Source organism: Eutrigla gurnardus (assembly GCF_963514095.1).
Source record: "Eutrigla gurnardus genome assembly, chromosome: 4".
In the NCBI taxonomy this organism is placed as follows: Eukaryota; Metazoa; Chordata; class Actinopteri; order Perciformes; family Triglidae; genus Eutrigla; species Eutrigla gurnardus.
In genome coordinates, this window is record NC_139918.1 from 18,393,689 (window position 1) to 18,446,495 (window position 52,807).

Genomic DNA, 52,807 nt, shown 5'->3' on the forward strand with positions numbered 1-52,807 from the left:
GGAAATACAAGATAAAAAAAAGATCAGAAGAATAGAGTCAACAGACAACTTAAACCCTGTTTAATATCCCATAATCCACATTATTGAAAACATACCCCCCACCTCTGACTAAAATATTTTTGTTGCTCACCAAATATCCATCCAACAGAGATGGACTCCAAAATGCCAAAAACCATGATTGGTATTCCACTGGCAGCATAGTAGTCAAACAGCAGAAATATATAAAGTCCTCCCTACAGCAGAGAACGGCGAAGAAAGAGACGGGAAGACAGTTGCAGTATCTCTTAACAGTTTTAATTTTGCTGGTTAAACAAAACAAATTCTTACCTCAGTCACCATAAACAGACCAATAACTAATGACACACCACAGATGACCAGCAGAAGTAGTTTACGTCGATGACCAGTCAAAGAGAAGGATGGATGCATGTCTGATATGGATGTCACCAAGGCTTCAAGATACACAAACTGTGGGGGAAATATTAGTTTTACATTTTCTAGTTTATTCAAGTCAGTTGGCCACTACAAGGCCTGTGTGGTGGTATGGATGAATGATTTTAGCTTTTAATTACTTTGAACGACCAATACAGCATACATTCCGTACATTCCGCCCTCTACTGGACTTTCAGGGTACTCACGCCAGGCAACAAGGCCACCCACAACGCAATACTACAAGAAGAGTGTGAGACGGACAATAATGGGAAGTTTTTTCCTGCCTGCCTATAGTCTTACACACATCTTACAAAAAATTATCCAAAAGTATAACCCTCAACCTGAAATAACTCCTTAAGTTCTTGGGACCAAAGGAGGGATTTGGCCTTGGTGTAGCCGTGCTATGGTTACCACGAAGCAGCAAGCAACTGGGATGCACCAACAGGACGGATTGTTACCATAGTCTCTTAGATGAGGTCAGTGCAAGCAGCAAAGCTGTCTCGATTGACAATACCTTCGGTAGTAGTGCTCCAGAGGCTCAAAGGAACCCTTCATTAAGCCTACAAGCACCAATGGCAGTTCCTATTGGGAGGAGCCACGCATTATCGGGCATTGCCTCCTGAGCTCCTGCAAGAACCGTTTCATGAGAGTGTAGTCAAAAACTAGTCCGTCAACAAAGCCCTCATGGCTTCGGCATACACTTTAATAGTGCCATAAGACAAACATATATCCAGCAAACACTGCAAAAAGGACACAAAGAAAAAGCTACACAGGCCCCTGACCACTTTTCCTTGTAACATGCAATAACGACTCCTGACCTTGCTTCCAACGTGCCTATTGCACCTACCTCTAGAACTGGGGGATGGTCCAGGACTGGGTCTTGTTCTGCATACATACCTGTGGGTACCAGAAAGACCAACAACTGCTCCTGACTCACTCTCTGCACCTAGAGAGGAATTAAGCTACAGTCTCATAAGGTTGAGAGGCTTCAGAGACAACAGGTGCTCCGTAGTCCAGAACCGCAGGCTCCTCTCCAGGCCACCACGGATGATACAGGCCACCATAGGAGGTCAGTTCATAGTTCATTCAGTTCCCTCCAACAGGTGTTTCATAGATTGTTTTGGACGAAGCATTGGTTATGTTTTTGGCATCCAAATGGCGGCTGGATTCCAAGTGGACTTTCAGGATTAACCTCAGCATCCTGTATCTCAGCGTCCTGTTTAGTCATCAACGTCGGCAGACGAAGCCAGGATCTCAGCAGAGATGACCAGAGACAGTATTGGTGGGAGGATGAGGACCTCGATGGTATGAATCTCTTGTTGTGAGGAATCACTTCAAAGCATCACATTGCAGCATCAGAAGTGACCCCGTCGCTGCTGTCAAATCTTCGGCAGCATTTACCAGGTCAGGCAGGCCAGTTGCTGCTGAACACCACTCACCACCCTCTACGTAGTCTTTATCATGAGGCACTTGAAGGAGGTGTTGTAAAGATTTGTTCCAGCGATGAGACCGGGACATCACGGGCACTAACACATTTCTTGAAGCAGCAAGTCCATCCATGGAGATGAGCAGTCAGGGCAGGGCAAAAGTCCCGTCAGTCGAAAAGTATTATGTATTTGTGTAGGCATGTCCTAATTGGCTGGCTACGCTTATGCATATTTTCAGTGAGTGAAATCAATTATTGGATGGAGCGGAATTTTCTCCAATTAAACAAAGACAAAACTGAAATCATTGTTTTTGGAGCCAAGGAAGAACGGTCAAAAGTTAGCACCCAGCTTCAAACAGTAATGCTAAAAACCACAAACCAGAAATTTAGGTGTAGTCATGGACTCAGACCTGAACTTCAACAGCCACATTAAATCAGTTATGAAGTCAGCCTACTATCACCTAAAGAATACATCAAGGATAAAAGGACTTATGACTCAGCAGGATTCTGAATAATTTGTCCATGTATTTATCTTCAGGCTTCACTACGTAACGGTGTCTTTACAGGTCTCCCTAAAAAGTCAATCAGACAGCTGTAGTTAATTCAGAACGCTGCTGCTTGAATCCTCACTAAGACCAAAAAATGTGATCATTTTACTCTGGTTCTCTGATCTTTACACTGGCTTCCTGTCTGCCAAAGAATTTATTTCAAAATACTACTGTTGGTTTACAAAGCGCTGAATGGTTTACGGCCATATTACATTTCTGATCTTCTGCTTAACCAGCCAATCTCTCAGATGGTCTGGGACAGGTCTGCTCTGTTTCCCCAGAGTCAGAACCAAACATGAAGAGGCAGCCTTCAGTTTTTACACACCACATATCTGGAAGAAACCTCCAGAAAACAGCAGGTCTGCTGCAAATCTCAGCTCTTTTAAATCAAGACTGAAGACTTCTCTGTTTGCCGCTGCCTTTCAGTATCTGTGAACTTCTTATACTGCACTGTAATTTATATTCTTTGATATTCTTGTTTTTATTTATTTACTTTTTAAATGTATTAATGTTTTATTTAATTTGAATGGCTTGTTTTAATGCTTTTCTGCAATGCTTTTAATGTTTTATGTAAAGCACTTTGAGTTGCCCTGTTGTTGAAAGGTGCTATACAAATAAAATTGCGTGCTCATGATTGGAGGGTCAAGAAGATCACAGAGCCTGTGAGTAAGAAGTGAATTTTATGAAAGTCTGATGTATATTTTAAATACAACTGAATGATAACACTTTACCTCACTGTCCAGTCCGAGGAGGATTATCATGAGGAAAAAGAAGGCAGCCCAGAGTTGGGGTAAAGGCATAAGGGATACTGCCCGAGGGTAGGCTATGAATGCCAGGCCAGGACCTGCAAGAGGTCCAAAGTAGATAACCAAGTATGCTAGGCAACAATACTCTTATTGGTCATAATATATGTTTATAGCTTGATGTGGTGTTAGCATTAAACTTAAATTAAAATTAAAGACATGCTGAGCTTGTGTCCTGAGATGGTGAGTAATTCAAACGGAAACAATTAATTCTGGCCACATGAATCCAAGCTCGTTAAAGGAGGCTGCTGCCATATTCTTAGACTTATTCCTGACTCCCTATATTCTACACCATCCTATTAGTAAATCATTTTAGAAGCATTTCAAGGACTGTGTTACTAATCTTAAAATGTGATTACACCAGAGCAGCAAATGAAAATAACTATTGTTCTTCATCGCAAAAGAACTATGTGACCTAATTACAATGACTTTTGATGTTTTGTGTGCTGTATACAGTATGTATGCTGCTGCACACAATACATCTACACAATATGGGGACAGATATTAGTTCACACCGCTCCAGAAATGTGGTACAGAAATTCAGTCCCTTAAGGTTAACCAGTTATTTTAGCTAAAGGTGCTGCTATCCACGTTTTATATTGTTTCCATTATGTGTATGTAAAAAGGGTCACTTGTTGTGACGAACGCACAGATGATTATCACGCAACTCAGCTCCTCTCAGCTCTATGGATTGTTTTAGCCTCTGTCAGTTCATTATTTTCCCAGAAAGTATCATCAGCACGACTCAATTTATTTAAGTTTTTTGTTTGAGCTCAGATGACAGTCGGCGCACATCCTCCTTTAGTGGAAAAATATCCTTATTTGGCCCCGGAAACAAGAGGCATTAGCCATACATATATCCATTGACTTTCATAAAGATGAATCTCATATTCAGTGACATTGTCTCTTTGAATTTTGCAGCATAAAAATAGCAACAATAGCAACTTTTCCATGACATTTATTGTTGCTGTAATCTTCTGACTTCCACGTTCCATGTCAGTGAGGTTTGTAAGATAATCATGTCAGGTATATTTAGGGTGGAGAAAGATTGAGGTAACTTCTCACAGCTTCTTCATATGTATACAAAAAACATGTTGATATATACCTATTATTTATCATTTTTCATAAGAACACAACAAACCATCCCATACCTGATTCAGCTACCGTTGAGATGTCAACACCCAACTCATATGACATGAACCCAAGGACAGAGAAGACTGCAACAAAGCTGGTTAAAGTGTTCAGTGTGCACAATGCAAAGGTGTCTCTGAAGATATAAAAAAAAAGAGGAGTATGTTTTAATCCTGCATCACATAAAAAATGTAAGGCATAACACGTATAGAATAATCTTCAGTTTCCTTACGTGTAGCAGTTGTTGTTGACTGAGAATCAGTCAGCCTTGTCAGATCAGGAGAAAGGTAAAATCGGATTCCATCTACAGCTCCTGGCAATGTCAGGCCGCGGATCAGCAGCACTATCAACATCACGTAGGGAAACGTTGCCGTGAAGTAGACGACCTGAGAGAGAAGCATCAATTTCGCTGAGTGGGGGTTTTCACAGTAATGTTTAGGATTTAATCAGTTTGGAGTTCTAACACCATGATGATAACAAGTGCATACTTCTCACCTTTCCTGACGTCTTGACTCCTTTCCATATACAGAAGTAACAGATGATCCAGCTCAGCAGAAGGTATCCAGCCAGGTCCCAGCGCATGCTGCCCATCTCCTCAATTCCTCCAGACAAAGCCAGGACTCTCCTTCTGTATGCAGGAGGAAAATTATTAAACATACATTATGACAACTCTAAATCATGTCGGTGATATGAGTACTTACTGCCAGAATTCTTTAACTGAAGACGTTGCATTTTCATTGATGTGGTCATAAACTGAATGATTCTGATTGTAATCAATGCAGTTCTCTGGCGGTGGAAGAATAAAAAGCAATAACTTAGAATGGATTGGAGTGAAACAGTGCAGCATTATATAATACATTTTCATTATTGCCATTGACTGTAATTCTATACTTTATAAGGTCATGGCACCATAATAATGCAGATGTGTACCTGTGTTCCAGGTGTTGTTGCAGCTGGTCCAGGGGAGTACAGTGTAGAAGGAGGAAAAGAGGTAGAGGAAGCCCCAAGCCCTGATGACAATATAATACATTGAAGTGTAGAGCATTATCATGACACTGCCGCAGCCTAAACCTATTTACAAAAACATGATCACATTTCAACATAACATACACACAGTAATGTAACAACTAAATACTATGTGCACCATATTGAATATGTAGCTAAGCTAGCAGTACCTTCCAGTAAAGGGCATATTTTCCTCCAACATGTGATTCCACCCTGACCAGTTAACTGTCCCAGAGATAACTCCAGAAAGAAGATGGGGATTCCACAGGTGAGCAGGAGCAAAACATAAGGAACCAAGAAAGCTCCTAAAGAGGAAGAATAATAAGTACTTGGTGAGAAAAATACAAAACTAAATGTTAATGATTTCAATTCATTATTCCCATTGTTTTTATCCAACATTCTGCTGTACAATAAAACAAGACGCCATCATGTTCTTACCTCCTCCATTTTTAAAGCACAGGTATGGAAATCTCCAAACATTGCCCAGACCAATGATTTCTCCAACTACTGCCAAGATGAACTCTGTCTTGTTGGACCACTGGCCTCTCTTGACACACTTGTCTGGAGCATGATTGGGATTGTTGTCATGTTTCATCAGACCCTTCTCTGGATTACTTTCTGGCTCCATTGGAACAATCTACAATGTAAGTTATGAGAAATTATTCATTCAGGTGTTGAGTCAATATTTCTATGGAAGAATCAAAGCGAACTTGATGTTGACTCCTGCCCACTTTCAACATTAACCCATTTCAGTGAAATATATCCGTCAACCCTGGAACGCACTGTTGCACTTTCAAAATCATCTTCCTGCCCTTCTGTCTGCATTCCCACTTGGTTTTTAAAAGCTGTACTTCGGACTGTTTGTGCAAATATTTTAGCTATTATAAACTGCTCTCTGTCTACTGCTATTTTCCCCTCCTTTTTAAACGTGGCACTGTTTACCCCCTCTTAAAGAAGCCCTTTCTCGATTCCTCTGTTTTAAGAAATTTTAGACCTATCTTCAAGCTCCCATTGTTATCACAGATTTTAGAAAGAAATGTCTCCACTTAACTGATTTCTTTTTTTAACAACAATCAGATCTTTGAAAAGTTTCGATCTGGTTTCAGCTCACTACATAGTACTGAGACTGCTCTGGTCAAGGTCACCAATGAATGACTCACTGCTTGCAGCCGACTCAGGCCTGTACTCCATTTTAATGCTCTTTGGCCTCAGCTCAGCTTTTGACACAGTGGACCATAATGTTTTAATCAGCCGACTGAAGAATTATGTTGGCATCAGTGATGTGGCTCTGGATTGGTTCATCTCCTATCTGTCGAACAGCTCCTTCTCTGTAGTGCTTGGAGATGCCTCCTCCTCTTGTGCTGCTCTCCGCTGTGGTGTGCTCCAGGGGTCTATTCTGCGTCCCCTCGTATTCACTATTTAGATGCTAGAACAGAGAAGAGTCTGGACTTTGCTGAGCGACATTTGTTTGATTTCAGCGATGGTGGTACTAGCCGGCCAGCTGAAGTAGAGGAGCGAAGTGCTCGCTTCGGGGCGTGGGGTTTGACCAGTGTTTGAAGGTAGATGGGTGCCGTTCCATTGATGGCCTAGAAGGCCAGTGCTATCGAATTGGATGCGTGCTGCAACGGGGAGCCAGTGGAGGTCACGGAGGAGGGGGGTCACATGGGAGAATTTGGGTAGATTGAAGACAAGGCGTGCTGCAGCATTCTGGATACGCTGCAATGGTTTAGTCGCAGAGGCCGGGAGTCCAGCCAGGAGAGAGTTGCAGTAGTCAAGGCGGGAGATGACCAGTGCTTGGAGTTGCTTTGCATCCTTTGTGAGGAAAGTCTGAATCCTGCGGATATTGTAGAGGGCAAATCTGCAGGATCGGGCCACAGCAGTGATGTTGGGGGTGATGCTGTGATGCCCTCGACAGTGACCGACAGGTCCATGTGAGGGCAGTCTTTCCCCGGGATGAAGAGGAGTTCGGTTTTATGCAGGTTAAGCTTGAGGTGATGCGCAGTTGTCCAGACAGAGATGTCTGCCAGACAGTCCAAGATGCGAGTTGCAATGTGTGTATGTCAGAGGTTTGGGGAAAAGGGAGGAATAGCTGGGTGTCATCTGCGTAACAGTGGTAGGAGAATCCATGCGATGTAATTACAGAGCCTAGTGATTTGGTGTATAGTGAGAACAGAAGCAGTCCTAATACTGAGCCTTGAGGGACACCCGTGTCCAGAGAACAGGGTTTGGACATAGAGCCATTCCATGTGACCTGAAAGTTGCGATTTGTCAGGTATGATGTGAACCAGGTTTGTGCAGAGTCAGTGATGCTAAGTTCAGCCAGAGTGGAGAAGAGGATTTGGTGGTTGACTGTGTCGAATGCAGCAGATAGGTCGAGGAGAATGAGAACGGAGGAGTGGGATGAGGCTCTGGCGTCTCACAGGGACTCGGTCACTGTGAGGAGGGCCATCTCAGTGGAGTGAGCAGTCCTGAATCCTGATTGATTAGGGTCAAGGAGGTTGTTCTTGGAGAGATAGGATGACAGTTGATTGTTGAACATTCCAGGGTTTTAGAGAGGAATGAAAGAAGAGATACAGGTCTGTAGCTTTGGATGTCAGCAGCGTCTAGGGTGGGTTTTTTTAAGGAGGGGCTTCACTGTAGCCGTCTTAAAATCTGCTGGAATGACACCTGAGGTGAGGGAGGAGTTGATCAGGGTGGTGAGGAATGGCAAAATGTCGTGTTAGATGTCTTGGAGAAGAGAGGAGGGAATCGGGTCAAGGGAGCAAGTGGTGGCACGGTTAGATATAACAAATGCATGAATGTCTTCAGAGGTGAGGGGGCTAAAGCTCGTAAGGCCATCAGAGTTGATCTTTGCCAGGTAGAAGGCGGATTTAGCTGCCGAAACAGATGAGGTGAAGCCAGAGAGGAGGTGGTGGTAGTAAGCAAGGTCCTCATTCTGGCCCGATTTCTTGCATTTTCTCTCTGCCGCTCGCAACACTGATCTCTTGATTCGCAGAGGTTCGGACAGCCAGGGAGGGGAAGGAGATGATCGCGCTAGTCGTGAGGTGGGGGGACAGAGAGTGTCCAAAGAAGAGGAGAGTGAGGACATTAGGATGGAGGAGGCTTCCTCAGTAGGCATTAAGGAGAATTGTTCTGTGGATGGTAGTGAGGAAAGAACAGTTGAGGAGAGAGCAGAGGGAGTGAGGGATTTCAGGTCGCGGCGGCTGATGACAGTTCGAGACGTAGAGGGGAGGGATGTGGTGGACTTCATGGGGAGGGAGAAAGTCACAAAGTGGTGGTCGGACACGGTGAGCGGGGTAACAGATAATGCAGAGATGCCACAGGATCTTGTGAAGACAAGGTCAAGGTGGTTCCCGGCTTGGTGAGTTGGTGGAGAGGGGGAGAGTGTGAGGTCAAATGTGGAGAAGAAGTCAATGAATTCAGATGAGTGCAGCTTTCCTGGGTGGATGTTGAAGCTACCGAGGAGGACCGAGAGGACCGGGTGGGCGATAGATCACTATGATGTTGAGCTTGAAAGGAAGGGTGACAGGAAGGGTGACAGACACAGCATGAAATTCAAGTGCAGATCGGGGTAGGTGGTCCAGAGGAAGGACCTGGTAGGACCACCTGGGTGAGATGAGGAGCCCAGTTCCTCCTCCTCACCCTGTTCATCTTGGGGAGTGTGAAAACGAGTAGGCAGTTGAAAGAGCAGCTGGAGTGGCACTGATCCAGGTCTCCGTAATTGCCAGGAATTGGAGAGTCTGCAAGGAGGCATACGCTAAGATAGTGTCCACCTTCTTGACTGCAGACTGGCAGTTCCATAGCCCCCCTAGTACCAGTGGAGAATGGTGGGTGGCAGAGATTGGATGGGTTACAGCCTTGAGCGATGGGTCTCTGGCAAAGTCTTCTCCAGTTTGATGTCCTGACTGTGATAGGACACGTGGCTGCGATGGGTGGTGGTTGAGATGTTATGCCTACCTCAATGGACTTCCTCGATGGACTCCCGCAGATAGACTCCCTTGTCTTTGTTTGGCTGTCCTGACACTGTAGTGACAAGCTCTTAAGTGCTCAGTTTATCTCATGCGCAGACTGAGGCCCCTCCCTCCAATCAAGTCTATTCACTACAGCTGAGCTGGCTGAAACAGCCCAGGTAATTTCCCACTCAGTAAGATCAGCTTCACAAGAATTTAAACAACAGGCTATCTAGACAAGACTAAATGTTATAACTGGCTCTACTCACAGAATGCCTAAACCCAAATCTACAATTAGTTTCTGACTTACCAACAAGATACAAAGCAGCGTCCTTCCTTTCTCCAGACAAAATGTGGTTTTAAATATTCTTCTTCTTAAGACTCACTTGTAACTTATGGCTTTTGCTAACTGACAGCATTTTGTGTAGTATTCAATATTATTTGATCTTGTTTTATTATTTTATGTTTTATTATATCTTTTGGATCTTATTTTATTGTATTGTATTGCATCTTGTAATATCTTGTATTGCATTGTTGTTATTGTCTCGGATTACCTGTTGTTATAAGAATTTTGTATAACCTCATTTCTTAAAGTTTTCTTTGTTCAGGTTACAGCTTTATGTGTTGAACTGTTTATTACTTTATTATCCCCATGGCTGACCTGAATGTTATCAGAGGCCTGGTAGTCATGATGTCTTGTTCTACATGAAGGTTAACTGTCAGTGACGCGTTATCTCCTGTGCCTTTAAAAGACTCAAGTCACAACAGTGATTTGAGCACTTCCTCTGTAGCATCCTCACACGTTGTTGCATTGTAACTGCTCCTCTTGTACAAGATTAAAGTCAGACGTCGACTTTACTTATGTCTCCGATCTCCTCCTTGGGTGAATTTATTCGTTTACGGGAAAATTCTTTTAACACCTGTCCTGATTGTTCAGCACTTTGTTTTGAAAGGTGCTTTTGGGGAACTAGCAGGAGCAGATTTGGTTATTAATAGATAATTGTTCATATCAATAGAATTATTGATATTAATAGGATTATTAATATAATTAATAATCAACGGGGCACCACCCTGCAATCAAGGAAAAGATAACCAAACCTGTAATCATTCTCATATAAAGGGGTTTGTACTCAAATGCAATAATTAATAACTATAAGCCTATGAGTACAAACAGTTGAAGGATTTGTGAATTCTTTGCAGAGAAGAGGTTGATATCACTCACAATTATACAACATTAATAACACAGCAGTATGCTTAAAAGGGGTTTATTAACAATAAACAAATGAACATACACTAATTCTAAGTGGCCAATCTAACTAAATACTATACAAGTGTGTGTGTGTGTGTGTGTGTGTGTGTGTGTGTGTGTGTGTGTGTGTGTGTGTGTGTGTGTGTGTGTGTGTGTGTTACAAGATGGCCGCTGTGGGTGTCAACCAGTCAGCCATGTGGAGTGGGGGTGTTCTTTGTGGGAGGTCTTGTGGCTCTGCCTGGAGAACAAGTTCCTGTATAATTAGTATAGTGTAGAGCCGTGAGGAAAGTTGGATTACTGAGCATGCAAACTGTATGTTCTGGATCACTGATAACTGAACTAAGGTTACACACTTTATTTACTCAAGCGTATCGCGGCCTAGGCCTTTATTGGGAGGAGACCAGAATTAGAGACAGGCCCCTTTCTATTTGAGCAAAACGGACTACCAGTAGAATGAATAAAAATTAGATTTTGTGTCTATTTGAACCTATAAAATGCTAGGTGCTCCGCAGCTGCCATATTATGGTTAATAACGTTTACCGCTCGCCAGTATCGCACGCTTGGTGGGCTGCCACTAGGAGGATGATTGACAGGCGCTCTCCTTCATACAATGAAGGTACGTGTCCACAGGGGAGATTTTAGACGCGAGTGGACGCGTCGCTTCCCAGTATTGCACGCTTGGTGGGCTGCCACTAGGAGGATGATTGACAGGCGATCGCCTTCATACAATGAAGGTACGTGTCCACAGGGGAGATTTTAAACGCGAGTGGACGCGCCGCTTCCCAGTATTGCACGCTTGGTGGGCTGCCACTAGAGCATGATTGACAGGCGCTCTCCTTGCTATATCCACTTCATGGCTGCACCTGATTGGACGACTGCTTTTGCCGGTGGCCTGTCTGCTCCCGGATTTCAAATCCCAACATGGCGGCTCGTTTGGAAAGTTTCTCTTATTTTACGAGATTCCCTTTATTTTGCGGGAGGCGGCGGCGCACCGTCTCTCGACACTCGCCGTGAGCCGAATGCATTGCAGGGCTTCTTACATACCCTAAATCCTCTAATATAGCTTCAGCCAAAATCTCCGCCACGCAAAGGCATTCCACGGCTGACAATGAATGGGAAGTGTGGAAATAACGCTGCCTGTGGACACTTGCCCCGGCCTCCATAAGAGACCGGCCGCTATTTACCTCCGCCGACAGCGAAACCGGCCAATGTTAGAGACCAACCGGTAATAGAATACAGGCCAGTATTAGAGGATTTACGGTATTAACATCTGTTAAAATCACAGATGCCACTGGGTTTGTATGTTACATATACAGCATAATTATTGTACGACTAATTGGTGTTATATTTAACTCAAAAACTATTTTTAGTTTTCTCTATTTTTTTTAGGGGAAATATGGTTTAATATGATGTTAAAATGCATACATTTTTGTCAAATACTGTGATTTTTTTTTAAGTTTTTTTTTTTGCCACCATTGCCTCCCCATTCCCTCCCACTGTAGAGGGGGCCATTCAGGAACTAATTCCCGGGCCGGTTTTTTGCCCCTGCCTGCTGCCAATCAGCCTATTTAATAGTTTCTTTGCTGATTGGCCATGAGCTTTTGCATGGTCCTAGTGCCCCCTAGCACAAAAAGAATACAGTACAATACATATATAAATGTAGTTACCATAAATTACATTATAATTATTTCAATCAACATTAAAAAGGTAATCTTTTTTTTTTTGTAATTGGCCCTGTTACGGTCACATTGATCAGAGACATTGCAAAGATGTGAATGTTCAATCAACATCTTTTCACTTTTGAACCAATTTTTAACGTCCTTTCTCCAGAAAAATGGTTTCTGGGATTAATGCACACATGCAGATGAACAGCAGCTGCCTCACCTCATTAAAGACTCAGTCCAAACCTTGGGGAGGGAAAGGCAAAGCAATGACAGCAAACCAGGAAAAAGTGAAGCTTCCCATTGCTTCATATTTATTTATGTAATAATTCTAATCTAAATAAGACAATACTATGCATTAGAAGAAAAAGCAATGGTTACCATGCATTCATAGTGAGCAATTTGACCCAGACAGACATGATCACTGTAAGCACTTACCACTGTTGATTCTAAATTCAATTTTTTTCAGCAGTTTGAAGAAACAGAAATCCGCAAATATTCAACTTTGGGTTGAATTTCAATTAATTCACAATAAATGAATGAATACTCACAGAAATTAACAAATGAAAGCAAATCTGCAGAGGCAACACCACCATTAAATGTCTCTCGATCATAAAGCTCTAGCTTTCATTGCAGTCTTATGTCATTATTTATATGCGCATAAACATATCTGAGATAAATCACCATTCAATAGTTTTGACAAAGATAAAGGTGGGTGGTGACGAGTGATAGAATGGCTGATGGGGGACAAATGAAACAATCGGGGGAGGGGCAGACAATCAATCAAGACAGGAACTACGAAGTAGTGAAGTTTCTGAAGCAAGACATATGGTGTGCAAACGAAAGCAAACTGGAAACAAAGAAAGGACAACCTTAGTTGAGAGTGGTACCTGACATTTCTGACTTCTGATATACAAACCACAACCAGGTTTAGTTATTCTAGTGGGCATGGCTCTATGTAAATGTCATGTAAACATGTAAATATTTCTTTGTTCCACACTGAAATGTCTCAACTATAAGATGGATTGCCATAAAACGTGGTACAGACTTTCATGTCTCCTTCAGCCTCAGCTGTAATAGCTATATCAAGCATATGACTACTTAAATGATGAAATAAAGTTGTGAATATTAACTTGCTTGCTCACTGTGATCATGTTAGGATGTTGCTAACACTCATATTTGTCTCAACACACCGCTGTGGGCTACCAATGTACAGACTTGCATGTTAGCAGTGTGTGCTCAAAGAAAAGAAAACATGAAGAAAAGTCCTCAGGGTTTTTTTTTTTAATTGTTTTTTTGGTTTTCCCTTCATGCAAGAGTTGAAGGAAAATCTTGTGGAAACAAACTGTTCTTTGTTCTTTCAAAAATGTAGCCAGATATGAGATTATATATTTGAATGCTTGCTGATTATGTGTCATCATGTGAGTTAATATTGACTTCCACTGAGGTTAATACTTACAGGTTTCGGAGGCTTATCTTTTATTTAATCTGTGACAATTTCGAATAACCTTTTATAGTAGGAGTGTCACATATTTAACATGCAAATACTAAAAATGTAAATTACAACAAGAGAAAATGCTTAAATGTCACTATTACTTTGTATGTAACACAGAATATCTGCACCTCAAAGTACATTACGAGTTCTGCAGGTGTGAAAGTCATCATCCAAGGACTTGCATCATTTTATACATTAGTGATTTTAACTGGGGAAACTGAATGGTAACTTTACCTCACTGTCCAGTCTGAGGAAGATTATCAGGAGGAAAAAGAAGGCAGCCCAGAGTTGGGGTAAAGGCATCAGGGAGGTCCAAATACTTGTATAGGTCATAATATATGTGTATAGCTTGATGTGGTGTAAGCATTAGACTAAAACCTGCTGAGCTTGTGTCCTGAGATGGAGATTAATTAAAACGGAAACAATCCTGGCCTCATGAACCAGAGCTGGTTTAAGGAGGGTGCCATAATCCTATTCCTGACTCCCTATATTCTACACCTTCAGTAAATCATTTTAGAAGCATTTCAAGGACTGTGTTGCTTCACCTTAAAGTATGATTCCACCAGAGCATCAAAAAGAAAATTCATATTGTTCTGCATTACAGTGACCTTATTACAATGACTTTTGGTGTCAAGTGTGTGCCGTATACACTATGTATGCTAAACACAATACATTATGACAATATGGCGACAGATATCAGATCATGACACTACAGGAATGTGGTACAGAAATTCAGTCCTCAAAAGGTTAACCATTTCTTTTAGCTAAAAGGTGCCGTTATCTACTTTTTATATGTGTGTATTATGTGAATGTAAAAAGGGATGCTTGTTGTGGATTTAGTTTTTAAGTCCCAGACAGTATCATCAGCTCAAATTAAAACGTCTGGGTTTCTTGAATGTATTTATCATAATTGCACCCCACCACAGCACCACCTTTATTTGCTCGTACATGATGTCTTCAGGTACGTGTCCATGCACCAATGCATTCTGGTAGCGTTGTGGCTAATTTCGAGAGACTGCGCGCCGAGTTGGCTGCTCCTCATTTGCATAAAGTTGAGGTCGAATCTACTTTATGCTAATCAGAGGCGTCCAGCTCGACTCGCCGCCTCGCTCTCGAAAATCTTTTAAACTGAATGTTGTCGATCTAAAATAAAGAAAGATTCACCAACTGCATAGCTTATTTCTCGCCTAAAATGTTTTCAGAAACACGTTTCGGTGAACTGTTTTCGTAAAATAAGAGGGAGGTGGGAGGCTGCGAGGGGAGAACGATACGAGCTCAGAGGAGCACAGAGGGGAGGGGTGTGTGGGGGGATGCTTTTTTCATACCTTTTGTAGACTAGAGCTTTAAGAGGCAGACATAAACAAAAACAAATACACATTTAATACAGTATAACTACTGTATTAATACACTACTATACCGTATATGTTTTATATACATACATTATATGTATACATTACTAATATGCATTGGCATTATTTTATACTTTATATTTTTATACTTATTTGACTCCTCTTTCTTTCCTGACTCTTATGGAGCAACTGCAGCTGTACATTTGCCCAAAGGATTACTAAAATATTTTGATTCTGATTTCCACAGATATTTTTGAACAAATATGAATAAATGCAAATGTGGTCGCAAATTACAGATAACCTACAGATCTCGTCTAAAAGGATGTAGCTTTTCCTATGACTTCCTGTCAAATCTTCGAAGGCCGATGGAAACTGTCCGACTGGAGCGCAGCTTAGGCTGCACCTCCTGCTGCTCCGCCTGCTCTCTCTACTTTCCAGGCGGCGCAGTTCATCTCGAACGAGCCTAATGTGACTTGCGTTTCTGGGTGTGGTCACCAGTATGTTGCTTCTGGGAATACCATGCTTTAAAGAGTCAGTGTGTAAGAATGACTCCCATCTAGTGGTGAAATTGTATTTTGCATTCTAACGAATAGTGCTCTCGAGCGCGTCGCTTTGCTGCAATTACAGTTTTTCTCAATTGTTTACACACAAATACTGGTAGGCCTACTTGAGACACAATGACCACAACATGTAACTCATGCACCAACCCCCTGAACTAACTCTGCTAAACTGCAAGCACAATTCCTGCTTTACACTCAAATTGCAGTTTTAAAACACACTTTTTTCAAAACACTAAACACAATTCTCTGCATTTGGCACAATTTTCATGAAGAAAATCTCTTGTTTTCACAAGGAACACACTGCCATTCAAAATTCTAAGGTTAATTTCCCTACTATGCACACTGACTCATCACATGGGAAAACACCTGCAACACAGTTTTACAATTTGCAATCAGAGCATTAGCATAAAAGTGCAACAGGTGAGCTCTTCTGTTTTGGAGCAATGGATGCCAACATTGGCAACAGAGGCAGAGCCAGAGGAGTGAGAGTACGAGGAGGAGCCTAGCATGGATTTGCCATGCTAGGCGATATTTCCCCCGCTGCTTGGCCATCGCTTGCATTGCCTGTGTTGTGGATGAGGTGCTGTGGCCAGACCGAAACAGAAGAGAGGATGCGGGATAGTTGTTGTTGTTGTTGTTGTTTTTTTGTAACTGTATACAGTCAATTCTTCTGGTTTTGTATGTAGACCACTGTATATGCAACGTTGTGTTGGTTGGGATGAAAACTGTATACATTACAGTATTCTTGTGGAAAAAAATTAAATATATAAAAACAATATTATAAAATATTTTACAACACATTTATGTATGTACTGTCTGTAGTGAGTGTAACACTGAACAAAAAAAGGCCTAAGTCATTATGATAAGTGGAGAAGAAGTGTTCATCGTGTTTTACATTGAGCACATCAGTGTTCAACTGGTTCTTATAAATGTCTATTCATATGATTGTTTGTGTGTGTCATTTGAAAACAAAATACCATTTTGAGAAGAAATAAAATTGTTTTGAATGTAAAGTTTAATTTTGCAGGAGAATTGAGGGATTTTGCCCATTGTGTGTGTGTTTTTTGATTTGTGTGTAGAGTTCTGAGAGTATGAGGCATGCGTTCAGAAAATGTGTGTAAACAATCGAGAAAAACTGTAAGTTATGTACCATGAAGCTATGACAACATGTCATGTATTATTTTCAGATGATGAGGTTGATATTTCTAACAAACATGTGTGAGCATGTATAAGTAATTACTCCTCGAGCAAGATAGTGATTTATGTTGCCATATTTTTTGTTGGCATTATGGAAAAACTCCATGAAATGTGGCTGTCCGCCCGGGAGACCATGGATGGGGCAAAAAAAAAAAATGTTTCCCTTTTTTGTTTTGGCGTGTCCAAAATAGATTAAATGTACCCATATTCAACTGATTCAGCAAACAGGGAAAGCTCCCATGCCTCAGTTGATCGTGAGGAGTGAATCGAAGTTTAGTACGTTTATTGGACTGGAGCCTACCTGGTTGTAAGGAAAAGAAAAGCTCCTGGCTTGTTTTCTGCTCTGAAGCAGGGTCCACTGATCAGTAGACAGAGGAGTTACATTACTGAGTGTTGCCATGAGGAGGAGTTAAGGCATGCAATTTGTTTAGTCTGACCAATAGCTATGTCAGTAAAACTGGTAAGAAATACAGTTTTTGTTTAAGCTCAGATGGCAGTCGGTGCACATCCGTACCACTGTGCTGTGGCTTCAAGCAGATGCAAGACAAGACACAAATATGACTAGAAATCCCACCATCGCCCTCAACATCTCTGTGTCCACCCATCCTGAATTATCAGATATTTACAGTTTTTCTCAAATGCTAAAACACAAAAGCCAATCCTCTAAACCAAATTACCAGTTGTCTAAACACATTTACTAAATCTAGCAATCATTTGCCAATATCATAAACACATTTCACATGAAGACACAATTCACAAAACACAACCCTCCGTTCTCATAAATCTAAACACATTTTTCTTGCTAAAACACAAGTTGCAAAAGAACTCTGCTCATATTCTCAAATGAAAGCTCATGTGATGCAAAATGGCTGCCACAGTCAGCAATATTTGAACACAATGAACACACCTGGCGTCACTCATTACACACAACGACTCAAAATTGAAGACACTTGTTGCTAATGCTGTGACCACATGTATAAAAGCAAGTTCAGAGTGCACAGTTTGCTGAAGATTCCAAACAAATACAATGGATGAAGGCAGAGTCAGGGGAAGAGGAATTCGAGTGAGAGGAGGGAGAGGAGCTGGCCGTGGAAGAAGAGGAGCAGGCCAACGAGGAAGAGGAGTTCGAATCAGAGGAGGAAGAGGAGCAGGCCAACGAGGAAGAGGAGGAGGCCAACAAGGGAGAGGAGAAGGTCCAGGAGGGAGAGGAGAAGTTCCAGGAGGAAGAGGAGCAGGCCAACGAGGAAGAGGAGCAGGCCAACAAGGGAGAGGAGCAGGCCAACAAGGGAGAGGAGAAGGTACATTTACATTTATGCATTTGGCTGACGCTTTTATCCAAAGCGACTTACAATCGAGGATAAAACATTCAAACAACAGCACAATGTGAGGGAAACTAAGCTAAGTCAAGTGCTAAGTCAAGTGCAGCATTTAGGCTTGGAGAAAATCTCTTAAGAGTTTTCTTGAAGGTGGAGAGGGTATCTGTAGTACATTTACATTTATGCACATTTATGTCCAGGAGGGAGAGGAGAAGGTCCAGGACGAAGAGCAAGACAACCTCGCACCATCATTACGGACGAGATGCGAGCAACAGTCATTGACCATGTCATTGTCCATGGCATGACAATGGCTGAAGCAGGACTAAGAGTCCGTCCAAACCTGAGTAGGTTCACCGTGGCCACCATTATCAGGGCATTCAGACAACACAACAGGTATTGTACTCTATTGCTTTCTTTGTCACAATACAGTTTTACAAGCCTGTGAAAGTAGTCTATTGGTTTCAAATCAGTTGTTATTGTAAAACATGTCAATTGACAACACATGTTTTTTTCTTTAGAGTTGAAAGAATGCCGCATAGAGGTGGGAGGGTTGCCATATTTACAGCGGCACAAGAAACCCTCATTGTGGATATGGTTCGTGAGAACAACCTCATCAGACTCCGGGAGATCAGAGACAAAGTCATTGCCGATAATGTCAACTTTGAGGGCATTGATGATGTTAGCTTGGCCACAATAGACAGAGTTCTCCGGCGCCAAAAGATGCGGATGAAACAGGTCTATAGGGTTCCCTTTGAGCGCAACTCTGCGCGACACAAAGACCTACGTTACGAGTATGTGCAAGTAAGTATACATCCATGTTCACAGTACAGTTAGTGGACATACTGTGTTGCTCAGTGGCCTACATTACTTCTGGACAATACTGTGCTACCTGATTGACTTCTGAACACCTGTGCACTTTCACATTTTCACAGAGGATATTACAGTTGGACGCAATGGCCAGACGTCATGAGTACCTCTTTCTGGATGAGGCTGGCTTCAACCTGCAGAAACGAAGGCAAAGAGGCCGTAACATCATTGGCCAAAGAGCAATCACTGAGGTTCCTGGCCAACGGGGGGGTAATATTACTCTTTGTGCGGCCATGGGTTCAGAGGGGCTTGTCCACCGGCATGCTGTCCTTGGGTCTTACAACACCCAACGTCTCCTCACCTTCCTAGAGGAACTAAGAGACATCCTCCTGGACCGCCAACAACACCATCCTGGGCCTGCACATCCCATTTATGTGATCATTTGGGACAATGTCCGCTTCCACAGAACGAACCAAATCAGAGAGTGGTTCACCACCAACAGTGACCAGTTTTTAAACGTCTGTCTGCCACCCTACTCCCCTTTTCTGAACCCTATAGAGGAGTTCTTCTCATCGTGGAGATGGAAGGTTTATGACCGACAACCATACACCAGAGAGAACCTCCTAAGGGCAATGGAGCTGGCCTGTGGTGACATCCCAGTGGAAGCCTTCCAAGGATGGATGCGCCATTCCAGGGCGTTTTTCCCGCGGTGCCTGGCAAGACAGAATATAGCCTGCGATGTGGATGAGGTGATGTGGCCTGATGCAGCTCATCGACATGATGCTGCACAGTGATTGTGGTGTGTGTGTGGTGTGAATAAACTAAATAAAAAAACTTCACATCCTGAACATGTTTTCAAGAGTACTGTTGTGGGCAATAGATTCTGTTTTTGCATTGAGTTGTGTTACAGTAGTGTACATGCAGTATTTTCTATAGATTTATACTCTTCATATGAAACTCACAAATCTAAATGCCTAATCCTCTACAGAGATCTAAGAAGATCCGTTACTGTAAAGTTTCTAAAAATATGCATTGGCAGTTATGAAACAAAGAACCTTCTCACAAATTGAGCAGTGTTTTCAATTGTTTTGCTTTAGTGTGTAATGATGTGTATAGTGTTTACATTTTTGAAAGCTTCGAGCTGCTCTTTTGGTGTGAAAGTTTGAGTTTTGAAGTGAGAAGGTGTGGTTGTGTTTATGTAGCTTTAGAAAAGGGTGTTGTGTTTAGACATTGGGGAACATAGAGGAAACGTTTGTGAAATGTGTTTTAGCATTTGAGAAAAACTGTTACAGTACAGTGATCAAAATGAATCAAACTACCTGTTAGAACAGCCCAGATGAAACTGCATTGGTGTACTGAACATAAGCAACATAAGAGACATTTTGTGAATCAATAAAGTTAAACTTGTTATCGTTGTCACTGTCCATTACCTCAGCGTTGATACGTTACATGAAAAGAAGGTAGGTAGTCTTTTTTTAACTAGATTAAGAAAGGTACGGCACAATTATCAGATTTTCTAAGAACTTTGATTTAGCATACTTCTCATTATCATGATGTAAAAATGTATGTTGTGATATATCTCGACATGATTTCATCACACTGTGCTTCCATTGAAAGATGAAACATTTTCATATTGAATTACCGCCCAGCCCTAAAACAAAGCAGCATCAAAAGGTTAATAAAGTACCTCAGAATTATGCTTAAGTACAGTAGAGTAAATGGACTAGGGTACTTTCCTCTACTGATAGCCTGCCCTGTACAATACATTACTGGTATACTGTATTTCTGTGAGTTTGGACTGCAGCCACTGAGGGGCAGTATAACATCTCATAATACTATCTACATGGCCAGAACATGGCTGCCTCTCACTTCTCTGACTCATTTCTTTGTATGAATTCCCTGCTCTAGATCCATCTAGTGTTGAGTTTAAACAATCAATTAACTACTTAAGTTGATTCATTGTTAGGCCATTTTCCAAGCAAAATTGATCCCTCTGGATGTTTTGATTCTCTGCTTAATATATTTTTTTAAACTATACGTTTGACCTTTGACTGTTTGCTCATGCATCATCTTGGGCCATAGGAATGTTGAATATGGCATTTTTTCCCTTTTTTATCGATAAAATACAAACAAAATGATCGATTGACTATAGACAATATTCAGCAGATTACCTGATTATGAAAACAATGGGTAGTTCCACTCCTAACTTAGTCCTCATCGTCCAAATGTAACTTATGTCTTTGAGTTTTAGACTTTTAGACGATATAGTGAAAACAGACATTCACAGCCACCGGGAAATAAAAATAGAACCAAATATTGAGCAGTGTTTTTGTAATTACTGTGAAAGCACATGTTGTATGAGGTTTCAGTTATGTCACATTGAGAGGATGAACTATAACAAAATATCACAGATTACTGAAGATACTGAAGAGTTCTTTATTAATTGGCATGGCGTAATTAAAAAATCATGTAAATGTATTAAAGTGTTAATTGTGGAAGGGCTTTGTAATTATGTACTTGTATTATGTGTCAGAAACGGGTTGTCTTGATACAGATAAGACAAATACGTGTTTATTTTTAAATTCTAGCATTGTTATCTCATGCCACCCATCAGAGGGCCTTCATTCCCTCAAAAAAATGTATTGCAGCTTGCCCCCTTTTACTTAATTTATGATTGTTTTTGTCTCAATGTATGATGTTAATGTTGGTGAATGCAGTATTTCATATATATTCCCATGCTTATAGATGACAATGTATATGCATTGAGAAATTTAAAGCATGCAACTGCTGTTGCCTTACTGCTGTTATACTAGGCTACAATTCCCCTGTGAGATGATGACATTTTATCCTATTTTGTTAACTTTTCTCATTTTATTTTAGATTATTTTATTATAAATATTATTGACCACCAGACTAAATCAGCAAGTGGCCCCACATCCCAGGTAAATCCTGGTGACCGCCACCTCTGGACATAGTTATACATTTACATTGTAACCCTAAACCCTTGTTTATAAGAACAATACATAAAGGAAACCGGAATGGTGTTTGGTGGGGACAGTGGTAGCCAGGAGCGATACCGACCTAGTTTGGTCGTTGCTGGCCGTTGTTGGCTGCACGCTCCTCCTGTCTTTTTCTCGCGCCAGTCCTTTGGATCTCGCGCGCGGTTTCGGTAGGTTTTCGCACGCTCCACAGCGGACCAATCAGAGGACAGTTTTCCCTGCAGAAGCGTCCCGTTGCCAGGCAGTTGTCCTGAAACCTGTCCATCCTTTTCTGGTAGCGAGGGTGAGTCCTGCAACAAGTTATTCACTCATCACTTGTTTAATGTTCTATGCACACGGAAATGAATTCACTTTGAGTGATTTATTTCAAATGTGGATTCCTGTCCATGTTCAGGTTGTTGCCAGAAATCACTATTGTCGTCAAATTAGTTGTGTCTTTGTGTAAGGTTTGTTAGATGTTCGCCATTGAAATACATACCGTATATTATTATAACACGTCGAGAGGTGTCGTGTGTGTTGCAGCCAGGCTACCGAATAGACTTTTTTTTTTTTTCTTGTAGTCCAAATGTTGGAGGCCAGCAGGCAGCTGCAGTTACAGTAGTAACCCAGCTGGCCTGGAGACAGACACGCCCGTTGCCGCGTGTCCGTCCAATCCCTCGTGAGAGCACGCGCACGAGGTATTAGCATACGACCAATGATCACAGATATGCAAATATGCGCCTGACTCGCATTGTGCCCCGGACGGTTTTTAATGTGAAGTTGCCAGATTTATCTCTCAGTTGCAGCACACAGTGGACCGTAGATATAGTGTGTATGTTGAGTCGAGAACATACCAGGACAACTCGCTTTGCTCTGAAGGGGATTTGGATTTGATGTACAATATGACATTTGAGGAACTAAATGGGGATTATTCTCAAGAAAGGTAAAAAAAAAAAAGTATTATCGATTATGACTAACTGCGATGCATATTTAATGTTACACGGTGTCGACCTGCTACACTGATTGCCGTGCAGAAGCGGTCCATACATTAAATATATTAATGCACGGTGAAAGTAACAGCCATTCTACCTACTAACAGCATTGTTAGCGACAGATAAAAGCACAGGAGTCGGTTTGGTTAACTTGAGCCGACAGTCCTTTGTGTCGCGAGACACTCCACTTTTCGATAACGAACGTTAGCTAACTTGAAACCGCTGCACACGGGTTAAAGGTGAACGGAAAACTATCAGGATACTTGACGTGACGGTTTTGAACGTGCCGGTTCACTTTTCTTCAGCTGTCAAAACCATTTAAAGCGTAAATAACTACAACAAAACTTGGCTGTTACCGTGTCGAAACCAACTGTCAGTTGGGTTCGAGACGACGACGACGCCGGCTGGTTTTGCTAGCAGCGCAGCTAACGTTAGCTAGAAAAATGGGAAGTTTTTGTGGTGCAGTTGTCACGATGTTAACGTCAAATTATTTGGCTCTGTTTGCAGAATGGATTCAGTGGCGAAAGCTTTGGAAGAAGTCCTCACCTCCGCGTTACCACAGGGCTGCATTACAGTCGGAGTCTACGAGGCTGCCAAGTCACTTAATGTGTAAGTACTATATACTGTACATTTATAACACGAAGTTATTGAGCCATTACAGACCTTGTACACTGTCTATGCTCTGCTTTATGGAAAAAAAATACTTATTTTCTTTTCCTTCTCCCTTCAGGGACCCTGATAATGTGGTTTTGTGCATCCTGGCCACCGATGAAGAAGATGTGAAGGACGTGGCTCTGCAAATCCACTTCACCCTCATTCAAGCTTTCTGCTGTGAGAATGACATCAACATCCTGAGAGTCAACAACACCCGGCGCCTGGCAGAAATACTGGGCGGAGGAGGGAAACAGAATGGGGCCGAACCTATGGACCTTCACTGTGTCCTGGTCACTGTAAGTGGCTTTTTTTCCCCCTCATCGCTCAATTAATCTTGTAATGTTGTGAAATGTTTGCTTGAGGGAGAACTTGCCGGTAGTTTCTCTATGTGACCTCCCTCATATGACCTAGGAATTTCCTTGTACGGGAAATACCTTGTATCTGCACACATTAAGGGACTATTTGTGACTTAGGATACCAAATAAAGTTTTTTTTTCTTTTTCTTCATCTTTTCAGAGCCCACATTCTACATCATGGAAGGACCCAGCTTTGAGCAAAGTGAACCGATTCTGCAGAGAGAGCCGCTGTATGGACCAGTGGGTACCCATCATCAACCTGCCCGAACGATGAACTTCCAGCTGCAGAAACCTGTGAAAGGACTGGTATCTGCGCAATAAGAGTGGTGTGAACCCTGATGGACACATTGCCACCCAGAGATCAAATTCCAAAGCACTGCAAATGGGGGAAGAAAAATTTGGAGGAAAAAAAGACCCTGTCTACATGGAATGTATTTAAAAGAAGGAGGGTGAAAAAAAAGAGCTGGCGGATGGATTTCCACTTTGGACGAGGCTGTTTGGAGTTGCATCTGTCAGCCTTGGCAAACGAGATGGGATGGCGAGGCACTTGTATCGTCATGAGGTGGCAATTTCAAAAAGCACGTGAAGCCGGACACTGTACAGTAGGATTATATCATGTATGTTTGGTAAAGCCTCTGTGACGAGTCGGAGAAGTTGGGAGAAACCAGAAATTGGAGCTGCTGAGTGGACCATGGCCTCGGCCTCTCTCTGCAGAAACAAAGCACTTGTTGGAACACTGGACCTTTTGCAATTTCACTTATTTGATTCAATTGTTTATGTTGACGTTGCTATTGTCCTCATTTAAAAAGGGAAGGGCTACACATCCAGTGAAGACATTCTGTGTATTTAGTTTTTTCCTATGCCAGCTGGTTTTCTGCCACAAGTAAAATAATTATTTTGTTACAATATAAGTTATTTCTAATGATATTTAAGTGTATTTATGTTTCATTTTTTACCTTAACTATTTGCAAAATCTGAATACATATGTATTGCTGTCAATAAACTTTTTTTTTTTAAACCCAGAACTACATGTTTTCTCCTCTTTTTTTTTCCATTTCTGGAAATTTTTAGCAAAGCCAAGCTGAATTCTGACCTTTAGCAGTTGTAAAGAGGAGTCACATGCGGATCACAGGGGTCATGTTGGCCTCTGTGGCCTCAGTGCCATCTCTGAGCTGAAGAGAACAATAATCCTCTGCGCTCTCTCTGCACAGGCTTCTGCTTCGCTCAGCAGGACCATGTTCATTCATGCACACAGGTCCCCTTTTCACCAATTCTCACTGATTTGTTAGACAGTGGTTTGCATTTTCACCAGCTGACTTCCTAGGGAAAAAGCATGCAACATAGTAAAGAGGGAATATGGATACAATGGCTTTGTTTCACATACTGCATTACACTTAACAGTATCATGGCTTTCACTGTGAGGTAACATCAGGTGCTGTCATGCCATTTGTGTCACTGGCTGCCTCTGCCCTCGGGACTAGAATAAGTGGTGTTGCTTACTGCAGAGCACATGACTGGAACTACTTGGCCTTTTTTTTTTTTTTAAGGGAGGCATTGGCATGCAATCTGTTGTGCAAGCCGGCCTGAACTGCTTCACTCCCCCGCTTCGTTTCCAACTGTCACATGCACGCACACGCAGGTGAACTCTCTGGAGTCGAATGTCAGTGATGTCACTGGGCTCATGTAAGGCAGGCAATCCCCTACTAAAATGCAGAGTCACGATCACAAGAGGAGGGAAGGCAGAGGCTGTCCTTGAGTTGCACAGCCCAGTTCAGCTTTTCATGTGAGAGAGATCATGTGACGATACTTACTAATGCTAAATGAAATGCCTCATGCTGCCCCCCTGATGTCATTCAATGTAGTTTGCTTTTTCTTGAAGTGCTCTGGTTTCCTCCAAAGACATGCAGGTTAGGTGAAATAGAAACTCAAATCCCTGGACACAATAGGAAATGGCAATAATGGAAAGATGGCACCCAAGGAATCACTGACACTTGAGAAGGCTGGTCTCCTTACTCAGTATGTTACCCAGAAGCCCCTACTATAGACATTAATACAATGAACTTAAAGGCAAACTGAATGCACTTTATTTCCCAGCCATAACTACTAGCATTGTTAAACATAGCCTGAGGTCAACATGTATGCCTTCAGGGAACACACAGTCATAATGAAGTCTTATGGCAATGAATAAAAGACGCACTGTAATTCAGATGAACAGTACCACATTATGACATGGGTAAAAACGCATGTGTGTTCCCAGGCATTAACATATCTCCGTCCCCGTGGTTTCGTTTGGCACTGAGTGAAAGGTTGTCTGGCGTGTGACTGCAGGGTGTGACGCTGACTGATGTAATGTGGCATTGTTGTGATACAAGGGAAAAGGTTATTTTAAGGAGCTGATGTAGGTGTTCATAGACCACTTTGTATTTCCAGTGAAGTCCAAAAAAGGGAGAGGATTGTATCCAGTCATCCGTGTCTACTGGCTGTGTGTTAAAGTTCAGGTGCTCTTTATCGGTGCGTTTTTTTCAAAATAGAGCAGCATTTGATGATCTGATAAGTCATGGTGCACTTTGAATCGGCGTATATATAATGCAACCTGGGGAACAAATTGTATAACCTCAGTCGGTGGTGTAATGTATATATAGAATTGTATTATACTCACCCATTGTGCCAAAGATTAAGAGCATACAGAAACAATGCACTGAGCTTGGTGCGAGGGGGGAAAGGTAAATGTCAGGTTAAGATAACAGCATTGCAGAATAAATGGGAAAGTCTACCATCAAATAAAAGTAGCAATTTTGATATTCAACAAGACATCTCGCTTATTCCGTCACAAATGAAAAGCAGCAAACTTTGAACTGCATGTTTTTGTTTACAAATGTATTGTTTGTGATATTCCACCCAAATCATTCATTTGAAGGCAACCTTCAAATGTCAATTAGCCAAGTAAAATATAGACAAACTAACTTCAACTGAGCTGCATGTTAGTACACAAATATTTTCCAGATTAGAGTGCAAAGTCGATTATGTTTTGTAGCTTTGAAGTTTGCATTCATAGCTAATAAAAATAATTTGTGGGTTTAGTCAATAAAATATCCTTCATTTAAGTACTACAATGTAAAACATATTCATCATCATCAATAAATCATCGCCTACTGCTTATATGGGGTCGGGTCGCGGGAGCAACAGCTCCAGCAGGGGAGCCCAAACTTCCCTTTCCCTATTGGGGACATGTCCAAGTAAAAGTACATATACTGTATGTCAGTAAAGTAAAAGTTAGTCATGCAAAACGGCCCCTTTCAGAGTGTTAAACCAACAAGCACCCAACGTCCCAAAAGTTGATACTGTATTTTATGCTAACATAAACCATAAAAATGCTTTTATGCTGTATGTGATTTTTATTGCATGACAAGATACAAATGTATAATTTGTGTGAAGGGCCTTTTATTTATAGTAATGCATCATGTAATATAGAAACTAGAAAATCTAGTGGCTAGTAGATCCAACCGAGAAGAAAGTAATATGCAATGACCACGCCCATTAAGGAGAGAGGAAGTGCATACCACTTCAAACCATTGGCAGAGCTTGTGACGTTGACCTTTTTTTTATAGACCATCTTCAGCTAAATAGAGTGCTGCAGGGAAGACTTATTTTTAGGCCAACTCCAGTAGTTAGCATTCAATGGGATTTTATAACTGGATTATGAAAATAAACTCAGTGGCAAATGCAGGTTTATGACAGTTATGCGTTTTGTTATCTTTGCAAAAGGGAGTTTTAAAGCTTGAATGCATATGCAGGAAGGTAAAAGCATTTAAGGCTATTATAACGTTAGAAACGGACTCCACCTAAGATGCATGAGCTTGTGAATGCAAAACGAGGCTGTAAACAAGACACGTAAAAGCTTCAAAAGTCACAAGAGGCGTTTGTGCTGATATACATTGCATGGTAAACCTTAACATCTCTCCAGCTTGTATTTACCAGCATGTCTAATTTCAGGCAATTAAGCAAAAATCCATCGACTTCAAGACGAGGGAACCCGAAGTGTAAAAACGTGAACTCATTTCTGGGTTTTAGGATTCCTGCAAGACACTTTTACAAATCTAAAGGCAAGCCCTGCCCTTCTCTGTCTCTGACAAAAAAGCACAACATTTGAGAAAAACGTTTTTCCCGTTGGTTATGGTTGAATAATATAAATGAGATATGACACTGGGAATCTATGTTGGCTGCAGTCGGCCCACATAACCCCCCCTTCCTCCTCACCCTCCGGCCGTCCCTCCCCTTCCTCTCCCCCTCATCAGCACATTCCAACACACTGACACTGTAACTGCCAGGGCAGATTTCCAGTGAGGCACATGGTCAGCGAGCCGGCCAGCCAGTGATTCTCACAATGCTGACAAACTGGGATTACTGCAGAAGCTGTGCTCTGGTGGAGGGGCATGCTTCAGGCCTTCAGGGGGCATTCATGCTTACAGAGAATTTCGAGGCAGTCTGTGTCATGTTTGTGCATTACAGGAATACCTCTAGAGAGCTCTTTTTGGTTCAAATAAAAATGTATGTGTAAGCATTATGATTTATTTCACTGTGTGCATAAAAAACATTTGTGTTTGACATTCAGTGAAGGTGCTAATCTACACAATGCTCATGCACCTGGCTTTTTCTATTGTGACATTTGATGTTTCTGAGAAGACGGCACAATCTGTGAGAAAATGACAAGAGGAAAGCAGAGTGCTTCACAATGAATAACAGATGACAAGTTAATTTCGTTGCATTGGGGTTTTAAGTGTGAGAGCTGTCGTGTTCAATTCTTCATTTCTGCAAGAGATACAATAGGTGACAATGAGCATTATTCCCGTGTGATCTTCCCATTGTGCATGGGAGAAAATTAAACAAGCCGTTTATCCACCAGCTGGCCAGCAACAAGGTCAGAGAAACCCAAGTGGCCACCAACAGAGAACAAAAACGGTCTCTGGGGCGAAGCAGACGTTTTCCCTAAAATAGCAACTCTTCTCTCCAAGAGCGGAAATCAGGGTTTGGTACTTTCTATATTTAGCCCTCTTGTGTTCAGCCTCAGTGAGGCCTGGAGGTCTCTCCTATCCAGAGGGAAATATAAATAAATGACTAATGAGAGGAAATGGCCTCAGATACACTAGGGGCAGAACTCTCAATAAAAATAATACCTTTCCATATATAATTCTGCAAATCTGAGGATGCGTCAAAGTTATCAAGTGGTCATATAAGATCAGATCTTTTGGCTGTGCAGAAAAACACATATTTATTGATATATTAGTACAGTATTGCACTGTAGGAATGCTTACCATTATTAAACCTAGTTCAGTCTTCATACAAAGGTTGGTATATTAATAAAGACATTCATCAAAATGCAGTTTTTGACAGTTAAATGAATCCATCAATGGAACAATAAGTCTATTACAGAGTTGCTGAATGGACAGAAATCATGGTGTTGTAGTAGTTGAACTTGTCCTTAAAGAGGCATACAGAATTATTTATTGCAAGTGAGAAAAATAAATGTTAGAGACAATCATAAAAAATAAAAACTGGATAAGAACACCAGATTTTGCCGATTTGAAGACCTGAAAGTAACCATTGGAGAAGGCAACAATACGGAAATTGCTGAAAAGTGGAGCACCAGGTAAGTGGAACACAATTAACTTTTTTTCTGTTGCATGTGACATGACGACAGAAACAGATGGCACAATAATGTTACAAATCTCATCATCCCACGGTTAAAAACACTTGATAGAAAGTTGTTGTTGTTTTTTAAAGAAAGTACTCCTATTTAAGAGTATTGTTCAAGATACAAGGCAAACATAAGTAAGGCTTTAGAGTGTAAGAAATTCTTAATTTACGCTATCTATTCTGTTCCGTGTTACATTTACCACAGCGGGTACGTTCCCCCAGAGAATCACATGTTAGACTGATGACTGAAGACCCCCACCGACACAAAGGTTACAGCTTAAATGGAAAAACACGGAGAGCAGTCTTGCGAGTGTTTTTTTTTTTTTTTATCATCAATGACACCTACCATTAACACCTGTACCAAAAACACTTTAAGACAACGATATGCACATTAATTCTGGACTAAGACACTTGCAATGAGTGAGTAAGCACAGCCGCCAGTGTTGCCCAACACTTGCTGACGTGCTCTCTGTCGTCACTGTCCTAAAAATTATCGTACCACAAAAAGTTTTCTGAAGAATTGGTGAGAAATAGTCTCATTCAGACAGTTTTTTTTTTTTTAAATGAAGTACCATTGGTTTGGTTTGATCCCAGGGTATGACACAGTTGTTGCCCACACACAATGTCAGCTGACACCTTGAGGACAACATAACAACAACTGTGCGCTGCATTAATATGATTTAAGCATTTTCACATTTTACACGTACAGCTGACAAAAGCATCACAGCACTGGGGTCGCTATCCCATTGGCTTGGATCTGAGCATAGATGAACTTGGATTAAAGATGTTTGTATGGATGATTTATCCCCCAGGATGGTTTATTAAATCAGATGAAGACAACACGATACCGTGGTTATCATACTAAACCGGAAAATGATGGATTAAACAGCATGCGGATTGTCGTGAACCCGTCGGACCTGGGTTGCAGAATACTGAGTGTCACCAGTTACACACCAGATAAAGTGACATTAACGTCCCCAATCAAAGACACATCGTGGTAACATTTGAGGAAAGGCTCAATGTAAACCCTGCCATTGTGATCCAAACGGCACAACATCTGTAAAATACTGGTCTGAAGCCACATGATAAGCCCATTATTATTATCAATCTGAAAGAAATATGCTTTTTAAGGACTGAAGAGAAACTTTGGCTGTATGAATTCACTTAAGGCAAACCAGAGAGACAGTAACAGTCACCGCCCAATGGAGATGAGGATGTTTATGTACAGTAGGAAGGACCAAGTCCATCACTGAGGAGTGTTAACAATAATTAGAAAATAATAACATTCTGTACCTGATGACATCACAACTCATGCAGCCAAAGAGTTTAGTGGTCGGAGCTCCGACTGAACAGTGGCACTAGTGGGGCCTTCTTTGCACGTTACGAACGGCTGTTTTTGAGAAGATTCTGGTTGACTTGTTAACACAACAGGTGAACACACGGTAATGACACGATCACAGTCCACCCCTCCCAACAAAAAGAGCACAGCGACATTAATAAGCAAAATAAATAAATGGCATCTACTACAATATAGTGCAGGGTTTTTTGTCCTTGAAGGGATTGTCTGAGGCAGGGATGCCCATGAGGAGGGGGTCGTTTCTGGCATGTTCACTGCAGTAGTTCATGAGGTCTGCAGAGGCCTTGGACACCTACAGGAACAATGGAAGGCAAGACAATTTGGGTTATAAAAAAGGAAGTCGTAACTTTTTAAAGCAGATCTCACGTGATTAGTCACATGAGATTAGGAGAAGCTAATCGGATGCTAAGATTTTCCCTACATTTGGGAAATGGTGCGTTTTTTTTAAAGAAATCCTTATATTTTCTCAGTGATGTGTTATTTTTGCTGAAGCATAAATTATCTTGTTTCTTTATGAGCGAATTTAACAACAGCAAGTGAAATTTACCACAAGTTGAAATATGTATAATGTAGGCATAGAAAATTGTCTGAAATGGAAATTACAAAAATCAAAAAAACTGGAACAGGGATAAAGTCTAGAATATGAAAATGCATAAAAAGTGGTTCATTGTTGCACTGCACCTTTATCCTCTCAATGCTCGCCTCTATTCTCAGCTGCTGCACCATTCGCCGGGCATGGGCGATGCTGTTGGAGCTGTGAGCCTTCGTAGACATCCTGGGCAATGCAACACTGTGATGAAGGACAACAAAGAAATGCTTGATTAGCACTGCATAGAATGAGACATATACAGTACATTTTGTGTGTTAAGCAAACCCCCCAGGTTAACAGTTCCAGGTCAAGTTGGAGACGCACAATAAAAACAGCAGGACAGCACACACTTGTGTCAGATTCCAGAGAGAACTCGGTTGTGAAGATAAGGAAGACTGTTATAATAATATTCGTTCTGCAAGTGATTTAATGTACTGCAGGTTAAGTGTCTAACAATACATACAGCTGTTGGTTTTAATACGTGTCAATGAGTTCTCTTCTACACTTCCTCTTCCCCTGCAGGCTAGTTCCCAAAAACCAGGTTTGTTCATGAAGAAGTACCCACAAGGCTGAGACAAGCCTGCAAATCTTTTTTTTTTTTTTTATATGTACATGTAGTGGAAAACTCCAGTGGGTTTAAATTTGATTGCCTTCTTTTTTTCCCTTTGGTTTATCCCTATTGCATACAGCACAGTAGCCCTGCTGCTTCACTGTGTACACAGTGTACACAGTCTGAAACGTGAGCTCGGCTGATAGGCGCTCGACTACAATGACTATATCGGACATTGCAAAGCATCTATATTGAAAGAAATGTAAAGATTACATTGTGTTTAAGTGTGTGCCACAGGGGGAGTGAAGCGTTGGAGGGCTGCAGTGGTTCTGGGTTGTGATTCCCATCCCTGCTAATCATTTACAGACTGGATGAGAACAAGCCCAGGCACATCCTGCAGCCCATGTGAGAGCTCTGGCTCCAGTGTCTCTGGTTCCTTTTTACTGCCATTTGTCTGTGTTGCTCATAAAAACACACAAGTATTTCCTTGAGCATTTTTTTTTCTCTCTCTCTCTCACGTGACTTCTTGTGACATGGCTCGCTTTGACCAAGACTTTTCTCAGTAGGGAACAGGAAGCTTGGAGTACAGTTTCTCAGAAGTTTATGATGCCATTTACAAGAAAATCTTCATTTCTTTTAAAAGAAGTAAATAAATAAAAAAAAAGAACTTATCTGATAATCAAATACAATTAAATAGGCATTTTGTTCCATCTGCATATTGTGAAATTGTTTCTGAGAATTTTACAAATGTCTGGACAGTATTTTACCTAATTCAGGTTATAAGTGTTGAACGCAACAGTTGAGAGTAACATGCATTTAATAGCAAACCCATAACATTTGACTTGTTTTGTTCAACCCTGTCTGCACCCCATTTACCCTGCAGGATGTAGTCATTCTAGACAGCCTCTGATGGGAGGAAGGAATAAAGACATAAAAATAACAAAAATAGGAAGGAAAGGAAGATCTCCATCTACTTAAGCTGGGTAGTCCCTGATTAAAGAGTTTTTACTTCCATCAAAAGACAAGTAATCACTGCAAAGGAAACTGCCGGAGATCTGACTCAAAGAGCGAAAATGTTACTGGTAACATGAAAGTGAGACATGAAAGGTTTGTGCTGTACAATGCAAAGCGACCAGCACTCCTTAAGAAACATTCTCATCTTAGTCATAAAGGAGAGCCGTCACCACCACAGGTAAAAAAAAATCCTTTTATCCATACATGATGAGTGAAGGTGTTTATTTCTATAGTTTGGAGGAGTCTTTGAATATAAGTCACTGCCATGTGTTTGCTTCTCTGACAGTTTGGTTCTAAATGATGTGGAGTGGTTTAAGATGTCCAATCTTGGCTGACTGAAATCAGTTTAACAAATATTTAGTTTCAATAAGGACTGCTGATTAGTCACCGACTTCTTTGGCAGAGCAGATTAATCACCAAATTCTCTTGAAACAATTTTCTGAGCAGATCAATTAATGATGCCCGGTAAGAAATTGGATCTCCTGGCACTACCGAGCAAACCAGATTGCGTGGTTTATAAATTGTGCAATATGCTAACACAAGCTGCTGATCAAGTAAAACAATGAATGAAAAGATATCATGGGAAACGCAAACAGCGTTCACACGGCAGGGCTGTGGGGAATATTACACGAGGAGGACTCCTTCCTCTTGAAAACCATCCCAGAGAGCTTAAGAGCTCATGGAGTTGAATTTAACACTGCTATCTCAGCTGACAGTGTAAACAATGAATCACTCTTGAACAGAGATAACAGAGCTGCATATAAAAACCAGAACGGAACCTCGTCAGATGAGAATAGCTGTGAGCAGCTGGGTTGACTGGGGAGACCGGACATGAGCTCTTCAATAGCCAACTGGGAGACTCTTGAGGACCCACTACAACCTGCAACAGTTGCATGATGGGAGAGTCGCCCGGCTACTGTAGAGCTGCCACTTGCGAGCTAATCTCTGAGCATGTTTATTGCCGACTGCCGGTAGTGAGAACTGTTGTTATGATGTTAAGGGCCGCTCCGTTTGTGGGCTTTAAACGTTGTTATATTTGTTTTTCATAAAAATATCACTATGGACACATTTCACAGTTGCTGACCTCTGCAAGAGACACGTGTGTGTGTGTGTGTGTGTGCATCAGTGAGTGAGTGAGTACTTCTATATGTGTCCACAGCTAATCTCACATCCTGCTGCAGCAAACTGCATAATAGTATAATACCTTCGGACAAGAGGAACAAAAGCTCTAGTAGGTAACGCTGGTTAGCATCATAGACTAACACGCTAGCCTCCCGAATGTGATTAACTAAGTTAAATTAGTAGAAATCCAAGTACATAATTAATATTTCATTAGCCTGGCACAAGGTTTTATTAGTTAAAATTCTGCTATACAGAAGTGCAATCATTTTTCAGACAAGGGCTGTTGTGTTATGCACTTCTTTACTAATAATCTTTGTACAGGAAAAAAAAACGTTAAGCTAGCAAGGCTGAAAAGAAGCATGTGGAGTTGAAGGAATACGCAGCTAAATCATGAAACGGCCCACCGGCACTTAGAAGTGATTCTTGCAGGCAAACCATCCCTCCTGAGTCACCTCAGTCAAACTGTGCAGCCCCTGTGATGTGATGCCAGCTAGTACCAGCAGCACCGTTCTGACTGAAACTCCATGGGAGGGCACCGATGTGTGAGTGTGCGGCATTAAGCACCACCATGCACATACGGGAGCATTGCTAAAAAAAAAAAAATGTTACCTCCAACTAGAATCAGAAAAAAGACCACCTATTTCACAGCCCACCCTGTCAAAACAGAAACACACAGAGCAGCCAGGGACCACCTATTGCACGGAGCGGCAACAGCCCCCCTGCACACACACACACGCACACAAGCACACACACACACGCACACAAGCACACACATATCCCCCCGCACACATGCCATTCATTAGCACAGCGTTCAAAGTGCTAAGAACAGGGAGCCTTTATGACTCAGTGCTATTAACACCAAAACTCGGAGATGAAAAACGGTGTGTGTGTGTGTGTGTGTGTGTGTGTGTGTGTGTGTGTGTGTGTGTGTGTGATACACTGCTACTACACTGCAGCTCAGACTCAAAGAAAACTCTTAAATTTGCTGCTGACGAATACAAACGACACCAATAAAAGGCTAAAAGAAGAGTCAGTCCTGTCAACTGTACAGTATGTGTGGTCCCTTCAGAGTATCTGAGGCTTTTCAGCCTGGAGTAGCTTTTTTTTTTCTTCTTTTAATGAAGTAACACCACTGGAAACAAACTGCTTCAGGGTTTAAGAATTGACGGCTGCACTTCAGACTTGACACGAGGTGACGATAGGTGGGTAAAGATCACGTGCAAAGCTTTCCATTTAGTTCACCCTGAAATAACAAGCCGGTCATTTTCTACCATCTCGTTTGTGGTTTGTAAGACTGTGAAAACATAGCTTAGTTAGTAAGCGCCCATAGTTACGTTTTAAGAGAAAAATGATGATAGACATTGTAGAGTGTTTTGCCGCCAACTCCATGAACTTCAACAACTTGGGAGACGCATTGAGTGGAAGTTATGTAGACCCAGGCTGGAATTAGGCCTCTGTGAGGAGACACTTCAATGTCCCAAACCTCCCAAATATCCAAAACGTGTCACGGGAAAACTGCATGCAAACATGCTAAGCTGACACGGTGAACATGATAAACATGAGCATGCTGAAACAAGGCTAATCTTCCTGAATATACTGCAATTATAAATGGTCGTGCACAAGGTTTTTTTTTAACCGCCAGTTACGTTAATCGTGATCATGTTTTAAAAAAATGTAGACCGAGATGTCTACTGGCTGGCGTCTATCTGACTTTATATACCAGCTGAGAAGTGAAGAACAGTGAATTGTGGAAAGGCGATATTTGGAGTCTAGACAGATGTCTGTCGCTTTGAACAAAAGGAGTTCAAAGACTTGGGTCCAAGCCACAAGCCAGTATATTGGTTGTTCTCCCTTGTGTACACGCACACACAAAAACTCTGCCATTTCTCTCATGTACACCCCCTCCCCAGGCACTCTCTCTCACTCCCCACGAGAAGGAGTTTCCCAGTCCGCGAGCTAAAAGTAGCCTTCTCATACCGTCTGCTGCCAGTCAGCACTTTTCCAGCCGAGTGAAAACCCGTCGCTACACCTAAAACATAACCCCCTACTGGAGTTCGTTGCATGATGAGATCAGCGCTACTGTGCACTCTCCTCATGCTTTACTATAAACACTGATCTGTTCTCGCCTGGTTATCATGCTTATCAAACTCAATAATACTCAAGTCATCAGTTCCTGGGTAAAGTAGGATTGTGTTTGGGAGACGGAGGAAGGAGGGGAGACTCTGGTTGCTGAGTGTGTTGGTCTGTGAAGGAGAAAGGGTGAGGCAGGGAGGAGATGGTGTGAACAGAGCCACCACAGTGACTTTACTTTCCCACCAGCAAAAAAAGGGAAGGAGTTAAAAGGGCAGCAACTGTCATGTAGTTGACACTGAAAATATCACAAAGACTTTGTTTACCAGGATAAACAGAAACCATAAGACAGGAGGACCCTGAAGACATGTACAGCATCAAATGGAGCTGAAACAACTTAGTTTAATCGATCAGTCCACAGAAATCAATGGAAACTATTTGGCTCTTTGGGTTTTGAAAATATCACCTGGGACTCTCAGAACCGGTGATGGGCAGTTCCCACTATTTACAAAGATGAAATGATAGTTCATCATGTTAATTGCGCCCCTTGTTTACAGTAACCGTCGTAGAGACGATGTATCAGCTGTACAGCCCACAGTGAAGAACATACAGCTTAGAGAAGCAGAAAAGGGCAGATTGTGTGACTTCAGGGGAACCATGACGAGACACAGAGCTGCAGCACCACCCAGAGCTGCAGGTATGGCCGCTGAGATAAGTGAAGCTGACGGGGACCCCGCCCAGGCCACCGGCCGCACACTCAGTACAAAGGAAACACTGGGAATTTCAGCGTCCTGTACACCCCGTCTGCAAGACCGCTCGATTACCACGGGCTGAAGAGTGTTCATTATTCCTGTGGAAGCAGACGTTTGCAGGGAAGGCTGCAGGACTGTGCAAAGATTAATAGAAGGTTGTCTAGATTACACGTGGCGCGACAAGAACCATGATGCGTCTGTGTGTTTTTTTCTGTATCACCGCAGAGTTCAGTTCAACTTAAAGCCCCATACAGTAGGTTCTCAGAATCTGGCAATCTGCACAATCCTTTAAATTCAGTGGGCTTGACAGGATGAAAAAACAAAACAATCCAGCGTACTGTAACACAGTCACACAGTGTCTAGACAGAAGACTAGACTGGACTCATTTCTGCAGGGTTCCTAAATCCCAAATTCAAGTGCAATTACTTGAGGCTCATTCCTGTCCAAATAAACTATGACTGATTCCTTGTTTCAAGCCCAGACTAAATCGCTGACAAGTAATGCTGCAGGAATTACACGTTAACTTACTTTTTTTATGAATTCAAGAGGCGTTTTTTTTTTCTGGAAATAATGTCACTAACAAGTGAGCTTCCTTCTCATGCCTGCTGTACTGATTGGGCAGGATGTACAGCTCCGGAGTGACACATGTTGTCGCTCCTTTGTAGCGTAAATGAGCTGATAAATGACATCATAACATAATATCAGTGCATACTCTATTTTAGGTCAGATCAGAGGCATTTCCAATACTGGTATCACATGATCAGCTCTACTGAACACCTCAAACTGTGTTCTGAAAACAACGCGAGGCACTCGCTGAACATTAAATGCACATTTAGCCTCCCCTTTTTTTCCATAACCATTGTAAGATAATTAGTGCAGGAATTCAGGCATCTTGGTGGTCTACGGGTTTATAACTGCACACTTGGAGTCCAGCAGTCCCTCATTTCCTGTCTGCCCGATAATAAGGCATAAAATACCCCCAAAATTAAACATTAAATTAAATCATATTCAAACTGCACTCAATCATACACTGACTATTAATTACAACGACAGACTTGGGACAGGATTTCAGTTTCAAAGCAACGGTACAATTAATTGTGTAGAGAAGACGTAAGCGATAACTGCACGACACCACAAGGACTAATTCGCACTTCTACTACGCAAGAGACACTATTCAACGTGTGAGAGGCACGACAAAGAATTAAGAAGAGAACAAAGGGAGACAACAATGACTGGAATATTTTTTCCTTTCCGTTGATGAAACCGTCGACGGAGCCCCTGGCATTCCTTCCACGGGAAGGTCCCGAGATAATGAGCCAATTATGTAAAGAGCTGCATACTTGTTGATGCAAAACAAGTTAGACACAACTTGTGGCTTTACACACAGCGTGCCAAACATCTGGGAGCAACACAATAACACACACAATAGGCAGCCAGCACCTAAGAGCCGCATTACACTAGAAGCTAGAGTAGAGGCACTAAAAATAGCCAACAGGTCTGTGTTGTTTCTGGCTTCAGCAGAGCAGGTTCCAGCTAAAAACAGTAGCAAAGTGTTACTAAACTGACTGCTGGGTGTCATACAGATTAGCAGCAAAAGTCTCCGCAGTTTCCACTGAGGTGCCAATGAGACTCTGGTTCCCCAGTAATGGGCCATTATCAAGCCCAGAGCAGCCCAAAACAAACAGAGGCCTTTGGCAGATAATGCCCTTCAGACGTCACTGCAGACGCACAGAGGGTGACATGCAGGAGACACAGGCGACCGAGGCAAGGGAGGCTGCCAGGCAGCGTCTCTCTGCTCTGCCCTGCCCACGGAAAACAAACAGCATTGTTGTCCAAAAAAACGGCACAAAAGAAAGCTTAGTGCAAGCCGAGTGGAGTTTGCTGGAAATGGATGCAGGGAAGGAATGAATGGTGGAGCAGAGGGTTGTAGAAAAAGACGTGCGCTTGCCACTGAGACTGAGATAAGAGCGTGTGTGTGTGTGTGTGTGTGTGTGTGTGTGTGTGTGTGTGTGTGAGAGAGAGAGGGAGGGAGCTGGAGAAGGCAAATCGTGCAGCTGTGTGTATGTTGCATTTGGTTGCATGCCAAAAATCTGCTGCTGGCGTCAGGAACGCCATAAAACTTAAAGCTATTGTGAGTGCTTTGCCCGTCGCGTCAGCCTCTGAAAGCTGCTATTCATGACGAAGGCAGGGAGATACAACACAATAGATCTCCATCTCTCACCCAACACTGCCCTGCCTATATGGAACAATCAACAAATGCATTCAGTCTTTCCAGCCTCCACCCCTGAGCGGGTCCAAATTCATGTTACCACTACAGCGAAGGTGGAAAAGACAAGGCCAAAGGTCTGCAGTGTTGCCCGCTGCAGCGTGCACCGATGGAATCATTGATAATGGCCTGGACGTCACGCAGCTCTTTAGTAAACAATGTAAAGGTTGTAAAGGAGAGTTTGTTTTTCAAGTGAAGAGGAAATGGGATTAGTCATAGGGTGACATAAATGGGGATGGGGCGTGTGTGCATGGGTGAACAAAAATGTGTGTCAGTCAGAAAATGCAATGCATGTAAGTGCATGTCTGTGTGCCTTTTGTGATATTTACGTATACACAAATTCTCGTTTAAAGCTAGTAATAATGTTGAGTTAATTAAAGAAAATGTCAATATTTGCCTATTGAACATCCCATGGATTAAGTCCTGTAGTCTCAAAATAGGCTCGCACTGCACAGTTAAGGTGAGGTAAATGACAATATTAGGAAAAATACTATGAAATCAGCCGGCTGTGAAATCCATAGCAGCTACCAACCCTGTTAAACAGGACAAAGGGATTAGTGGTGGAAAATGCAGGCTGCATGATTTCCTCTGTCAGGAGGGTTAGAGTGAGAGGGGAGGGGAGAGAGACCAAACAGAGCTTCCTATATCATCAGAAAGGTTCAATACAATTACACTTTTCATTTCAGAAAGTGGTGAAGTTCATTTATCATATAGCTGAATTAAGAGAATCTCTGTTCTACTGCTAAGAGGAGAGAAACGCCAATCTATGGAGTTCCTTCGAGCAAAAAGCATTTCCATAAAAACAGCAGAATATCAAGAACAAAGTCTCTCACAGCACCAGAACGGCCTGAGGATGGATTTACAGTTCATTTACAGGGATTGCGGCGTATCATTGGAGCCAACGTGTAACTGCCGTTGCTGACGTGTGCCTCTCCAATACATCAAACTAAATGTCAGGACAACGGCAGCTAGAGGCACCATGTGGAAACCACGATAACTGTGTTCAGTCAGCTTGGGTTTTCTTCCACGTGTTTCGGATGCTAGAGGAACAGCGGACAACGAGAACATGTTGAAGTCAGTCATCTTCAGCCTTTCAGCATCATAAGTCGAGAGAAGTTGTCTGCAGTGCAAACCAGAACGTAAACACGCTGATTACTGAAGAATGGAAGCAAGTGGACTCGTTGACTGTGAGGAATATAATTAAAGCTAAATACAGCTGGACTGTGTTTGCAATCCAGCTAATGTTGCGAAACGGGAAAGACCAGTTCTGCTATATAAATCGAAAGTGCATCAAGTATAAATCAGTAGATCAACAAAATATCAGAATTTGGCATTTTAAATAATATTTCAAGCAAAGAATATGCTGGTTCCAGCTTCTCAAACGTGGGTATTTGCTGCTTTTCTTCGTCACATATGATGGTAAATTAAATATCTTTGGGTTTTCAACTGCAGAATGCACAAAACTCTCAGCTCTCTCATGACAGCCTTATAAAACCTTGCATGTAGAATAATACAAGTAGCTGAATGTCGTGGTAGGTATAGGTGTGTGTGTGTGTGTGTGTGTGTGTGTGTGTGTGTGTGAGAATGATTTTTCTTAGCTTCTGCATGTTAGTTGAACATTATTATCTTTAGTTTAATAATTTTAGGGTTTTATTTTCTATTTCAGCACTGCTGTTATTACAGGTTGTCAGCTATTTGGTAGTGCAGAAACAACTATCATCCATTAATGAAAATGAAGCATAATTGAAATTTGGAAATTTGGGACACCAAAATAAAAGTCTGCAGCTGCATCCATATTTCAGAGCACTCATAGCTCCTGCTGCACAAAACATAATTCAACGTTTTGCCACTGCCTCATTAAATCGGTGAATATTTGAGAAGCATTGCTTACTCCAGAGTGTTGCTCAGAGGGACACAGAGTTCAACAGGCAGGCTGGGACAGTGTGGGGATCATTTTCTTTTGCCTTATTTGTGTGTCATCTCATCACTGAACTTAAGAAAAGGGAAGGAACAGCGGGATTGATATGAGCAACAACGAAACTGGAAACACCTTAAATTTGGTTTAGATAGTTTGAGAGTCACACCCTTAAAAAAGGGCATCGGCCTTTTTAGAGCAAAAGATACAATTTAGTAATTTCCTCAAACAAGTCACACAACTCTAAAATGACTTGAGTGAGTGTATGATAACTTCAGGAGTGTTTAATGACAAATTACATGCTCTCAGTGTCTCGATCTATTGCACTGACTGCATATAGTTCAGGACTCAATGATCTACATTAGAAAGGAAGGGACATTTCTGAACAAACAAGGACATGAATGACAGGCATGAGATTACTGCACGTGACAACAGAGAAGTTGCATGAGAAGTAACCCGTGCACTAAGACACACACACACACACACACACACACACACACACACACACACACACACACACAGCAACAAGTCAGGAAGTGTCTACAGTAGAAAGTAAATCATGCTGATGCAGTTTTTCATTATTCGAATACTGACACAGTGGAAACAGTATCACGATGAGTAACCACTTCCAAACTGATTAGCACTATCACCTCATGACTGCATTCCAACAAGGCCAGGTGAATGATTTAATCAATGCTTTATGACACAGTTGTAAGCCTCGGTCAGTGCCGAGCGGGAAGAGGGATGAGGCAAAAGGTCAAGGCCAGAGAGAACGAGATTCAAGACAGAAGAGTGAAAGCATAACACTTAACGGTTATGTTGTTCAGAGTCATCAGTTAACTCATAATTGCTCTTATCTACGGAAGCGTATTGCATTCACTTGAGTAATTTTTTTTGGTTTGTTTTTTGGAGTAATTATTTCTGTTTTTCTGAGTAATTTATTTCTTTGGTCTGTTTTTCGGAGTAATTTATTTCTTTGGTCTGTTTTTCTGAGTAATTAATTTTTTGGTCTGTTTTTCGGAGTAATTAATTTTTTGGTCTGTTTTTCGGAGTAATTTTTTTGGTCTGTTTTTCGGAGTAAATTTTTTTTGGCTGTTTTTCTGTTTTTCAGAGTAATTTATTTTGTCTTTCTGTTTTTCAGAGTAATTTTTTTCTGATTTTCTGAATAATTTTTTTTCTGAGTTTAGACAGCATTTGAAACAATAGACGCATTCATTCCTTTGTGAAAGCTCGATAATGGAGGCCAACATGACCGACTTGTTTAGTTTGATCAAGTTCTACTTTGATCTGGGATTAAGACACTGGGAGATAGTCCTGTCTTTGAGTCATATAGATGGTATTACCATAAGTGTATCCACTTTACGCAGGCACCTGAGGACTTTGCGTCGCATGTGTATGCAGGAGTCACTACAGGTCCATGGGAGTCGCTTGCAGGTTGGAGGTTCTCGCGGGAGTTCGAAGTATCGCGATAATTCAGAAAAAAAATTACTCCGAAAAACAGAAAAAAAATTACCACGAAAAACAGAAAAAAAATTACCACGAAAAACAGAAAATAAATTACTCCGAAAAACAGGAAAAGAATTACTCAGAAAATCAGGAAAAATAATTAGTCAGAAAAACAACCAAACAAAAAAAAAATTACTCAGAAAAACAGACCAAAAAAAAATTACTCAGAAAAACAGACCACAGAAATAAATTACTCAGAAAAACAGACCACAGAAATAAATTACTCAGAAAAACAGGAATAATTACTCCAAAAAACAAACCCAAAAAAAAAATTACTCAAGTGAATACAATACGCTTCCGTACTTATCCTTATAAGATCCAATTAAAAGAGTTCTTCAGCCATTTAGTGTTTGTCTTCCATATGATGAATGGATTCAAAAATGATGATCAAAATTGAAGCAGACGTTAGTTTAGCAAGAAAAAACATCCTACATCTCCCACAATGCAACTCGGATCTTTCATGAGACGCTTCCTGCCTTCTAAATGCATACTTCTTTGACACTTCACATCTCCAATTAAAGCAAGTCAGATAAATTAAGTGGAGTCAGTACGGTCGGATGACAATTAAGACAGAAAGGCACGAAAGCTGAGATTAGTTAAAAGAACGGTGGCACACATCCTCTAAGACAGACACATTGAGTTACATGCAGCCAGATTGACTAACATACACTACTACTACACATACATGCACACACACACACACACACACACACACTCACAAAGGGGTCCGAGACACTATTAATCAGAAACCACATGAATGGCCGCTCCTCCCTCCAACCATTGCGCCTCTGTTCATCTAACAGTTTCAAAGACATGTCAGGCGGAGGAAGAGGCTCACTATGTGGGTCACACTGAGGCCACTTCCTCTGCAGCCCACCCTAAATCCCTTTTTACCTCCTCCTCATCCTCCCTTCATCTCCCTTTACTTCCTCTCCCTTCTATCCATTTCTCAGCTCACGTAGGTCGACTCCGGGGTCGCAGGGTTCACCCTAAGGCATACAAGTAGTCTTGCTTGTTTTCAAAGGCAATGGTGGATACTGCTGTGGAGATAGTATCAAGTTTGTGTCCATAGTGTGAGTGAGTGAATTCACGGTAATGCACAGAAAGCCTGGTAGTAGGAACCTCACACAAAACCCTACTGTGGTAAAGTCTTCCACATATAGGGGTGTGTGTACACAGAGGTGTAATCATTTTTTCCAGGTGGAGTCAAAACTCTGAATTGCAGATTCTGAAGCTGATTGCTCGTGTAAAGAAGGAAAAAAAATGTTCAACACAATTAGATAAGTGTCTAGTTTTCCAATAAGAAGCCTGCACAGAGGGAACATTGCCTATTTGTCCAGAAAGGTAAACAAAATAACAAAATATGAGGCCTCATTGCAACCATGCACCAGATCAGAGATAATTACTCCATAAATCAGTCAAACAAAGCCTCGGAGCAGTTTAAGTGTGAGTCAAATTCACAGTATGTGAATGAGGCACCTGATTCCAGCAACTGAGACTGTGGACAAGGAAACAGACAGCGATTGTGCGTCTCTCGGACACCTGTTTCTGCTTGTTTGAAACACAGTAACATAGTGTGGCATCAGACAAAAACTTAGGGGCCCCGAGGACTCCGAGGCGACAGAAAGGAGTGCAGTTTGTCCACACAAACACTTGTAGATGCTTGCCCCGATGCCACAGGTGTCGAGCTCTTTCTCAGAGTCCCGACTAGGCCTGAGTCAGGGAGCACACATACTGCCCTTTGTTTGGGATGCCAGCAACCTTCCCTCATAAAAGGGTGCCAAAGAAATTAAAGAATCCATCAAAGTGACACTGTTCCTCTCCAGTCTGCTCGCCCACACACACACACACTCATGCACACGCGCACACACACACACAGAGCTAAATTTGCATGCTAATTCCACAGTCATTTGAAACTGGAGACTTTAAGCTGAAATGCATGAATCTGCTGGACCTTAAACTTTCCTCCGGTTAGTTAACACGATCGTATACAGGACACACTCAAAGGAAGTCATGTCCATTCCTATACTTCCTTACCTGTTTGACAGGAAGCGTTAATGCCGGCCGGTCTCGTCCTCTGACAGGATATGCCCATATTTGGACTGCCGTCATATGAAATGCTGCACACGGTGTCAGCGGAAATAAGATAAATGAGGAGAGTTTGTGTCCACACAAAAGGTGTGTCTTCCTGTGAGTGGGAGTACTTCAAACCAGCAAGAAGACCTGGCTTTACAGGACATTCCTACACTTTTGACTGTACAGGAATATCTGAAATACTAGTTCATCCCAAGTGCAAAGCCGCTCATAGACATTAGGTTTCAGTCATTCATTATACATTATATCACGAGGTCATTTGTAGGAAAAAGAGTTATTAAAAATGTACAAAATGTTAAAGATTCAGTCAAAGTTTTTCATATTCCACCCAGAAATTAGGAGTCAACCGATACAGCTTTTTCAGGGCTGATTACTAATCTAGGAGACCGATAATGTATATTTAAAACCAATGCTGTGGGCGGGACATTGATAAAGACCAGAGTATTGTCTGCCGCTGCATCACAGCCAAAGAAGCATATTTTAAAATGGAATTGTTTCATCAGCAAATCAGCTTTAAAAATGACCGATAACGATAAAAATTCAGAATATCTGAGTTGATAATCAGCCGAACCCTACCAGAAATAATCTGCTATCTGCTTAATCATAATAATATTGAACTTGATTTTTTTTTAACTGTTCATTTTCTTTCTCTTTGTTCTTTTTGGGTTTGCATATATTCAGAAATTATGTCATTGTGTTTTTTTTTACATTTTTTTTATTTACTTTTTTTCTGTACTGGTCTGACTTAAAAGGCTGAATATAAATAAAAGATGAAAAATTACATAATTATGAGCAGCATCACTGTAAGTATTGTAACTGAAGGTGGGTTACCAACAAACCGCGGATCAGGTCTGCCTCATGTGTTAATGCCACCCCGCTTGTTACTAAAGAATTCCTCTCTTGCAAGAATAAACAGAGGTGTAATTGATGAATTTAATAAAAAAAGATTACAGTATGTTTGGACCAGCTGGAAAATGCCAAACTGACAGATGGTGTTTGTGTTTGTGTGAGAGAGTCTTCTAACTGTAAGCACCTTGTCAAACTTTAGCCTTTGTGAAAGCCAAAGCAGACAAACCTAGCCAACAGCTGGAGGGAGGCAGTCCGAGGGCACCACCATGTGGCAAGATGAAGGTACTGCAGATTTGTGGGCGCTATCACTGTTATTCTATGTTCCTAAATATCAGAATGCTACACCGTATTAAGTGTTTTGCTTTCTTTCACTTAAACCTGGTGATGCAGCTTGCTTTTATTGATAAAATAAGTAAACCCCAAACAACGTTTTCATGCTGAATATATTGAAAACTTATCACAGAGAGTAGCAGTGTGTCCTCGCTTCTTGACGGGGCAACCTTCACATTATGTAAAGTGTTTAAAAGACCACACACACACACACACACACACACACACACACACACACACACACACACACACACACAGACACACACACACACACACACACACACACACACACACACACACACACACACACACACACACACACACACACACAGAGCTCTCAAAACAGAACCCGCAAAATGTGCTTCAAGGCCCGATGTTCTGTGAGAGAGACACTATTCATTTGTTCCTACAGACGGCTGCTGGGCGTTATGACACTGCCAAATATCATCCCCTCCTGTGACATTACCACCACATCCCCTCATGCTGATCACTCTTTAGAGTGTCGGGTTTATTTGTTTTGGAAGAGTAGGCTTCACATTATTGTTATTAGTTATTAATAGGGCTGCACCAATCCAACTGTTTCCACTAATACCAATACCCATACCTGAGCTTTGGAGATCAGCTGATACAGAGAACCAATCAGATACCAGGGTTTATGCCTCACTGTCACAATACCTAATCCAGATATTTGAGACATAAAAGTATTTTTGAACTATTTAACCAATCTTTTCAGCATGTAGAAATTAATTAATTGAAAATATGTGGTTGTTCTACAGTTCACAGACATAACTGATGATGAATTATTACATTTGTGTGAAATATTGATTAGGTTATATTATATCATCAGTTGCAGCTAACACTCTTCAGAGGCAGTAGCCTTTAAACTTCACACTGTGAAGTTCTACAATGCTTACAAGCAGTCAGCTCATTAACTAACCTTGGCAATTTGAGGGACAGTTGCAAATCTAACCTCAGATCAGCGTCTACAAAGATCTTCAACCTTGGACACAGTTTACACTCTAAACACACATATCTTATCTGCTTCCTTCTCTCTGTCAGAGTTGAAGATGAACATACGTGTTTGTGCAGCAAACACCCGAACAAGCTGGACCAAAAAAACAGCTTTAAATGTCACCGTTCATTTGTAACCATGGAGTTGGCTTTACGGTATTATTCTGAACTACCTATTACGTTATATGCATGCACGATTAAATGTGTTTGTGAAGCTGCTACACTCAATTTATGCGTTAAATTTTGTTATATTATGCAGTATTGCAAAACAGGCCTCTCAAATCATGCAATGTGATTGGTCAATAGACATGCTACAGTTAAAAAAGCCAAGATGTATAGTTTATAATCTATAATGCTTGTACACTGTGCTCCAAAAACAACTTAAATCTTAAATTATAGGAAAATCCCCTGCTAAAACTACAAAAAGGAAGATAGACTCAAGGTGGCGTTGTTGCTAATTTCCACCACAATCTGTTGTTTGGTTCGTTTAAGATTCATGTGCTCAGAATCCACACACTGTACTCAAGATTTCTCCAAAAACATATGTTCCTTTTGGGGGGTATTTTGGATAACACATATCACAGCAAAGTGCCAGCACTTGGTAAACGACAGCAAGTCTCAACATACGGTAGGCCAGGCCTCGTCAACAACAAATGTAAAACCCAAAAGGAAAACATCCTGCAAATTTTGCCAAAAAAAAAAGCCTCCATTTTCTTGCGCAGTGACAAACGAATGCATAACGATCACAGATTACGACACAGAAAGACGAGGCTGAGCAGCAGGAAGTTACTCAGACCATCAGGGTGAAAGTGAGGAACAACCACAAACCTATTATATTGTAATTCATTTCCATGCTTACTGTCTTACTCAGTCAGCAGCTCCACCTTAGGAGTGACGCTGAGTTGCTATGGTTACGTGCACACTGTGTCTCTGTCGCTCAGAAACTTTCGGTCAATAAATCATTCTTGATGCATAGCTGGTTTTCATAGCAGCCTCAATAGAACTCATCCAGACTAGTGCAGCTGGCTGTTTCTTGTTTAAAAAAAAGTATGTTTTAATAAGCAGTCAAAATAAGCAGTTTTTAAAAATGCCAATTTGATCTAATCAAAACAACAACAAAAAGATTTGGATTTGAACGTGCATTGGATCAAAAACACACATAATAGATTGTGGTGAATGTTCATTATCAGGATACAAAAATACATTTTTTTAAATGTATGCAACCATATGAGAATCGCAATTATTTGGGCCAGGATGATCGTGAAACCTTCATATCGTGCCATGCCTATTCGATGATAATAAAAACAAGTCACTGTTAGTGGCAGAAGCCCTGGTTAAGGATTAGGTCTCAAATCACGTGACATTTAACCTTTAACCAAACTAAATGTGATCATGAACAATGAATTGTGCAGGACCTTGAGGAGGAAGTTGTAGTAATAAAGCATTCCACAAGGATAATAGTGCGCCTTGTTTGGGTGGAGACGCCGGTTACCTTTCTGTCTGTCAACTGTCTCTTCTGCACACATGACTAGAGAAGCTCTGCCCAAAGCTCTGGTGAAAAAGGCAGAAGGGCGAGAACCCAAGAGTCATGATGATAGAGCACCATCTCTTGACACATTTAGGGGAATGAGGGGAAATTAGGTCCGTTACACCACCTTTCTTACCTATCTTGAGATGGTTGCTGTGACAACACTTCCTGCTCGGCTCTGCAAATGTGTACATCTGAGTTTGATGTCAATCTGATTAGCACATGAGCACTAACAGTGCCTTACTTCCTGAAGGCAGCAGTGAAAAACTCTACCGTCCCTCTCCTCACCTCTGTGTTGTAACACTGAATACCCTGCAGTCTCTAATCCATATGCAAATAAGGACGGATAATACCGGTACTCAAACAATATCTTGGAGAATGTTTCTGCTGAGTAAAGCCAATGAAAAGGGCTCCAGTAATGCCCGGTATTTCATGAAAGCAAGCAATTTTGCTGCCAAACCAACAGATGGGTGTGACGCCAATCCACAATGTCACCACCACTCCTCTCAGTACATCTGCTCCTGGCTAGGGTGGAATCCAAGCAAACCACTGCAGGCTAGGCCTTGTGATTACCAACACACACACACACACGCACGCACGCACACACACACACACACGCACACACACACGCACGCACCAACTTCAACACATTTGATCTTCAGACATTCAGACATTAAAGACCTGATAGATCAAGGAGCTGAATCATAGGAGGTGAAATCATGACGCTTCCTCAATCATTAATTGCCAACGATACCCTACTGTCAAGGACCGACAGTGTGCATTAAATATCTCCTCAAATTTGTCATCTAGTTTACCTACTCTTTGGTCATACCGTTGCATACTCTGCAGTAACATTTAGTTATTAAGGAAAGCTGGATTGGCTGATATTTAGTGAAAATATTCGCTGATTGCAAATATGACCTGTTTCACTTCTGAACACTAGCTCTAAGCAGCTTATAATCCAAAATGCATTAATTTTTTAAATCAAAACTTCTATTAAAGTACAAATAAATACTAATCAAATCACGCTTCCTAATCATTTGAATTTTGTGTTTTTATGCAAAGAACCAATATAGGCAACAATAACAAAAGTCGGGACAGTTGAAATTATTTGAAAAAAAAGTTTGTCTAGAGCCTTATATAACACCTGCTATCAAAACAAACAGACCCATAATGTTTTCAGTTTACTATCATGAAATCGTCTGATTTGAAAGACTGGAAGCAGCAGATGTTTGGATTTTTGTTTTAGTATACACAGAAATATCTACTGTCTTTCATAATAATATATTACATGTGAGTAACAGAGACAGACAGGAAAGAGTGTGAACTTACTCTTTGATTAGGTAGAAACATATACTTAAGAACATACTCTACGCTTTTGGAAACATGTACTTTAGTACTTTAGCATCTGTGCATGTGTTCAAGAACATATAGGAAACACTCTGCCTATAAGGAAATCGTAAGTTCACTCAAAAGGCACTGAAGCAAGCACACACAGGCACTTACACACACCAAAGTCTTACTTCAACAAAGTGTGTACAATGAAAGACCTGCAGGGAACTCACATCAGCGGCTCAGTGAGGGAACGGACGATACGTCACCAAACTAAATGTCAGAAAGCCGCCAGCAGAGCTGTCGATCGAGTCGAGTTGCATTTTGTGTGTCGGAGGAGATGCAGGCCGCTTCCAGAGCAGCCTGTCGGCCAATAGATATTACAGCATTGGTTACGGCTGCGTGTGCCATTTCCCACATGACCCCAACAGATCGCCCATTGTACGACGAGTTAAACTCATATGGAAGGAAATTAAAATCCATCCTCCCCTCAATCTCTAACTGCACAAGGACTCCCCTAACATCTTCTTTTTTATCAACTCCTCGCATTAAGCGAGACATTGTTTGTACCCATCTCGATCTCCTACCCCCTCCTCCCGTCACTAATCGATTTACATGCAACACACGTCACGTTAAATCCTGCCAACAATCGGGCTAACCTACTCGCACACATCCAAAGGCAGCAGCAAAGCTGGTAGAGAGTTTTAAAATGACAGTTAAAGGGGTTTTTACCTCTAAATTAAACACACATCTCAATAAGTATTGCTTAACAGTACTTGCTGTAGGAATGTCCACATTTTTACAATATGGGGAGGGGGATGTTAGTCTCTGTTTCAAAGGAATTGTGCCAAACAGGTTCATGATAAGACCTTAGACAGCATTAGGCATGGCAGCTGTTCCTGGACGTCATCCTCTTCATTTCTAATAAAACATCACATTATTCCTTGTCTGATATCTGACAGACTTTTCAACTCAGTGAAGCGAGCAAATACAAAAGGTCTGGACCCAGGCGAGCATATCCCCTGCTTTTACCGCCAGTGCATGTAGGTCATGAGTGCACAGTGTCAAATGTAAGTAAGGCAGCGTGCATCAGGAGGTGCTTTTGTGAGGAAGACAGCGACAGATTTAGGTTCACATCTGCGTCTCAATTCTGAGGCACTTCCTCCGTGTCCGTCATAAAGGCCGTTCCCTCCGTCGTCGACGCGACAACACAAAAACCGAACCCCTTGTCATCAGCATGAAGGCAGGGAGTGTGTGATCCCCAGCATCCAGTGTGTGGTGTGACCCTCTTATGTTGATGGGCGTTGAGAGGAGGCTTTGATGGCGGTGAACAGGGTACTAATGAGTTGGCCTTATCAATGGCCGGTCTGTATTCCGTCCTAATGGCCAGGGGGACATCAACAGAGCTGTTGATGCTCCACGTAAACATCTCGGGCCACTTCCCTGCGTGGGGCCTCACTTCAACCATCATCATCTAATTGCTTCATGTTAAACTGGCAATGTTGCAAGAGATTACCTATTTCACAATAGAGAGTGAAGAAAGTGGCTGTTTTTTTTCTCTATATGAAAGTACCCCCCCCCCCTCTCTCTCTCTCTGTTCTGGAATAATCTATTGCTTTAAAAAAAAATAATCAATTATGTGGGAAATACAGTAGGTGGGGCCTGTGGGGAATAATCAGGGCAGAAGGCCCAGACAGCACTGTGCTGAGTAAACCTGGAGCTCCAGCTATCACCTGTTGAATATCATGAGTCTCATTAAGGCTCACTGGAGTCACAGATGAGGACATTGAACATTGTTAGGTATGAATCCGCACCCAAGTGTTGCATAAACGGATGAAGGCTGTTTGCCAGCAGCAATGACAGTAAATGTGTCTCGTAGTAGAAAGCAGATCTGAGACCAACTGTTGCTTCTGGTTTTTTAACGCGCGGTTACGTCCACCGTTCAATGCGACAGTTTTATCTACACATGGCAGTCTTACCTGGCCGGGGGGAAACCGTACAGTCGGGTCTAGTCGCGTCTCCTTTCACTGAAGCCAAACTGTATCCGTCAACAGACTGGGAGGAGACCTTTCCCTCTGCTGTGTGGCTCACGGCGCAATGTCACACAACACTAGTGTGTTTACACCATGGACTGTGAGAAAGCGGCTCTACATGGACCTCGTCGCTGACTTCAAAGCTGCCGATTCACACCGCTTTCACTTTCCGCTGACGGTCGGTGTTAATATTTAATTTCGTTTACTTTTTTTTCCTCGCCAGTGCGACCAGTCTCTCCCCCTCCTTCTCTTTTCCTTCCTCCCCCTCCGCCACTTGGACGCTTCGCGACGAGAACAGCCGAATTTAGTCGGGAGGAGGGAGGCGGACCAACCGAAACGCTGGCGGATGTTCACCATCTTCAACGGCGTTAAGTTAGATACCAGTACAACATGACTTTCCGGTAAGACTTTCAAAATAAAACTTGGTGTTCGTCTTAAATTAGTGAGACTAAGTGAAAAGTGCCAAATGATGAAGAATTCGCCCTGCTTTTACGTGAACATTGCCTTCATAGTTCTACGACAGTATTGTTCTGCTTTCAGAGAGGCTGGGCAAATACATGCACCTGAAAAAAACGTATAAAACTGGAAATTAGCCAATGTGTTGCTAATACATTAATATGTTGAGTAGCCATCAATTACAACTCCTCAACTGATACTCTATTAAGAGTGTTATCAGATGTAATTACTTGATTATTTGTTAAGCGTGAGAAAAAGGAATTCATGATACATAAAAAACACAACTTCCTGCCTCACACTCGCTCTCTTTGTCTAGCTTTACTGATGATAGAAGTGAAGGCAGATTTGTTGTTCTGCTATGAGCCATGCAGAGGCGCACCCTCCCTACTGTAGGAATACATGCTCATAGTCAGGCATATAGTACTTGCACCAA

At 41.8% G+C, this 52,807-nt stretch overlaps 2 protein-coding genes and 1 pseudogene across 3 annotated transcripts in view; 1 reads left to right on the top strand and 2 right to left on the bottom strand.

The window, feature by feature from the left end:
- The window catches only part of LOC311011756 (sodium- and chloride-dependent GABA transporter 2-like), a 6,979-nt pseudogene extending 1,022 nt beyond the window's left edge, over nt 1-5,957 (bottom strand). The window contains exons 1-9 of the transcript in view: nt 5,781-5,957; nt 5,513-5,647; nt 5,268-5,408; nt 5,039-5,123; nt 4,833-4,965; nt 4,358-4,723; nt 3,135-3,247; nt 328-465; nt 131-233 (exon numbers count right to left, since the gene is read on the bottom strand). The product of the transcript in view is annotated as a sodium- and chloride-dependent GABA transporter 2-like (transcript). The remainder of the gene's footprint in view (nt 1-130; nt 234-327; nt 466-3,134; nt 3,248-4,357; nt 4,724-4,832; nt 4,966-5,038; nt 5,124-5,267; nt 5,409-5,512; nt 5,648-5,780) is intronic.
- Nucleotides 5,958-22,689: 16,732 nt separating this feature from the next.
- gadd45aa (growth arrest and DNA-damage-inducible, alpha, a) lies at nt 22,690-24,927 on the top strand. Its single transcript, XM_084007951.1, has 4 exons — nt 22,690-22,847; nt 23,404-23,505; nt 23,627-23,846; nt 24,067-24,927. Exons 1-4 carry the CDS (start codon nt 22,798-22,800, stop codon nt 24,178-24,180), a joined length of 486 nt encoding a protein of 161 aa, XP_083864077.1. The 5' UTR covers nt 22,690-22,797; the 3' UTR covers nt 24,181-24,927.
- A 4,222-nt stretch (nt 24,928-29,149) lies between these two features.
- gng12a (guanine nucleotide binding protein (G protein), gamma 12a) lies at nt 29,150-52,194 on the bottom strand. Its single transcript, XM_084007232.1, has 3 exons — nt 51,865-52,194; nt 31,639-31,747; nt 29,150-31,249 (listed from the first exon to the last, which is right to left on the bottom strand). Exons 2-3 carry the CDS (start codon nt 31,729-31,731, stop codon nt 31,124-31,126), a joined length of 219 nt encoding a protein of 72 aa, XP_083863358.1. The 5' UTR covers nt 31,732-31,747; nt 51,865-52,194; the 3' UTR covers nt 29,150-31,123.
- Between the last annotated feature and the right edge of the window lie 613 nt (nt 52,195-52,807).

Excerpts from the sequence above, each read along its gene's own strand:
- gadd45aa (XM_084007951.1), top strand. The coding sequence starts at position 22,798 with ATGTACAATATGACATTTGAGGAACTAAATGGGGATTATTCTCAAGAA. Across the intron at positions 22,848-23,403 it reads GGGGATTATTCTCAAGAAAG|AATGGATTCAGTGGCGAAAG; the intron begins GTAAAAAAAAAA and ends CTCTGTTTGCAG. Across the intron at positions 23,847-24,066 it reads TTCACTGTGTCCTGGTCACT|AGCCCACATTCTACATCATG; the intron begins GTAAGTGGCTTT and ends TCATCTTTTCAG.
- gng12a (XM_084007232.1), bottom strand. The coding sequence starts at position 31,731 with ATGTCTACGAAGGCTCACAGCTCCAACAGCATCGCCCATGCCCGGCGA. Across the intron at positions 31,250-31,638 it reads CGAGCATTGAGAGGATAAAG|GTGTCCAAGGCCTCTGCAGA; the intron begins GTGCAGTGCAAC and ends TTGTTCCTGTAG.